Genomic DNA, 72,089 nt, shown 5'->3' with positions numbered 1-72,089 from the left:
TATCTGTAACAGTGCTGTTTAATACGCCCTACATCAGATAGATTATATACAAATTAGAACCTTCTCCCTATATCCATATGAGAAACACTTTGTCATGCAGATGTAAAGTAGACCGATATCTGACATAAAACAGTGCACATAAACAAGATGGAAGTTGGTTTGGTTCATCTTGGACTATTTGTGTAACTGAGTTCACTATGCAGAATTTTTTTGTCTACGTAATTCGTTCCAATTTGGAACGAATCACGTAGACACAGAATATTTGCATGTGAAGATTTTGGAGCCCTGACCAAATGTCAGATGAGGCAAAAATATAACCCATAACACATTGATACATCATAGTGTTAGTTAAAGAGGACACTTTGCTTTTTGGGGGTTTCCATTATTTATAGTTATGTTGTTGGACATAAAGGTGGAAAACAAGGGGAGGGGGAACACAAAAACTCGCTTTTCAACATGAGCTGACATGAGCTTGTTCCGGATTTCCATAAAGGTGCTTCCACTTCAGGTTCAGCACGCCCAGGCAAACCTGAGCACGCCCAGTGCAGGCTGTGAGGGAAGACACCTGCAGCCGCAGTGGCAGGAAGAGACTGGTGTTTCTGTTGCTGAGGGGTGGAAGCAGAGGCGTGTTTAGTGGTTGGCTAAAGAAAGAAGAACCATGGCTACAGTCCAATAACCAAAGGGTTCTTTTTTACGACCAAAATATTTTATTTGAACACAGTATTAACACCTTTCTCATGTGACTGGTGTGCATTCAGATCAGGGGGAAATATACACAAATCTACCACTGTAATTTATTTCCATGCATGTTATAATCTCCATCAGCGTCTCTCCTTTCAAACCATGCACATGCAAGCAGGAGTAGGAGGGAGATACTATGGTTAGCTGGACACTGTGTGTCTGCTACTCTGAAACTTTCTCATGATTACCAATAACAGATTGTTTGACGTATACTGCAAAATCATAAATGTAATTGTATCTCAATGCTGAAATCTAGTAATAAAATCATTTAATCATTTGGTTTCATCTTAACTTCTTCTGCCATGCCGTTTTAATTTACATCTAGTTTCTGTCCGACTTTCCCTCAGCAAGGTGCTGTGCCTACATTACCCACAATGCAATTAAGTCACATGAGATCACTGGAGGTAATTTAGCAAAATTACATGCAGCTTCCTCTGGAGCCACAAAAGGCTCCTTTTACTATGCTCCTTTTTATACTACTTTGTCACATATGCAGCAGTACTCTGCCAGACCTATAAACACACTTTAGTGTGAACCGTTAAATTGTAAAAATAAACAGCAAAGCATTTGTTGCACTTGGTGGATCCCAGAATGGGACGCTGTACATCGACATCTGAGCATAGTAGTTCTGCAGCATGCTTTTTAAAATTTGAAACATTTTTCCTCTTGGCACACAGTCCTGTTATAAAAGCCTGTGTATGCACTCTACCACAGCTGACTCTCATCCTTTAACTTGTTAAACTTATCCCTGCCCGGTGTCACAGATGGCACCGAGAAAAGCTGCTCGCGCCTCAGGAGCTACGAGACAAAGACGCTGGTGGCATTTGAGACAGCGATGGAGAATGTTAGGGGTGTTTGAGATCAACCCAGAGCATGAGTTCTACCATCTGACAGCCATGATTAAAGAAGGCATGAACACCTCCATTCAGACCAGTATGGACACACCAGTCCAGGTGAAGAATCTTTTGATTACAGGCCACCAGTTGGATTGTAAACATGAAACACTGAAGACATACATTCACTCATAAACATATTTTTACACAGGAAACACTCACAGCTGAACACTTCAAGGCAGAGAAGACTCAAAGCCATGAGGCAAGTGATAACTTCCACCTGAATCCCTTTTCTGTTATTTATATTCATAACAGTGGTTTAAAAGCTTTTTCTTGTTATCTTCTTCTCCTTCTTTAAGAAGTCCTGTCCTATTTGTGTTACTATTTTTTGTTCTATGAGTTCCTGTTAAGCAATTTAAAGCAAACACTGTGAAATTGAATCCATGCAATCTCGCCTCCCAGGGATTTGAGATGCAGACGTTTGCAGCTCAAGTTTTTGCAAAACTGAGGCATTCACTGGACATCACAGAGGAGGAATATATGAACTCCCTCTGCTCAGGCGGCTACTACCTCCAGTTTGTTAGCAACTCCAAGAGCAAGGCCAATTTCTTTGTCACGTGAGCATAATCCCTTTTTACACACAGGGGCCTTCCTTTGCCAACCCTTTCCCTCATCTCATCCTGACTCTTATTTCAAACTAGACTAACATCCAATATGCCCTCACCCTGAAGGCCAAAAAATCAACTCACACAAACGTACTCACACACAGTATTAAAATTTTGTCAAGAATACAAATTATGCCTTGTAACTACATCTGAATTTGATGATCCTGCCCCTAATGATTTACATCCAATTCCAACATTCAGTGCCAATGTCGGAAGTAGTGTGGCCTGCATGAATGAGGTGGAAAGAGTGTGGTAGTTGGTTAGTTATTTACCACAATCATGACTGATTGTATTATTGATTGAATCATGATTCCTCTAATCTTAATAATCTTAACCATACTGCAATTGTCATTCAAGTGTAGAGAGTGTTTTGAAAATATTTGGCATTAAACTTAAAAAAACTAAACACTTTATCATTGAACATTTTGTGGGGTTTTGCAGAATTTTCCAATCATGACGTTCTTGTTTTTTGATCAGGTTGTTCTTGTATTTAGGAATGACAAGAGGTTCTTCTTAAAGACCCAGAGCAGGCGTGAAGTCAGGTTTCTCCTGTCCAATCTGCAGGCATACATGGACCACTTGGAGAAATACCCTCATTCACTGATGGTGAAGTTTCTAGGTAAGAGTAACAGCAACAGCAAGCACAATTTTGAAAGTACCCAACCAAAAAACTGTCCGGGGTGTACCCCGGCACTCAGCCGATGTCAGCTGGGATCAGCTCTAGCTCTAGGCCAAAGGGTAAGCAGTTATGGATAATGAATGAATGAATTAATGAGTCTGAACATTAAATATTTTGTCAATATACAAATTGGTCCGCCCCCTCAGCACCATGGATTTATCAATACACAGCACAGTTAAACTATTGATATTTCAGAGCGATGGTCAAGGCAATGGATTCTAACATACACAAACCTCAGTCAGATAAAAGATCAATGAGTCAGACAGACTACCCCAACATATTCAACTAAAAAACAAACCTCTGTCCCTGCATACTCACTGCTACCAGGGACTGGGGGATGCATTTTGGTCATTTTGCTATAAAGGGGGGTGGCATATGGCATGAGCCTGAAACCATTTGATATCAAGAAACATCTACTGTTACAGGAAAATTCCTGTATTTCTCAACCTAATCTGTGTTTAACCTAATGCTTCAATGCATTAATCTGGTTGCTCACCCTTTGGGTACAATCATAAACTATGCTTGTGTTTAGACAATACACTGCCAATATTAACAGGTTAACTGTTACATGTTGCCTGAGACCCAGTTTGAGTTGGTTCCTCAGCCTCTTAGACTCTAGCTACGCCTCAAGCAAGTGCTTTGTCCATCATGAGAATAATGTAATGCATCCCGTTTCTGTTGACATGTTGCTGTGTCTGTTTCTATAAAAAATGACTTCACTGTGTTAAAGCAGAGGTTAAATAGCATCTATTAGTAATGGCAATAAAAGACATTTAAAGACAGTTATATCACGTATGATTTAATAATATACATCCTTCTATCCACTTTCCAGGTGTCCACAGGATTGTTATTCCAAATGAAGAGAAGGTATTTTACTAACATGATAAGCAGTAAGTCATAATATCATTAGATCCTAACATTATCAATTCTACAGTGATGGTTTGTCTGTCTGCTCTCCAGAAGTACTTCATTGTGATGCAAAGTGTGTTCTACCCTGATGAGAGGATCAATATAAGGTACAGTGTTTTCCAAAGTCTTGTTGTGTGGATGTTAGAAATATTTTCTGGGTGTATGATAGTTGATGTTTTTGTTGCATAGGTTCGACATTAAAGGCTGCGAGGTGGGTAGATGGACCAACCCTGACACAGGTGGGAAACAAATAATTAAAGTGCTGAAGGACAACAACTTTGAAGGGCAGCACATTGGATTAGGTAAGTCTTCTCTCCACTGCACTTAGTCACTCGACTTATTTCTGTGGTCATATTGAGCAATAGTTAACTGTTTCAGCTGCAGAACAAAATTGAGCCACATGCAGCTGGCAAGTGTAAAGACATACTAAATGGAGACACGTGTGGTTGCTGCAGGTCAGCAGAAATCCTGGTTTGCCAATCAAGTGAAAGCGGACGCTGGCTTTCTACGACAGCTGAATGTGCTGGACTACAGTCTCCTGCTGGCCCATCAACCTCTGCACCAAGATGAGCTTGATGGGAAACATTCTATGGCAAACCTTGTTGTGCGCACCACGAAGTAGGTTTCATGTAGCCTCATGCAGTCTCATTTGTCATCTTTTTGTATATTCAATGAACTAGAAAAATGCATTTCACATAATCATATACTGTCTTTGTCACAGTTTGGCATCACCGGTCACCTGCTCATTTCTGCCTGCCCTGTCACCAGCCATTCTCACCTAATCAGCTAATTCCAGTTCAATGCAGTCGTTTTATTATCCCAGAAGATAAAAAACAGGCAAATACAGAAAAGTACAGAAATAGACGGTACAAAAATATTTCCTGTACATTGACTATAAACACACAATAAGACAACAAAACAATCTCTAAAATACTATATTACATGTGCAGATTGAGTGGGGTTATTGCACAGGGGTCATGCTGGCTTGCATCATGCATTGTTGTTTTTCTTAACTGCAGTGGTTTTGCTTTTTAATTTTTTTCCTAATATTTCACTGTCCGTGTTATATGTTCTATATGTGCTGCTCTGCAACTGCAAACATTGTAGTTTTTTCTTTTACATTTTGATGGGATCTGTGTTTGATGTCTGAGGTCTGTGTTCAAAGCTGCCCACCATTATGAACACCACACTGACTGACTACTTTTTTTGTTTTTCCCATAGGTCTTTGGACTTTGATGACAGTCCCACAGAGCCAGACCCCCCCACCGTTCCATTACTGGAAGCGACCACGGCTGAAGTGGTACCAGATACTACAGATTGTGGGTCAGTAGAGCCACATGCAGCAGCTGAGGGCTTCGGTGAAGGGATCCCCCTCGAGGAGATCAACTGTCTTGCAGTAGAAACTGAGACTGACTCAGAGCTGCAGAAGTTCCATGAACACCATTGTAGGCTACTGCCCAACTGCAAAAATGCCATTCATGTCATAGACGGGCCCGAGCGTCGCTACTTTGTAGGCATTATAGACATTTTTACTGTCTACGGTTGGAAGAAAAGACTGGAGAACCTGTGGAAAAGTCTCCGCTACCCAGGCAGGGCCTTTTCCACGGTCAACCCCGCCAAGTATTCAAACAGGTTCTGTCAGTGGATACAGGACCGCACTCAATGACACAATGCAGGACACAGTCATCACTGATATACTACATAGCACTTGCTGTTTAACACTGTGTCCACCAGATGGGGCACTGTCACAGCTCCCTGAGAATTTTTGAGTGTATAATAACCTACAGTACATCTATCAACACTCAACATGAATTTTAAATGTAACAATGCATCTGACTTATTACATACATATAGTTTTTCTTTCTTGTGTCTGCTATCCCTCAGCTAATCTATTGCACACTATTCAGAAAATACATAGAAAAAAAGTCAGCAGTATATTGATATTTATTATCCAACTCCAAGTGATGTTGTAAATGTGTCTGTTTAAGAACAGACTGCTGAAGATGCTTTTGAAACGAGTCCAGCCAACATGTGAACCACTGTGGAGATGTGACGGAGCAGAACATAACACGGCTACAACCGGTTGGACATGTGGGATACAAGTGTAGTCAGTCAGGAAGTGTTGATGCTGATAGAGGGTATATTCATGTTTGTGTAAAAGCTGTGGCATTTAAACTAGACAAATGCCAGGCGTGCCAGGGTATTGTGGGGGCTGGGTTAAATGAATAAATAGACAAATAGTTGACACAAATACATGATAGCCTTGCAGTGTTTTGTGCAGATTGTGGAGGTATTAGATCTCCCTATGTTATTCACTCAGACTTCCACCTGCTCCGACCATCAAGTCTTACATTTCTGTTGAGTTGCCTTTTTCTCATTTATGTATAATTTCCTGTTGTGTGATGTGGAAAGCACAATAAATGCAGCTTTTAATTCCTTTACAGCTTTAAGCAATAACTATAAACATAATATTAAACATCAATAGAACAGTCTTTGAAATACATTATATTACATTATAAAAACACACTGTTGAATCTGCTTTTGTAAGTACACCTGAGTTTAGCAATTCTGTTGCCTTACTGGGCCGGTCCATGGGTGTATTCCAGAAAGTGAGTTTAGTGAAAACTCTCTAGTTTGTTAAGCCTGAGATGAGGGAAACTGTATTCAGTTCCAGAAAGAGAGGGAACTTAAACTCTGGGTCTGTTACCGTGGTCACCGACTCTGTGAACCTAACCTGCTCGCTGGCAGGGTTTCTCTATGCCTCCTGCCTCTTACAGCATTGCATTACATACACATATGCCCCATATACCTGGGTATACACATATACCTGGGTATACACATATACCCGGGTATACACACATACCCAGGTATACACACATATGTGGCCAGCCATGGAAAAACCAGGAACAAGTCTCCAGAGGGGCATTTTGAGTTATTGACGGATTCTGAAAGTGTAGGTTCTAAGCTTTCTAATGATGTCTAACACATGGACATCTGAAAACATTTGAGGAAGATGTGGCCATTTGAATGTAGGCATTCCTGAAACTAGTGTAGTGATGACATCAAGCCTGAAAGATTCTGAATTCTCACCTACCTGGGGAGCCAGGTAACACAATACTCAGGGCCGGCCCTGGGCATAGGCAGTATAGGGGAATGCTAAGGGCGCCGTCATCCACAGGGGGCGGAGCAAACGGGGGGAGAAAAAAATGAAATACTATTTTTTACCAGCGCTATTATTAATATTATTTCGAAATATTATATAAGCCCACAGCAACATTACTTCATAGCAAAGCCTATTAAATAATGAAGAGGCCTTTTTTCTGTGTTCCTGGCTGGCTCGTTGCACTGTACCTGCCCTTTGTGAGGGTGGGGGGCGGGGTCGAGAGGCGAGCTGCCTGAATCTGACTGGACCGTGACCCAAAGACCAAGAGAGACAGTTACTGATACTGTAGCGGAACCACAATGTCCAAAAGACTGAAACCATCTGGCGCCGAGGAAAATAAAAGGAAAGAAGAGGAAGCAAAACGTGAAAAAGAAAGAGGCACAGTCACGTCAATGTGATGAAGTGAATGAAATTAATAGTTTAATGCATTGTAGTTACCGTTGTTGGAGCATTGTTTAGTAGCATTGTTTAATAATCAGTTAATAGCTGAGTCGACGTAAGTTAATGTTACTCCACCTTAAATTCATCAGGGACATTTGGAAAGTTAACGTCAGGCCTGTTCAGGTGTTATTTTAACCTGTTGGCTGTGTTTTCTTGCTTGTATGTCAGTTAAAATGCTATTAGTTTTCCATCCCCTTTATAAGTATTAGGGCAGTTGTAAGCCTTTGGTTTATCATTCATATATTTCACTGCACTTTACTGCTTTTTGCACTCTGGTTAGACTGAATTGCATTGCAATGATGATAAAGTTGAATGAAACTCATCATATTTTCATTATTAGTCTAATTAGTCTTATGTATAGCACACCCCAAGCATCGTTTTTTTATTAAAATGTAACATCCAGTGGTCACATACTTCTCTTCTCTCTTCAGATGCCATTTTAAAATATTTCACCACCACCGCCAGTGACACAGCATCAGGTGCTCCTGTCCTCTACCTCAGCACACCAGATTGACACAGCATCAGGACTAAAGGCTGCACCAATAGACCCTGCTTACTGGCCATCTCTTCTAACTGACAAAGTAAGAAAGGAGTTAGTTCACAGAGGACCATTGCAAATAAAAAACAGTTACACATTTCCCAAAAACAAAGATGGGAGAAAGTGTCCACATGACTTTTTTTGCCAGAGTCTTAGTCAGTGGGGAAGAAATCAAAAGAAGCTGGCTGATGTACTCAAAAAAGAATGATAGCTTGCACTGCTTCTGCTGCAAAAGGTTTCCTCCCAAAGAATACAGACAGTTTTTATTTTGTATGTAAATAGAATATTCTTTAATATGTTTGTGCAATACCTTGTTTATATTGTATTTTTAATTTATCACTTGTTTCTTTCTTCAGTTTTTATTTGGTGTGATATTTTTGACTTAAAAGAAATAAAATCGTGAATACATACTGTACATGTAGTTTCTGTGTGAGTGTATGAAAATTGATTGTGAAATTGACTGCGATGCAAGGGGGCGCCAGCAAAAATCTTGCCTAGGGCACCAAATTGGTCAGGGCCGGCACTGCCTGCCTGCCTGCATGGCTGTCTGTATGCATGTCTGTCTGTCTATCTGCTGTCTGTCTGCCTGCAAGTCAGTCTGTCTGTGTCAGTGTGTGAATTTGTTTCTTTTTGGAGGAATAGCTAATCACAGTTTATTTGCTGATGGTTCTTCATCCCCTCTGCCATACTAAGTTTTCAATAAATTGCACCTGCACATTGTGATACCATTTAACAAAGAAAAAACATGCTACAGGATGTTACCAACATAATTTAAAAAAAGTTAACCTTTGCCCTTCAATGCTCGCACAACAGAAACACAGATAATGTAAAAAATATTACATTATTCCATCTCCTCCTTCAGAAATGATAATGTGAATTATGGGCCTGCCCACTGAATAGAAGCATGAAACCATGAATGCGCTGGTGGGACACAGGGAGGCATTTTTATTTTAAGTGTAGCCGTATGTTGTGGACTCTTTGGTTTAGCCTCAGTTATTCTAGAGATTCTTGAGATTCTCCAAGACACCACAGGATCACATAAGCTTTAAGCCACGTCAAGGCAGAGCCCATGTGAGGGTTTTTTTTTTTTTTTAAGTTTTTATTTGTTTTTTTTTCAATGAACTACTGTGAACTAGTAGTATAAATAAAAATGTCAAACATTGCAACAGCAAAACATAGATATATATTTACATTTTTGTTTTGTTTTTTTTCAATGCGCTACTGTGAACTAATATCAAAATTTGCAACAGCAAAACAGATATATATTTTCAAACAGGTCTTTTTTTTCTTTTCTTTTTTTCAATGAACTACTGTGTACTAATGAACAAAAATGTCAAACATTGCAACGGCAAAAGATTTCTTCCTTTTTCTCTCATTTCTTTCGGTTCTTTTTTTTCCCCCTCTCTTTTGTTTGCTTCATGTCATCAAGCGCTGTCTCTTGCGCTTGAATGCGTCAAATGACCTTGATGGCAATTTCCTCTTCCTGCATGTTTGTATGTAGTCCTGGTATGCAACTTTGTGGCTAACCTGGGAATCTTTGGAAATGATGGATTCTTCGTCCATGCTCCACTTCTGCCGAGAGTTGGCAGGCAAGCACATGGCAGCTGACATCACGTGGGGCATGACCTCGTCCTGGTCATCGACGGCTTGGACATCTTCCAGGGACTGGACACACTCCTTCTCCTCACTGGGCGGTGGTCTCAGGGATGGGATGGTGGTGACTTGTTTCTGCAACATATACCAAGAGAATAATAACAGTATTAACAGTAATAACAATAATTGCTGTTATAATGACAATAATAAGAATAGCTTCATTTGCACAGCACCTTTAAAAAACACAAAGACACAGAGTGCTTCACTGCATGAAAAGTGGGATTTTCGTCAGTATGCGGCACTGTAAATTGACGTGGAACTTCAGGTTTACGGCTGCACACGGCAATTTACAGGCAACACTGAAAACTGCCGTGAATTGTCAGAAATTGACGTGGGCCTTGCTTGGCAGTTGTCCCCCCATGACCCCCCTCCCCCTAATTCTAGGGGAGGCATTAACATGTTAATGATAATGCTGTGAGCTATACACATGCAAATCAGCAGGTAGCAGGGGGAGTTTTACTCCAGGTGACATTTTTTTTAAAAGGTATTAACTTCATTAGAAAATCTCTGGTATAAATAGATCAGGCTCAGTATAGCCTAATTATAGACTCTTAAATTTTAGCTTGAATTGATTTATTTAATGAAAGTATTGTAGATTAATTACTGTGTATGTCATTAGCAATGGCCAAGGTTATGTAAAAAAGATACACAAACAATTTGTTTCAACAATTAGTTTTAATCAGGCTTTGCCACAAAGATTTACTGAATGCAGCATTTAAAATGTTAATTATTGGTTGTGTAATAATATTTGTTAAATGCCTGTGAGAATAGGAAAGAGAGTTGCACAAATGTTTTGTGGTTTTGTTATCCTTGGACCTTTTGTGACTTTGTTACTTTCGGGACCTTTCTGATTCCTGGACCAATCACCTTTGAGGTCAAAGGACAGGGGGTGGAGATGCGTGAGAGTGACGAGCGGAGGAAGACGACAGATGCAGGTTGTCTACTGTAAAGTGGAAACACAAACTTTTTAGTTAATATCTACGCCAGTTTGAGTAAAAGTGTTCAACCAGGACTCTTATAAAAACGTTATTGGTGATGGGTTCTGTCCGTTTGAGTGGACTACTCGGCACAAGACGACAGAGAGGAGTTTAAGTTAGCTTCTGACCTAGCGGCTAGCAGTGCTTTTGCATGGACTTTGCTAACAAGCTAGTGACAAGCTAACCTGGCGAGTAAAGCCTGTGTGGAGCTGTGAGACCGAAGGCAAACACAAAGACCCCGACGGGGCCGGATAGCGCTGCGTGAGTTTCTCTTCAGCCTGGACAGCGCTACGAACCGGAGCAAGGGTAAGATTTAAAGAATATGCTTTCATTCTGCTGTATAAGGAAACAGATATGTTAATAGACACTGATCTTAATCGTTCATTTTGTTTTCACAGACTAACTTCGTCTCATAACGAGGCCGTGACCTCCTATTTGCTCGGAGCTATGTCCGCAAGTCCAGATTTACATGACGCTGATAGTGACGCCATTGTGTGTAAGTAACTTTTGCTGTTTTGTTCCTGTTCCTTCCTTGTTTAATTTTACTGTGTCTTAAGTTTTTTTATTAGTACCACTCTTATTTAATTGTTTTCCAGCTGCCTGTAAGAGAAGACGGCATCGTTGGCGGGGTGTCTGGATGGATTGTGCGACCTCCGTTTTTTCGTAGTCAGGAGCTCACCGAGCTCTGTGCCTGCTGCAGTCCAGATTAGAGGCAATTCCCAAGTACAGGGCAACGTGAACGCACCACAGACGTCTGCAAAATGGACCAAATTAGACAGAATGCCGCCAGTTACCTCCAGCTCCGAGGTGGCAGACTGCACTGTTTCACTTTCACTCCACTCCGTTTGCACTGTTTACTGTTTGCTGTAGCTACTATTTAATTTGTAATGTATGTCTTGTATTTTGTATGCTACTGGCCACTTGTAAAGTACCTATCTATCTAGACACTTCACGATGCTGGGAGCGCCACTGAATCTCAGAAAAGACTTGTAAAGTCTTGGAGGCCACGTCAGAGATCTATAGGGGGGGTTGGTCTCCGTGGCTGACCTGTATCCAGTCCTTGAAATTCCAACAGATCCTTCTGGTACTCCGGAGGTCTGTAAACTTAAGGGGTGGGAAGAAAATGATGCCCTCTACTGCGAAGCCTTGGACGAGGCATTCCTCCACATCCTGTCCTGCATCTCTCAGCAGGGTGTGCGCCCTGCCGAACGTGTGAGGGACGGGGAAGCTGTCTTTGGTGGTGAGGTCGGCGGCGAGTTGCTTCACATGCACCCCACCCGTGAGCCTGCCAGGGGGTGTGTCTGACTTAAGGGAAGTGCAGGGAAGCTGATCATTCCGCTTGTATAGGTCCCCCAGTAAGACCCTTATCAGGGCAGTCCCGACCACGGCCGGTCCAGCTTCCACACACTGACAGAGTGCCCACAGCCTTTCAATGAGTATTTTTTGCAGTGGGTCCCTGGTCCAGTGATGGAGGGGTTGTGGCGATTCTTCCAGGCTGGCGCTGTTGTGGGGTGCAGGCCCGATGAACCCCCTCTCGTGGGTGGCCCGGGCTGGCACTCAGGGTGTTGTCCAGAGGTGAGAGTGGATGCCCAAAGAAGACCCCGGCCATCCTCTCTGTCCTGGAAGGGTACCAGGACCGCATGGTCCTGGAAGAGGTTTTGCAGAGCAGACAGGTCAAAAAACTCTCTCGGGTCGATATCTAAGGGAACATCTTCGCCCTCGAACCGCACCACCTGCTCGATGCGGCATCCCACCTGACGGCGGCTCAAGTCCTGAATGTATTTTAGATAGGTGAGCGCCCTGCTGATAAGGGTGGTCTTGTAACCTTTATTTATTCTCAAGAGACACTGAGGTTGCCCTCATTTTCAATGTCGTCGAGTTTACAAACCAATTTAAAAATTTGACAGTGGTTACATTTGAAGTGATTACATGACAATATACAGCACAGTTAACAAGAAACAAGAAAGACAGTCATCTGAAACAGTTACAAATGGAAACACAGTTATCCATGACCAAGTTCCTAAACTCAGTGAGTGAAGGGAGCGCATCCAATCTCAGGATGTGCTGTAACGAGTTCCAAGAGCTAGGGGCATCATAACAAAAAGCAGTCTTGCCAATACTCGTATAGACTCGAGGAACTTTGAGTAGCAGTAGTTCAGCCGAACGGGTCATGTAAGTACCTGAGTTCCATTCCAACATATTTGCTACATACAATGGTAATTTGCCTGAAAGAGCTTTACAAATATAAAAAAAACCAGTGCCTTTTGCGCCTTTCTTCAAGAGAGGGCCAACCAACTTTTTCATACAAAACACAGTGGTGAGTATCATATTTATCACCCGTGATAAATCTTAGAGCTGAATGATAGACTGAATCTAAACGTTTCAGAGTTGTGGCAGCAGCATGTCTATAGATGATATCACCATAATCCATGACAGACAGAAACACTGATTCAATTATTACTCTTCTTGAGAGCATTGGAAAGCAAGATTTGTTTCTGTACAGAAAACCAATTTTTTGCCTCAACTTTAAGACAAGTTCATAAATATGATATTTGAATGAGAAATCCTCATCAAGCCAGATGCCAAGATATTTGTACTCCTTGACTCTCCCAATTTCTGAGCCGGTTTTTGTGTAAAGATGCATACTATTGTGATCAACATTTTTGGCTCGAGTAAACAACATGTATTTTGTCTTGTTTGCATTAAGCAGCAGTTTATGTTTGATTAATAATTCCTGAAAAGCAGTTTGCAAGTTGTTGATGGCTGTCTGAACAGAATCCGATATACAATATAAAATTGTGTCGTCCGCATAAAAATGGACATTACAGCCATTTAAAGAGGGAATAATATCATTGATATAAACAGTAAAAAGCAATGGACCTAAGACCGACCCTTGTGGTACACCTCCACTAACAGACAAAAAATCAGATTTTGTATGGCCAAGCTTAACACATTGACGCCTGTCAGTCAAGTAGCTCTGAAACCAAGCACACGCTTTATCATCCAACCCCATTGTCTCTAATTTTGTCAGGAGCAAATGATGATCAACTGTATCAAATGCTTTAGATAGATCTATAAAAAGAGCAGCGCAGTGATACCTCCTGTCTAATGCCGAGATGATGTCGTTTGTCACCAGTGTGATTGCTGAGATTGTGCTATGGTTGGCCCTGACACCAGACTGATATGGATTAAAGAGTGAGTAATCTGAAATAAAAAGCTTGAGTTGAGAGCTGACCAAGGATTCCATAATTTTTGCCAGACAGGGTAATTTGGAAATAGGGCGATAGTTATTCAAATTATCTCTATCTCCACCTTTATGTAAGGGGACCACATGTGCTGATTTCCATTGTATCGGAAATCTTCCACTTGAGATGGATAGATTAAAAATGTCTGTTAATTGCTGGGTGACGATTGGTGCTGCAAGTTTTAAGAAAAAGGAATCCAGATTGTCTTCACCGGTTGAGCATTTAGGATTTATGGCCCATAGTTCATCAAGCACCTCACTGCATGTGAATGGGTGGAAGGAGAAACTAGAAGTGTGACCCTTGGGAGAGTTATTATTATTAGAGAGATTATTATTAGCAGTACAGCTGCCTGAATCAAAGTCATCAAGGGTGGTGCTCCGGATAATCCTTATCAAATAAAGTTGCAGCTTCTGCAAAGTGTTTGTTTAAGACGAGGCCTATTTCAGACTCATTTAGTGCGACCGGGTTACCCATTGCATTGTTTAGTAGGGGTATTTTCGATATTTTCTATCTATCTTTATCCATATTTACTGCTTTCCAGAACAATGTTGGGTTTGAGGAGGAGCTAGTGATGAGATTCAGGTAATAATTGGATTTTGATTTTCTCAGGGCTGAAGTACATTTATTCCTAATTTGTCTAAAGAGTAACCAGTGTGAAGAATCACCTGAACGTCTTGCTTGGGACCAGGCTTTATCCCTCTTGTAGAGTAAGGCTGATAGCTCCTTATTAAACCAGGGTGCAATCCTATCTTTAATTCTAAACTTCTTGAGAGGGGCATGTTTATCAACAATAGAAATAAAGGTATTGGCAAAAGAGTCTTGAAGTTTGGGTGGCTCAAACCGCAACCTGGATCAAGTTGCCGTCGACATCAAATGTATACCTGAGGCAATGGGGATTGGTGGGGCTGGTGCAGTGTATGGGGAGGCGGAAATCAGCATGAAGGAATGCACTAAAGTCTCTGTTTGCTCACTTCAGTTAGGAGAGCTTCGGTGTTGTCTGAGGCCACGGTGTTGAAGTCTGCGTCCGTGGTATCTGGGTTCTGGTGTGGGGGACAGAATTGTGGACTTGTGGGAGCCGACATCATCTCAACCTGCAACCTTTCTCCCAGAAAAAAAAAGACACATTGGCAAATTATCTGAGCAAAGTAAAAGAACCTAAATTAAGAAAAGCCTTGAATATGTACAGACCCAGTGACCACAGCCTCGCTATAAAGAAGGGTCGTTGTAGACAGAGGTGGCTGCCAGAGGAGAGACTCTGCTCCCACTGTGATAGACAAGAGGTAGAGTCAGAGCTACACTTCCTCACCTCATGCCCCAAATATCAGGCTCTGAAAAATCAACATTTTCCCCAAATAATAAAAGTACACTATGAATTTAAAAACAGACACAGAGAAACTGCCATACTTATTTGGAGAGGACAGCCAGTGGAACCTGAGAAACTTAATTGATTCTTTCTTAATTATTTATTTATTGTATATATCACCAACATCAACACACACACACTTTCCTTTCTTCCTTTCATTTATATATTTTTTATTATCTATTATTATTATTATTATTAATGTATTTTTTTCTGTAATCCTTTGCTTTGGCAATATTGTATAACACATTTATGTCAATAAAACCTGTTGAATTAAATTGAATTGAATTGAAAGAGAGACTGAGTGTGAGTAAGCGACAGAGTGAGTGAATGCAATGTTGGACTTATCGCTTGATGACGGAGAATCTGACGTGGTTAATTTGCAAAATAAAATACTAGCGCTCTTCTTCTAATCCTTCAGTCGGGAACACTTCACTTCGTGTTGTTGTGTTTATAACACATACATATAACTGCGGTCGTGCGTAATTACGTAATTATCGAGGGAATTCTTCGGTTTCGTAACTCCACTTCGTAATGGCCGTCGTGAAATTCCCACCCTGGTAGCTGCCCAGCTTGTCTGTGCACAAAATGGCAAAACGAACTTCTTGTATCTATAAAATCTAGGCTTATGACCTTTGGGATAACTAACATAACTTTTTGGTTTAATAACACTGTAATAACAGAGCAACAGTACAAACTTACCTTGATAACCGAAGGTCAAACGTCCCTGTCTCTTGCCCTACAGGTGCCCCAACCCTCGTGACTGCGGTCAGTGTTGCCAGGTCTGTGACGCAAAGGCAACCAAAACATCAACTCCAAACCAGGCCAACCGGGTGTAAAAAACAACTTAAATTTTGTCTTGCATAATACAGATTCAACATCTGGAATGCCTGGCTTTCCACATACGGGCTTCCTTCAGCTTTAAAACAGGGTAGAGCTTGGTGTGAAACCGAGTGAAAACCGCGGACCTGGCAACCTCCGAGTGTAGATCGCTGGAGAGGTTTTCTTGTTGAAAGCTAGTGGAGAACGGAGCCGATGGTCAATCAGTCGAGAGCAGTTAAGAGGATTATTAACTGTTCTAACGTTTAATTTGCAGATGTAAGATGTTACCTTAATTTGCGTCAGCATCAACTTATTTGTTACTCTATGGTGTTACTGTGAGGGTTGTTTGTGTAGTGTCTGCTGTTTTTTCTCTGCCTCCTTCTTTCCTCCCCTACAGGGCTTGGCAGGCGGGGCTGACGAGGCACACCTGCATGCAATCTCCTCATCACCACCTCCCATAAAGCCTCTGGTTCACACACTACTGCAGTGCCAGATAATTCCGTCTCGTCGGTAGAGCTGACCATTCTAGTATTTCTCAGTATCATTCTGTACATTTTTCATTGTGAGTTTGACATGCTCCTTTTTCATGTTTTTTCAGTTTCGTTTTCCCTCGTCGCCTGAGTTCCTGAGTTTGTTTCGCCTCCGTGCCTGAGTACCTGTCAGGGAGTGTTAGGGACCTGTAGTCAGTTTCTTCACCAGTGCTCATTAGTTTTTGATCAGCAGCCGCTAACCTACGCTTCCGATTGAGCTAAGACTGCTTTTATTATGAGTTTGCTATCTGATAAGGCTTCGGCCTGGGCTTTAGCTGTTTCAGACAGCTATTCCCACTTGTGTGATTCGTTTTCTCTATTCACTGCTGAGATGAGGAACGTTTTCGATCACCCTTTAAAGGGCAGGGAGGCTAGTAGCCGGCTCCTTGCTTTGCAGCAGGGTGCCAGTACAGTCTCCCACTATTCAATTGATTTCCGTATTCTTGCGGCTGAATGTGGGTGAGATGAGACAGCACTGCAGGGGGCCTTTCGCAGGGGGTTAAGTGAGGAGATAAAGGATGAGCTAGCAGCTAGGGATGAAACATCTTCCCTAGACAAGTTAATTTCACTAGCCACCCGCTTAGACAACCGCCTCCGTGAGAGGCACAGGGAGAGAACAGCCAGGCATAGTTCCCCTTTTCCTCCCTCCCGTTCCTGGGCTGCCCGGCCACCTGCGCCTTCTTCTTCCTCTTCCCCTGCTCCATTGGTTCCCGGTGACTCTCCGTCCACAGCGCCACCGCTCTCTAGCCCTGAGGAACCCATGCAGCTGGGTAGGACCAGGCTTTCCCAGGTTGAGCGTCTTCGACATCGGCGTCTGGGACTGTGTGGCTATTGTGGTCAGGCCGGTCACCTCCTCGTCCAGTGCCCGATCCTGCCAAAAGAGCAGGCTCACCAGCCACAGGAGGGGCACTGGTGAGCCATACATCCGTCCTTCCTCCTCTCTTCGCCGTCTCCAACTTAAAGGTACTGTGTCTTGGCGTCAAGTTTCTTTCCCTCTTCAAGTACTCGTGGATTCTGGTGCTGATGACAATTTTATTGACTCTGACATTGTCTCCCAGTTTAACCTTGCCTCAGAGCCATTACCTTCCGCTAAAGACGTGGTTGCCCTCGACGGGAGACTGCTGGGCCGTGTCACTCACCGCACTGCTCCCCTGTCACTGCTTCTCTCCGGTAACCACCACGAATCCATTTCCTTTTTTATTATTTCTTCACCCTGCACTCCTCTAGTATTAGATCTCCCCTGGTTGAGTTTGCACAATCCTCATATAGACTGGTCATCCTCTGCCATCACTAATTGGAGCCTTTTCTGACACTCACACTGCCTTCACTCTGCTATTCCGGCCACAGTCAGACCTACGCTATCTCCACCCAGACCAGTTGACCTCACCTGTGTCCCGGCTCAGTATCATGACCTCCAGGAGGTTTTTAGTAAGGACCGCGCCCAATCTTTGCCGCCCCACAGACCCTATGACCGTGGCATAGACTTACTCCCTGGTGCCCCTTTACCCTCCAGTAAACTGTATAACCTCTCCAAACCTGAAAAGACGGCAATGGAAACGTACATCACTGACTCCCTAGCAGCTGGCCTTATTCGCCCCTCTTCCTCGCCTGTGGGGGCTGGGTTTTTTTTCGTGGACAAAAAAGGACAAGTCTCTCCGCCCCTGTAAATGACATTACTGTATGTAATAAGTATCCACTTCCCCTCATTGACTCTGCTTTCAGCTCCCTTCACGAAACTGGACCTCAGGAATGCGTACCATCTAGTACGTATTAGGGAGGGGAATGAGTGGAAAACTGCTTTTAACACGCCTCTGGGACATTTTGAGTACTGTGTCATGCCTTTCGGACTTATTAATGCTCCTGCTGTTTTCCAGGCCCTGGTTAACGATGTCCTGCGCGACATGTTAAATAAGTTTGTGTTTGTTTATCTGGATGACTCTCATTTTTTCCCAGTCTTTGGAAGACCATGTTCAGCATGTCAGGTTGGTTTTGCAGAGGCTCCTGGAGAACAGACTGTACATTAAAGCGGAGAAATGTGAGTTTCATGTGTCGTCTGTACAGTTTCTAGGTTTTGTGGTGGAGAAAGGTAGGCTTAAAGGCAAACTTTAACCGTAGGTTTATCAGGAACTACAGTTGTGTCGCCTCCCCGCTTACCAAACTGACCTCTGTTAAAACTCCCTTTTTATGGTCTCCTGCAGCAGAAGCTGCTTTTTGTAAGTTGAAGTGCCTGTTTTCCTCTGCATCTGTGCTTACTCACCCAGATAACTCTGCACAGTTTGTGGTGGAGGTTGACGCCTCGGACACAGGAGTGGGAGCTGTCCTCTCGCAGCGATCTTCCTCCGACCAAAAGCTACATCCCTGTGCCTTCTCCCGCCGACTCACTCCAGCGGAGAGAAACTATGACGTGGGGAACCGTGAGCTTCTGGCAGTCGTTCTGGCTCTCCAGGAATGGAGGCATCTGCTGGAGGGAGCTACCTTTCCTTTTATTGTTTGGACTGACCACAAGAACCTCTCCTATCTCCGCTCTGCTCGCAGGCTGAACTCTCGCCAGGCCCGGTGGGCTTTGTTCCTGGGCCATTTCAACTTCACCCTTACCTACCGGCCGGGTTCCAGGAACACCAAGCCGGATGCCCTGTCCCGCCAGTTTGACGTTCTGGAGAAGGAGCCAAGTGGGGAGACCATCTTACCCTCGTCATGTGTGGTTGGAACAGCCAGGTGGGAGGTCGAGAGGTTAGTCCAGGAGGCCCGAGGGGACCGTCCGGATCCTGAGGGTTGCCCACCCGGACAGCTGTTTGTGCCATTGCCTGCCCGGGGTCCGGTGCTCCAGTGGGAACACGCCTCCAAGCGTTTTTTGGTGGCCCTCCATGTCTGCTGACAACAGGGAGTTCGTCGCCGCCCGGCCCGTACTGCGCCCGCAGTAAGGCTTCTCACTGCCCTCCTGCTGGATTCCTCCGCTCTCTTCCCGTTCCTCACAGACCTTGGTCTCACATCGCGGTGGATTTCGTCACAGGCCTGCCTCCTTCTGAAGGTAACACCACCATTCTGACTGTTGTAGATCAGTTTTCTAAGGCTGTACACTTCATTCCCCTGCCCAAGCTTCCCTCTGCCCTGGAGACCGCCAACCTGCTCGTCCTACATGTGCTCCGGCTGCATGGCATCCCTCAGGACATTGTCTCAGACCGGGGACCTCAGTTCTCGTCACAGGTTTGGCAACCCTTTTGCCGGGCTCTGGGGGGTGTCGGCCAGCCTCTCCTCGGGATACCACCCACAGACTAATGGCCAGACGGCGCGGGCCAACCAGGATTTGGAAACAGCTCTTCGTTGTGTCACCGCTCGCCACCCGGCCTCCTGGTCCACCCACCTCCCCTGGGTAGAATATGCCCACAACTCCCTGGTCTGCTCCGCCACAGGTATGTCCCCCTTCATGGCCTCTAATGGTTTCCAGCCCCCATTATTTCCCTCGCAGGAGACGGACTCGGCTGTCCCCTCGGTGCAGGGTCTGGCGTGAGACTCGAGCAGCCCTTTCCCGCACGGCGGCTCAGAACAAGAGATTGGCGGACCTTCACCGGACTCCTGCACCTGACTACCAGCCTGGGCAGAGGGTCTGCTTGTCTTCTCGGGACCTTCCCCTGCAGACTGAATCCCGGAAACTGGCTCCCAGATACATCGGTCCTTTTGAGATCGACCGGGTGATAAATCCCACAGTGGTGAGACTGAGGCTTCCACCTGCCCTGAAGGTGCACCCCTCTTTTCATGTTTCTCGTATGAAGCCAGTATCCACCAGCCCTCTGTCCCCCCAGGCTGAGACCCCTCCACCCCGCCGTATCATCGATGACCATCTTGCCTTCACCGTCCGGCGGCTGCTGGATGTACGGAGGCGGGGTCGAGGTTATCAGTACCTGGTGGATTGGGATGGGTATGGCCCAGAAGAGCGCTCCTGGGTCAAGCGGTCTCTCATCCTGGACCCTAGCTTAATTAGAGACTTTTACTCCCAGTTCCCTGGGAAGCCTGGTAGACCGCCAAGTGGCGTTCCTTGAGGGGGGGGGGGGTACTGTGAGGGTTGTTTGTGTAGTGTCTGCTGTTTTTTCTCCGCCTCCTTCTTTCCTCCCCTACAGGGCTTGGCAGGCGGGGCTGACGAGGCACACCTGCATGCAATCTCCTCATCACCACCTCCCATAAAGCCTCTGGTTCACTCACTACTCCGGTGCCAGATAATTCCGTCTTGTCGGTAGAGCTGACCATTCTAGTATCTCTCTGTATCACTCTGTACATTTTTCATCGTAAGTTTGACATGCTCCTTTTTCATGTTTTTTCAGTTTTGTTTTCCCTTGCCTGCCTCGTCGCCTGCATTCCTGAGTTTGTTCTGCCTGCTGGCAGCTTATCATTTTTGTTTTTTGAGACATTCTTTGTTAATAAACTTTGTTCTGCTCCCCGCTTCAGCCCATAACAGTTGCTTTTGGATTTTATTCGATGTAACGGAGGGGTGGGGGGTGGGCGATTAGAAAACTGTTTAATTGGCTTCTGCGTCAAGTTTTATCTTTCTTTAACTTTGTGTGCATGAGAGCGTTGTCTTTTCACAGATAAAAGCAGTTCACCGAAAGACATTGGTTGTTACAGATGTAAGTAAGAACATGCATGCGCTTGTGACTATAGACTTCACCTGATTACAATTGGGAGAAGGTAGTGCATATGCTGATATCTGATGAACGTATTCTCTCTCACACCTCTGTTTTGAAAGGGAGGGCCCTGACAGGCGAGTGGTGTATTGCCTCAGGTGCAAGAGGGCGTACAGTGTACTGTCCGTCCACCTCAGGAGGGCCTGCATGAAGGATAACACGGCGGAAGAACGATATGCGGAATTGTACCGGGCAAAGCAGTCACAGAGAGAGTGGACGAGGATCGGTACGTGCTGGGACTACCAGGAACTGTCCTCCGTGGTTCCGGATGAGGTGTCTTGCCGGTCCCTGGTTGACCACCTAAAGGAAAAAGGTTTCTTCATCATCGGTGAACTGGTGGAGGGTGTGCAGGGTGCAGAGCCAAGGTTGGTTATGATCTGATTAACATTTAAGGTGACTTTTATTATTTATTTTTTTTGTCTCAAATGTACATTGTCTTTATGAATCTGTGATGCATGTCAGCTCCTGGATTACTGACTACTTGACAGGCAGGCCACAGTTTGTCCATCTGGCCAGTGTCCTGTCTGATGTGGTGGTCAGTGACTTTCAGTACAACTCTGAGTCATGTTACCTGCAGAAGTTTTCTGATGACTCAGCTGTAGGCTGGCTATGTGCTTGGTCTCAGGCAGGACTCTTGAGACCATGGTGGAGAGGAGAATGCTGAAGAAACTCTAATCCATCATGGACAATGATCAGCACCCTCTCCATAACACAGTAGACAGACAGTGGAGTACCTTCTCTCACAGCCTGCTTCAGCTCCGCTGTCGAAGAGACAGATACAGGAAATATTTCCTGCTACATGCCATCACACTGTACTGTAGGTAAAACTCTGGTCATAACATACGATCTCTACACACTTTATATGTTTGTACACTGTTCTGCACCTTGTATTTTATTTTGCACCACAATCAATACTGCTTATTTATACTTTTTTTTATATATATATATATATATATATATATATACACATTTTTATATTGTTATGTTTAATATGCCTAGGTTGTTCTTTTTAATTCCCAGCTTGGGTGTCCGTCCGTCCGTCCGGTTCTGAGCACACACGACCATATACCGATATTTCTGCATGGCCACACCGATAAGGCACCGCAAACCGGAAAAGACGGTGGTGGATTTCAAGGTAAGCGTGCACTTATTCCAATGTTCCCTCGAGCCGGTTTCTGTTTCCCTGCAACTTTGGCTGTCGAACACTTCAAGTTATTTGTATCCTTGCCTACAAAAATAATCCCACATCACAGGGGACCGAGTGGAACGACAGGCAGTTGAGCCCCGGTGTCGGGGCGACGATCGCTTTCGGAGACAGCGCTCTTATCAGCGTAGACGAGGATAGGTTGAGTTGAGCGTTTTTTTTTTTGTTTTTTTTTACATTCAAGTGAAGAAACCATTTTCCATGGACGGCTGACTAAAACAGCTTGGCATTTCATTTCCCACCAATCGTGGTTCGGTGCGTACTTCACGGCCATCAGGCCGCTCTATCTGAAGAGGCAGGAGGAAGCAGAAGACGACCTTGGCCGTTTCTTCCTAGGGACGACGGGACTTCCCGTGGCCAATCCCAGGTCCGACTTGTACCGTCTATGGAGGCAGTGAGTGTACTTTTCATTTCTTATACAGGGGTGAGGCAATTTCACTCGTTAAGCAACCAGAACTAGCAGGTTGCTTATGTAACTCGTAATTACTAGTGCTAGTATTGTTAGTTGGTTTGTTCTTCATGTCAGACAAGGCATATTGCAACCACTGAACATAAGCTCTGACTTTAAAATTCCTTTTTCTCTGTCTCTGTCTTTCCTTTCCCCCTCTCCTCCACAACACAGCTGTAAGAAAATCTGTGAGGGAGTGGGCCTGAATCCGCTGTCCGGTACGGCCGAGGCCCCGGGGACGTCTTCCTAGGACCAAAGGTAAACATTGTCAGTTCGGTGCTGACGTCAACACGTCCGACTTCACAACTGCCTGATTGCGATGTGTGCTTTTTCTCTTCCTGCAGTTTGGCATCTGCAAATCTTCCATTTGATAACGTATGGGACGCCTTCACAAAAGAATTTCCCATCACCGTCTGTGCCCTCCCGCCTTCTAAAGATGACATAGTCAGTGCCGGATTTGGAGATGAGTGAAGGTATTATCACAAGTGGAGGCACATGCAGCTGGAAAAACGTGTGCTGAATGTTGCAGGTAGGTACCGGCTTTGTCTCTGTCAAACAGATACTGTATGCTGTCTGTGAAAGCTGCTTAGTGTCTCACTATGACTGCATCTCCTTTTCCCATCGCCTGTGTGTCTCACTGACTCTCTCACACACACACACACTGATTGCCTGACTGACTGACTCACTCATTCACTGCCTCACTGCCTCACTTACTCACTCACTCACTCCCTGTTCCTTTTCTTCCCAGCTTCCAGTGGCAGGCATTGTCCGACAGAGGGGCGAGTGAAAGCTATCCTGGCAAAGGAAAAGTGGGAAACCAATGTCCCCTCCTTACATCGATGTGCTTCAGGCATGCGTTTCCCCTGTGAAGAGCGCCATTGAAGATGACCAAGCAATCATCAAGTCTGTGGTGGAACAAAAGTGGAAGGGGGTCGAGTTAAAGGACTTTGGAGAACCCAAGGGCAAAGGTGAGGAAGAAGAGAAAAGCACAGTCCAAACTGTAATGACTTTGCCATGGCAGCAAAATAACAGCTGTTTGTGTTTTTTTTTCTTTTGCTCTTCTGCGCAGGCGTCATCGCCACAATGCCATTCTCTAAAGGCGACGTCATCTGCGATTATCATGGGAAGATCATCTCTGAAGCAGAGGGTAAGAAAAGAATGGATGAAATGCAGGAGGGAGCGATGTGCTACCTCTTCTCTATCAAAGGCAGGCTCGGCACCAAGCTCTGTGGACTCCCAGACCTTCCCCTGCAAGTGTCACCCTGGGAAGGACACCTTTGGAAGACGAATGAATCATTTGGGCAAGGCCTTCAACGTGAAGCCCGTGGCGATGCAGTTGAACTTGCCGGATGGACCCAAAGACACTGTCCTCTTCTTGGCCACAAGAGACATAGTCATCAACGAGGAGCTACGTTGGGACTGCCTGTTATTTGCTTGTGTTGCATTGGGTCATTGCTGTTAGTGTAACTGATTTGTTGTTGTTATTGTAGTTTAGCGTTGTGTGATAAATAAATGTTTTTGCTAAAAAGGACAACGCCTTGAAGTCTTGTTAACATAAGATTGACCTAGAAAGGATTACAAAAAATGGCAAACACAAAATAACTGTCTTCTCTTAAACTTTATTGGAGAAACAAAGGGTTTAAACATTGAAAAGTCATATGAAATATATTTCAATGCAAACTATGAAAGACAACTTGTCCCGACCACAGAGGATAAAGGACAGAACACTGCAGTTGTGATAGACCAGTTTTAATTAGTTTTGCAGTTGTCAAACTGTCAAGTCAAATCACATTTTTCAGCAAATATTCTCATAATATTAATAGAAGATGCCTCTTTTCTTGCAGCCCTTTTTACATTTGATATTTTGTCAGTCATTAAATAATAAATTTGTGAAAGTCCACTATCCTGGTCTGTCCCACATCAGTTTTTTTTCTTTTTTTCCCTCACATATAGGACTTTATTGGGTGGGCCGCCCAGGTATATTAACGGCTGACCAAGTATATTTCACTACCCATTTTAGCATTTTTTTTTTTTTATAATCTGTCTTGGAAAACAATGCCATCCCTGATCAGTTAACTAGTGTACAGTCTCCCCTTGCTATAAATGCCGTCTACTGACATTCAACACATGCTCTGCAGAGAGAGAGAGAGAGCGAGAGAGAGAGAGAGCGAGAGAGAGAGGTTCTCTTATTACATCCCTCCTGTAAACACAGCGATTGTCATGACACCTCTCCTATTCAATGTAGACTTACTTACGCTGTTGTCTTGTACCTTGCATCTTGTGGTAGTGATGTCATTTGGTACAGAGTTGTTTCCATAGTTTTGGTAGGCTACATAACAACAAGCTTCCTCCAAATGCGGCTCACCTGCTGTTCTCAAAATGCAATCAGGAAGTGCGTCCTTGGGCCAGCTTTATAAAACATTCTGCTGATGAAGACTGTCAGCAGAGCAGACACATACTAAAAGTGAGAAACACAACAGCGAGAAAGCCAATCTATGTTTATCTCCTATTTTCTGATTACCTGTTCATCAGAGCGGTCCAGAAGGATCTCGAGTTCCTTTCCATGCGTCCAGATATGAGATCTGTATGCTGATACAACCAACTCGACTATCTCTTTCAGGTCCTTAGGATCTCCCAAGAGGCTTCATTCTCTGGCAATCATCAATGGCAGCAATCGCAGTAAAGTCCAATTCTCATGTCCGTTCCCTCCTATTGTTGCTTTTGAAAAGCTGGACTTGGAAATATTTTTAGGCCTGTTCACTCTGTCAGAGTCCTTGTATGGGCACTGTTCGGAGTATCAAGACTTAAATATTTCTTTGAGATCGGTTCTTTTAAGCAAACAGATAACTCAAATGGAACAATCCTTTCAAACACGTCATGGAGAAGATCTGGTGGGAACCCAGTTATAGGATAAAAGTAAGACAAGTTCTCACTGAGGCCACATTCAGTTTTTACACCAAGTACACTTTGACAGTCAGTCAGCTGCAATAGTGAGTCTGTATGTCCTTCTGGTTGGCTAATTTAGATTTTGCACTTGAAAGCTTTCTTGGAAGCCATCTAGAGCATGCACTGCAAGATTAACAGCACACACACAGAAGACCGTTCCCCTCAAATATGAGTTAAATTATTTGACAACACACCTTACACCTTCGAAGTCATTAATGTAGACAACTACTGAAATGCAGTTTCGTTGGCCTCCAAAACCTGTATTCACTTTGTAGTACTGCCCATTCCAGAAAGACCTGCAAACTTCCAAAAAATACTTTTTGATCTGATCTTTGATCTGTTGAACAAAACTTCAAGGAGTTTAAACAATGAAACATAGACAAATGTGTTCGAATGTGCTCTATCATGAAGATACTCAACAGGATCAATAACTAGTGTTCGTTAAAGTATTTGGTCCTTCGATTATCAGTCAAGAGACAGCCCCTTACTAGTGTAGCCAGAAGAATATGATGCGTGTTCTATATGGAGTCTAACTTCGTCAATAAGACTTTCAAATGTTTTCAAAATTTTACTGATTGGCTGCTTAGCTTTAAATTTGGAGAATGACACAATATCACTAATGTTACAGTTCCCATTACTTTTTCATGGGAACTGTAACTCATCAAATAAATATGTCATTTCAATATAAAGTATCAAATCAGGAATACTTCTTTCTGTGGACATTTCAGTTGGGAGGAGTTTTTATTTTAGTGCACTGCAGTTCAATTCACTGCCACTTTCATTTAAGAGGTATTTGGGTTTCGATTAGACAGCTGCCTCTACCTGTCAATCATTCACTATGCCCATCAGATCTGGGCACATGCAGGTGCTGTTAGCATTCATCATGTCCAAAAAACATGGAAACTGTCACCATGACAACACATTCCTATTGGAATTGTTTGTAATTGACCGGATGGCTCCTATTGGATCAATTTTCCGACCCAATCCCCTCGCTCACTCTCCTGCTCCTGTCTGGTCCCGACCCACTTCCGCATTTGAAACTACAAGCGGACAAGAGGTTTGTTTTGCCCTGAGCAGTTCAGCTGCCTCTGCTCGCCCCACTGACAAAGAGTCAAAGAAAAAAAGTCTGTCACTGAAAAGACACAAAGCGGAGATGTGAAACAAAGAGGGCTCAAACCGAATAAACATCGGGTCATCATTTGAACGGTGGCGAAAGGGCCGTGAAGATATGGACCAGATGCTGATACAGCGGCATTTCTGTTGAGCAGGTAACCTTCGTCTTTATTGTGGATGTTGTGACACATAACTTTCATGCCGATGCTGGCTTATGACTGTGAAAGCTGCCGTTAGTTTGTTTCTGTGTTATTAGACAGTGTCTGTCTCTGCAGTATTGTCAACACTTGTTTACTTGTTCGACGGAGACGTTAGCCTCTATGCTAGCATTGTAAGCTAACATTGCTATCATGTTTACACCAAATCAGCCTATTTATTTGCTCGTGGCAGCTAAACGAAGCAGCAAGTAATGCAAGTAAGATGAATGAATGGATGAATAAAACCCCAACGCGAAGCGAAGGGGTTTCGGATTTATTTCCAGATTTTTATTTTATTTGTCCGGATTTATTTCTCCATAACAACCTCTCACCCAGTCACTACTCAGCTGTTTTGCTAACCCTCCTCCCTCCTCTTGTCCGTTTGTTTTCAACGAAGCCTTTGCTAAATCAATATGATGGATTATCATAAACGCGTTACAATGTGTGTATTTGTGTGTCTTATCTGTCACAACCAAGAGATTACGGTTTACGGGCACGTTTGTCCTGCGGTCTGGTGCTACTCAGACAGCAGCTGGGACACACACAGCTGGTCCGAGACTCACACAGGTTTATTTTTCAGCCACAATGTGGAAGCGATTGTTGTGATGAAAGCTGACGGCAGCATCTGTTAGTCTCTTGGCCCTCAATAACTTTTAGAAGTGGCTAACTTAGCTGTTGATAAATAGTAACTTATTACGTAGCTGTAACGTAACATAGCTGTAACATGCTAATGATGTTACGCTAGCTTGGCTGTGGAGCTTAGCTGTGGACATTGTAATGACTTTCAACGAGCATTGTAATAACTTTACCTGTGAATCCGACATCGTTACTCCGCATTCAAAGCTGGGCTGTATTTGGTCTCTGCCAGCCGGCTTGTTGCTCTTGTTGCGGGAGGGGGTGTGTCACGGGAGGCTCCCAGGGGAGAGCGATACGAGCTTGGAGGGGAGGGATTAAGGAGCACAGAGGGGAGGGGTGTGTGTGTGTGTGTGTGTGTGTGTGTGTGGTGGGGGGGATGCTTTTTTCAAACCTTTCTCAGATCGTAGACCAGAGCTTTAAGTGAGTATGTTTCATAATAAAAGCTACATTAATTCCCATTAATTGAAACTTTATTTTAAAATGTAATATATGACAGTTTAATATTAAAAAGTCAAATTGTTTAATTCCCATGAAATTATAATTTAATTAAAATAAATGTAATTGATCACTATAAACTTAAAAGTATTTTTTACAACAGCAGCATTAAACAACTTAATCAAATTGTCCAAATGCTTTTATAGGCAACAGAGAGCGATAGGGAAGGTCCCGTTTTGTAAGTCACATTACAGTTTGCTCACGTGGCCAATAAAAAAGTGTTTATTACATGTAAATTAATAGTAATTATTAAATAAAGCCCCCTTTAATAAATAGACAATAAACATTGTTGAGTTGTTATTGTAGTAGTTTTACTACAATCAGAAAAGGCCAAATAGTTTGCGATCATTTATTTCCATAAACATCATACAGACAACTGAGAGTTTAATAGAGGATTTCAGTAAACATCAGTAATATCTAACCATTTTATCTCAACTCTTTGAAGAAGCAATTGGCAAATCATTTTCAAAAATGCCCCAATGAAGCCATCTCCACAAGCTGGACACCACACCATGCACACCAAACAGTTGTGTTCAGCCCCATTTACCGCATATTTTAAAAATTAACTAATTTATTTTTGTCTTTTTCATCATGGAAGAACAGGATTAGCTGTCTTATCTGGCCCTCAGTATTTGATTATCCGAGACTGAAACTCAAAAATCAATTATATTTCTTTCATTTCATTTCGTTTCATGAGTTAGCCTGCACTATATATATTGTGGCTTTAATTGTCCACTTTAATGCACGCACAGTAGCCTGCCTGGCCTTTTCCACTGTCATACCAACAGGTGAGCTGTGTGTGGAGGAAGCTTGTCGTCAATTATGTCGTTTATCAAAACCAACTCACACCGAACAACAACTAGGTGCACTTACAAGTTTGTACAAAATGACATCATAAGTAAACCTATGTTAAACAGGAGGTTGGGTGACAATGGCTGTGTCTCAATTCAGGGGCTGCAGCCTTCAAGGACGCGGCTTTTGCAGCCCACGGAGGCCGGGTCCTTCGGAGAGACCTTGAAGGCCGCGTCAACCGTTGTTAAATAGGACGGTCTAGCCATCGGAGCATTTCCTGGTTGGCCACCAGATGTTCCCGCCCCACCCGTACATCACTACATCTGCCGCCCAGGTGCGAAATTTACAACACGAGTAGAGAGTCCAACGAAAAGGTTTGGTGTAATGGACGAGCTGATGTACTTCTTAATTTTCCTTATTTTAGAGGAAGAGGAGATGCTGCTCCGTCGGCGCCGGCTGGTGTATCTCCGGTTGACAGAGGAACGTGGAGAGGTAAAACATTTTTATTTGAACCCACAGTAATGTTATCATCATCATTATTAGTCAGGGGTCAGTAACATGCCAATACAATACTCAAATGCCAGACATATTAACTGTAGAACGGCACATATGGTCAATGCCATATAACCATGACAATTGATTGACAGACCCGACCTCAATTCAATATTATGATATAACGTGTTTTAATTGTTTGGTTTCATCTCGAACAACAACAACAACAACAACAACTGGCCATCAAAATGAAATGTCAGAACAACAAAATAATGTGTTCGAGAGGGAACAGGAGGAAGCAAGAAGCTTATTTAGTCCTGTCCCGTCTTCACAACTTCCTCACATCATGAAATAAAATACAACAAAAAAAGAAATAAAAATAATGACAAAATAATAAATAAATACAACAAAACAATTAATAAACAAAAATCAAGGCATACCTAAACTAGCCTCCTACAATATCCTAAACTCAAAAAAATGTATTCCCCAGTCACTCCCCATATACCACCAAAGTAACGTATTCAATTATCCATAACCCAGCCGTGATTGCAGTTAGTCATATTTGTATTATACATATTGTTTCATAGAAGGAACAGAAATATAATAGAATAAATACATACAGAAAATAAATAGTTGTTTAGAGGTCCTTATTTTTATATTTGTCAAGAATTGTTTTCTTGTATCTGTTTCTAAACTGTATGTTGTTTGATTTCTTCTTCAAGACCATTCCACAATGTTACCCCATAGACTGATATGCACATGCTTTTAAGAGCAGTAGCCTACGTACACAAGGTTGTTTAAAATGTTGTTTTCCTCTTAGATGATATTTATCTTCTCTATCTTGGAACATTTTTTGAATGTTTTCAGGCATTGCATTATTTCTTGCTTTAAACATTATTATTGCTGTTCTAACTTTCACTAAGTCCATAAATTTCAAAGTCTGTAATTTAAAAAATAGAGGATTCGTATGTTCAAGATACCCAGCATGATTTATTATCCTTACTGCTCTTTTTGCAATGTGCATATCCTTTGTAAGGTTCTCTTGTAAGTATTACCCCAGATTTCAACACAATAGATCAGATATGGTAATATGAGTGCACAGTACAGAGAGTGTAGTGTTGCTTGATTCAAGATGTGTCTACATTTACTCAGCACTCCAATGCTCTTTGCCATCTTAGTACACAGATACTTAATGTGGGCCTTCCAGCAGAACTTGTGGTCTATTAAAACACCCAAAAATGTGTTTTCATAAACTATTTCTATTAAAACATTATTCATTTTTGTTCAGGTTCAATGACAGGTTTTTCGAGGACGGGGACACCAGACAGGATTTTCGGCTGAGCAGAGAGTCCCTGGCAGTGCTGCTGAACCTTCTCCAACAAGATCGGAGACACAGATGGGGTGCCACAATAGAGACCTTGGTGTTCCTCTTCTGGCTGGCGAGTGGGGCATCATACAGGGTGGTCTCAAGGGTGTCCACCGTATCGTCCATTGAGTTACTGGGGAGGTGGTGGCCATTCGCCACAAGGTCATCTACCTCCCAAAGACCGCTGAAGACCTGGCAGCAGTAACTTGGGGGTTTGCAGGGCTGGCAGGACACAGAGCTTTTTTAAAAGCTGCTGGAGCGATCGACGGCTGCCATGTGAGGATCAAGCCACCAAGCGGCCCTGATGGTCACTGCTACAGGAACAGGAGACTGTTTGCCTCCATCATTATGCAGGCAGTTTGTGACCATCAGGGCCGCTTCATAGACACGTACGTGGGTTGGCCGGGGTCGGTGCATGATTCCAGAGTGCTCTGGCACAGCCCACTGTACAGGCGGGCCATCTACCCTCCTCCAGGGCACTTCATCCTCGCAGACGGAGGGTACCCGTGCCTCCAACATCCCCTCCCCCTCATCACTCCCTACAAGTGGCCTGTACAAGGTGTGGGAGCCCAGCGCTTCAATGTCCATCATTCCAGGGCACGCTCTATCATTGAGCGTGCCTTTTGGAATGATGAAGACCGGGTTCAGGTCCATCTTCCTGCAAGCGCTGGAGGTGCACCACACCTTTGTGCCTCAGGTACGTCATAACACAACAGGAGTCTTTGTGCCTCAGGTACGTCATAACACAACAGGAGTCTTTGTGCCTCAGGTACGTCATAACACAACTGGAGTCTTTTTTTGTTTCTTTGAGTACTGAAGCAGAGTAGGCTAAATCAAAATTGATGAATATTCCCTTTCATTTCAGGTCGTAACAGCATGTGCCGTCCTGCACAACATCTGCCCGGGGGCAGGTGACATCATGCCCCCAGAGGATGAGCTGCAGGATGTCATGCTGGAAGATGAGGGGGAGAACGTGTTGGAGGCAGCCAGTGGTGCCCCATGGTGGGACCAGCTGTCTGCAGAGGTGTCTGCCCTGGAGGAGGTGATCCCTGACCACGACTATCTTTAGTTGGCAAGTAAAATAATCTTAAAGGCATTATTCCTATTTAAAGTGTTTGGTAGAATAGTTGTGTTTGTTGTAATCAGTCATCATTATTATATTATGATCACATTATGAAGTCATAATTGTTGCCTCTTTCCTGAACAATTCATAGTGGCATGGCAGCCGTCGATCGAGTCAGCCCTGCAAACCCTGTTGATGGCGGATGTGGTGGACAGTGGAGACTACACCCCCCAACAGCCTGAATACCACCCCAGATGATGTCACACTGACACCAGGGTCTTTATTGTGGCATGCCATCCAGCCCAGCAGCACTGCCAGGGACTCCTGCTCAGCCTATTGCTGCAACTTATTTGGTTCATAATTGTTTAACCCTTGTGCCCTCCTCGGCCATTTTTGTACATTCTTCTCATTTCTTTTTTTTATTTGGTGATCATTTTGGCTGTGTTACAGCTTATGGCATGCATTTTTGCAAGAACTGATCTTTTCAGTAAAATTTGTGAAATCCAATGTCTTTAATTCTCACATGCCTTTTATGCTCTATTTATGCATTAACTAACCTCTGGACACCTTCATGGCAAAAATGTACACGCACAGAAAAGCTGCTATAACATCATCATACATGAATATTTTTTTCTACTTTTTTTTCATGAATCACTCAAACAACTCCCCCCTTATTCAAAACTAACAAACATTCAACCATTTTCAGGATTTTGACCCTTTAAATGCCAGTTCAATTATTTGAATTATTTCATTTTTTGTTACAAAAAAACACAAAAAATGAATTATTGTCCATGAAATAAATAGTAGGGTGATGGGGCTTTGGTGGTGATTAGAGTCTTGGATATGTCAAAGATCAGCAGCAAAATTGATTTGATTGCATTAGTATTTTTTATGTAGTGACAGATAGGCCTAATCCCTCTGGACTCCTTTGTGGCCAAAAGTGCCTCATTGACTGCCTTTCAAACCACATTTTGTAATCTCACTGCCATTACAGCATAAAACCATTCATTATCTAATGTCAGCATTTCATTTTGAAGAAAAGTAGTGATATTTGACATTTTTACTGCATTCCACCATATTCAACCATTTTCCCATTGTAGGCCGAGGCATGAAATCCTGATTGAATGTTTGGTGGTTTTGAATAAGTGGGAAGTTGTTTAAGTGATTTATGTATGGCCCTGGTGTGTCCTCAGGTAACGAGGCAATTAGGACAGGGGGGGCGACGGACGGCCTCTGTCCCAATACCTCGTCCATGTGGACAAACCAGGGCCAAGTCGCAGCAGTGGAAGTCCCAGCAACCCCCTCTCCAGTCGCTGGATGTTTGCAATCCTAAGGCAGTGGAAATCAATCATGTCAGCAATTTCCAGCAAAGTATTTATTAACTTGCATGGATAAAATGAATAAAATGTAGTTTCCACATCATCATTCACACCTGCACCTACTTTGTATTTTTTGTTTAAATTGTCCCATTTTTTTTTGGCCTGTAGGGGCTTGACCTTCCCCTGCAGGCCCATTTCTTCCAGGATTGTTCTGAACACAGACAGACGCAAGAGAAAATGTGAACACAAAACCACATTCACACAGGGATGAAAAAGATTTACAAGTGACACCAGGACACTGACAACTGGGCTATTCGTTATTGCCTTACCTCCATTCAACAGCGGCAGAATGTTTCGCCCCTGTGAACAGGTGGCCATGCTGACCACGGAGGGCGATGAATGTTTCTGTCTGCTCCTTGCTCCCTAAGACAAAATGAATGTCTTATGTCAACAGACAAACGGTTCTTTTGTCGCAAAAATATGATGACAATGATGGTAATGATGATAATCCTGAACTTAGCTCTTCATTCAATCCAAACGTTGAACTGGACTTTCTTTCCGTTTTCCTTCAAACATTTTGAAAGTGACGGCCTTTGAGGCTTTACATCCAACGGCATAATGCTGAGCATGACCAGCGTCACATATTATGACTGAAAGTTAGCATTTGGGCGTTTTCTAGTCCCTTGATGTTTAACATGTTTGAAGTTGGGTGTTCAAATGAGTCACAAGTGTGAACACAATACTTACATTTGAATGTCGCGTCTGCACCACTTGATGTCGCCATCGTCACTGAGCAGCGGCGCGCAAAGGATCTTGGGATATAGCAGGCCGCATAGGATAGTTGCGGTGCGTCCTCCGAAAAGAGGGAAGGGCAGGCTGCATTTGAAGGAGCCTTCCAATTGGGACAGCCTTCGCGTGGCATAATTGGCCTTCAAATGCGCCCTTCGTGGGCTGCAGCCCCTGAATTGAGACACAGCCAATCAGTGTGTTAACAGGAGGGACATAACACCAGTTGGCATCTCTGCAGAGCATGCGTGATTGACAGTAGACGGGAGGGGGAGGGGGAGAGCAGGGGCTCCAACGGTTCAAAAAAGTAAAGTAAAATATGTTAAAATTGGTGGCCAAAAATAAATATATAAACTGAGGCAGAGCAGGCGGAGCTCATCACACCTTAGCTAGCAAACAAAAAACAACTAAAATGGGAAACTTCAAATAGAGTGCAACATGCATAAAGAGCAGACGTTAATTATGTGTTAATTCCTTGGACTATGTGCAGCAAATCCACGGTTCGTTGGTTATATTCCATACATGAAAAGGGAACATGGCAGGGTGAGGTCTGTCTCTTTGTAAACATTTTTGTAAACTTCTCAAACAACTTTCAAGTTGGGCGTTTTAGGATGAAGCTCGCACACCTGTTCTTTTTATATGCAATGTTTTTAAGTTATGTCAGTCTATAAGAGGACTACAGTTATAGTGATATCAGTGTAAATGGTATCAGCCTTGTGTAAATGACAGATGGACAAAGATCAGTCCAAAGGTGATTTATTTAAACAAACATATCAGATGCTGGGAGCGAGGAGGGCAGGCAGCTCAGGATGAAGTTGTCTGGTGGCAACTAGGAGGGAGTCCAAGCAGACAGGTGAAGCTGTGAGCTGAGCAGAGACATGCTGAGGATCGGCACACGTGGGGAGGGAAAAATAAAGGCATGAGATGGTGTCCAGCCATAGAAAAAACACTAGAAGACACTGAGATAAATGCACTGAGGTTTAACGTGCGCACGGGTGTAATCACAGAATGTGACTGAACAATCTGGCACTGGAGTGGTGAAGAGGTTTTATAGCCGGAGGCGATGAGCTGATGATGAACAGGTGCGTCTCTCTGCTGCAGCAGGTGCCAGTAGCCACGCCCACGAACACACACAAACACGCAGTGGAAGGAGCAGATGAGGGAAAAGGAGGGGGAAACTGGGAAGGGACTGAAAATAGTTGGCAGTTCAACTTTGAAAAATGAAAACAGATTGATATTTGAAGTGTAAGCAGTAAAAGGAGTTGATGTGTAAGATGAAGTGTAAGGGCTGAAAGCAGTTGAAATGCCGCATGTAAACACTAAGAGTGCATAAAGCAGGATATTTAGAAATATAATACAGAGTATAAATTGTTAATAAGCATAATGTTTGGAAAGGGGGCATTATCACTACTTTCACTAGTCATAATATACAGTACAAACTATATTTCAGTATGTGTGTTTCTTGTAAAGCTCAATGTGTTGACGTGTTTTTCAGTTAAGTGAACATAATTTCCCAGCTCCTCTGGCCCTCAGAGGTTTGTTTTGTGGGAGAACCTGCTTTTGTTTCCTATCAGGGACATAGTACAAACAAGGTTATTAGATCCCTTGCGGGCAGAGCTTGTGTGTGTGTGTGTGTGTGTGTGTGTGTGTGTGTGTGTGTTGTGGCAATCCGCTAACCTCCCTTTACTTCCTGGAGGGGAGGAAAAAAAACCCTTCCCAGGTAATTGTGGCTGTGCTGGGTGTGACGCTTAAGAATGTCAAACAAAGAAAGAGTGGCCGGCTGCCTGTCGTAGCGAGGGAATAGAGGATTTGTGCCATCCGTGTTCATTTCCCACAGTAAACACAGCAGTCAGCCAGTGTGGAAAGAACAGCCCGTACCTGCTCTATCTGGCGGCCCTGACAGTGAAAAGGTAAGCCTGAGTTTTCCCATGACCTTGGAATGTGGTTGAGGAGCCTCAGAGTGGCAGATCTCAGTCACTTTCTTCCTATTCCGCTTTAAATGTATCTGCTGTGCTGATGTCAGAGGTTCAAGTCTGCCTGCAGCTTTCGGGGGGAGTTGTTTGACCAGAAGAGATCCCTACAGCTAGTGAAGTTTGCTCTTAGGCTCTGCCAGCTCTCCCATGGCTGAGTTGAGCTGAATGACATCCTTGTCCTCACAAAGATGAGCACAAAGAGCCTGTGAGATGCAGGTCTTGTGGTTTACCCACTTGAAATGAAAAGGTTTAGGTTAAGATTAGCTGTTGAGCTTTGAGATGTTTAGAGCTGTTTTCTATCAGTTTGACAGTTTCAAGGACCTGCATTGCTGGATAACCTTTCTAGGGCCAGCAGCTATGTAAAGGTGGAATGGCGAGTACTTTGACCGGAGGCAAATCTCCTTTACTGTCACTAAACAAACAACAGCAAACGGACAAGTCAAGAACGAAAAAATTTATTTATTTTTTTTTTACAAAGGATGATTCAAAGGTTTTATTATTCTTGAGTGGTACTTTAATATTTCCACTGAGTGAGACTTTCAGGTTTTTTTCTTCTCTAGTTCAGAAGTCAATATTCCACTTTAACTCAGTCTGTTAAACTTTTGTGTAGTTGCTGTTTACTTAAAGATACACTTCCTGATTTTGTTAAAGTGCCCACCACAGGTCATTGCTGATGCAGTCAACCAGATAAGAAGCCAGCCAGAGAGTTGTATGTACAACATGCAGACTAAGCATGTTTTATCAGGCACATCAGTGAGTGAATCCCTAGTGGGTTTCAGTGAAAAAGATTATACTGTAATATGATAACAAAAATCCCTCCATCAGGATGAACCACAGTTGAAGAGGCCTGCCCTGCCTCCTGTACACTCTGTTAGTATTATGGCATAACACGTTTCAATCATCTATTGTAGTTATACACGTAATGTAACTTAATCAAGGAGGATAAAGAGGGTTGTGTGTAGTTCACAGTCTGTAGTGCAGGGGTGCCCAAAGTTTTGCCCTTGGAGGGCCAAAACTGCAACCTCATAGTGGACCATGGGCCAAAAGCAAGTACCTATTGTGTTGTGATGTTAAGATGCTAAATGATACTATTGTATACGGGAGCCCTGAGAGGAAAGTGAGGAAAAACATCTAGTGATCCTTTCATTCATTCATAGTGAACCAAGTCTGATGTAAATAGTTTCCTCTCCTGTGCGTATGACTTAAGAACAGGTAAAAAAAAACATGTTTTGCAGGATAATCTTTTGAAGGTCCTCAACTGTTTTTTCACGTACCCTTCAGGTCTTCTGTGGAACTAGAATCCCAAGTTACCCTTATTGAACCTAAGTGTCACTCTGCCTCAGACTATGAAAAATAACTTTTTAATAATAGATCCAACATATTTAATGAGCATTTTTACCTAACAAAAATGTATTTTCTGCTACAAACATTGTGGGCAGCTCTGACCCAGTGAGATTGCCAGAACCTGTCTCTGCATATAAAAAAAAAAAGAGGAAAAAAAAAAACAGGCTCCGAGGCAATTACTCCCAATGTGCGACAACCTAAAGTTGATTTACATGTGGTGAGGAGAAAACAAATCAGCACTGACATTGCTAGGGCAGACTAATGCCGGGCTAAATAAACTCATGCAGTGATAAAGCAGATTATTTGAATGTAATTAATCAAAGAATGAGAGATTCTAGTGAGCTACACAAGCTGTTGGGACAAAGGCCAGACTACTTCTTTTCAGTGGTGGCAGTCCAGAACACATCTACATCCACGTGCTTTAACAGCACAGCGCCTGTTTTTAAAGGAGTGCTGCAGGGGAATACTGACAATGCTGTTTGTCCTCATGTTGGGTCCCCAGGAATGACTGAGAGACTCAACAACTTGGCTTCCATTGCAGACTTCTCCTCAGCCTAAGCTAGCCCAGTGCCTCTACATGTCATTTTACCTCCCAACAGAACACATACATACACAAAAGTACACACACGCACCACTTAATGTCTCCATTATTAACTGCTTTGAACTGCACTGATGTGTTGTTAGGCAGCAACGTATGTGTGTTTGAGAGAGAGAGAGAGTCGGGGTGGTTGAATTAGGCGTGGAAGTGATCTCAAGAGAAAGGGAGGGCTCACTGTGTCAATATTTGTTTAGGAAATAAACCTTTATGTACATTACAGTAACTGTAGCATCTGTGACTGCAGTTAGCTTGCTGTTGCCTCTTTCAGAAATGTTACCTTGCCTCCATATCTGTCATCATAGTAAAATAAGTCATAGTTCAATCTTTTCCACTTTTGTCATTTCTCATTGTGATGTAATTACTTAATGTGCAATTCACATTGCTTAACCTGGATACCCAGAGTCAAGGAGAGAGCCATGGGTGTATGAAATGGTCCAAACATGGCAGCATTTTCTCCTGCCCTCCACTCAGGTGTGAAACCAGGATGTTCTTTTAACAAACAAAGAGAGTCACTAGGACTGCCAGATATCATCTCATCGTTTACATCAGTGTTGCTACAGCACTCAATTTTCTTTTTTTTCTTTTTTACTTTTTTGAAAGTCCATATTTCTCAGTGAGATCGGGATTTATGGCAATATTTAAGACATTTCCAAAAGTGGTTGATAAATTCAGTGTTAAAAAAATGATTCTTAAGATATCAGTTCGTCACACGAAAAGTTCTTGGACAATGGTCCATTGTGAATTGTGAGTCATATCATTATTCTGTCATTGTAGACATCAGCTACAGACAATGCTGCGTGTCTATTGATAGTTACCATCCACAAACTTACCCCTTCCTCTGTTTGTCTGATCTTGTGGTTCTGTAAGGGTGGAGGGATGTTTGACACGCTGTATGAGTGGTTCTGGTGGGAAAGAATCTGGCTGCCTGTGAACCTGAAGTGGGCCGATCTGGAGGACAGGGACGGCCGGGTGTACGCCAAATCCTCACATCTCTACGTCACTGTCCCCTACGCCTTTGCCTTCTTACTCATCAGATACCTGTTTGAAAGGTAAGATCCATCAATGCACCTGCTCTCCCAAACTGAACCAACAGCACATCTCTCTCTGTTCAAAGATTCAACAGAACATTACAGTTTTTAAGGAAAACTTTGGTCATATCCGAACGAACAACTAATAAATTCTACACATGTGTATTGTCTGTGTATACCAGGCCTGGTATATCTTATTCATCAAGTTTATATCACATTGGTGAGTAACAACTACATATTTGTGAGCCATTTTTAAAGATTTACATCAGAAGGGACCATGGACTTGGGAATGAGAGCCATGCACAGACAGGGTAGGTTGTCAGAAGTTATGGAGACAACCTAAAACATTGTAAGTTAGAGTATTTTCATACTTAATCACGAAAAGAAAAGTAGCAAAGTTTGGAGGAGCTACTAGTCACTGTGGTAAATGACTTGACTTTCAAAAGTTACATAATGACACATTAATTCTGAATTTTAGTATCCCGATCCCTTACAAAGTATGGGCCGCAACACATAAACCCCAGTCTCTGATGTCAAAGTCTTGGGCTTTGAATGCTCAAGCCTGTCTGTATTTAATGTGTTGCAGGTGGATAGCAACACCACTTGCAATCTCTGTTGGGATCAAGCAGAAAGTCCATCTGAAAGCAGAGGATAACCCCATCCTGGAAGCCTACTACACTACAAAGTACAGAAATCCTGCTCAGGTAAACATAGTCCATCTCAAATATCGGTCCTGTTACTAATGTGCTAGTTTAAATATCAATAATGTTCACAAAACATTTCCGTTAACGTCATGATAACATGAAACTGCACCGTGCAAATCTCAGTTCTGAATATGGAGTCAGAATAATTGTCCAACACAGTGGAAAATTGGGTGCTTACTATTAGTGTAAGTGTTTAAGAACTGGATTGTTTTGACCTGTCTGGTTGCCTGACAGTCATGCTGCTTTTGGTACTCTATTAAAATGTTATCATAACTGAGTGTCAACCATGATACTGCAAGATACTGTAGATTAAAGAGTCAGTCCACCCAAATTCCACACATTATGTTATGAAATTATCTTGTTTTTGAAGATGTGACCATTTTTTACTTTAACTCTTAGAGGTGTTCAGGACCTCATTAGTCTGAGGAGGCAGGTGCTTGCCAGGTTTCACTCGTATCTGAATGACTGAACACAAATAACAATTATGTCCTTTAAGGTTAAATGTGGAATCCCACAATAACTCATTATGGCTTTTCGAAGAGAAGAGAATTGCACCTCACAAATCCATGTTGGATGTGATAGAACTGCCTAGAATTAAATATCAAGAAGGCCAAACTGTTGATCCAAACCGAAAAGTCTACCTTGATGGCAACACAATACCTCAGAGCCACACAGTCCAGATTTGGGGAATTATTTTTCATCCCTCTCCAACCTATGAGCAGTATAACAAGAATGTTACTAAATCTGCCTTTTTTACAAATCTTGTCTCAGTTACTTTATTACAGACACTGAAGTCTCTACATGCTTTATAACATATGGACTCAATTACTGCAATATTCTTTTCTCTGGCCTGTCAATAAAATTAACAAGGGCTCTTCATTTGTTCAAAACACAGCAGCCAAAGTCCTTACTAGAACTATAAAGGCTAACATATTTCATTTGCCTTTATGTCTTTTAATTGCTTGCCAATACATGCCAGAGCTAATTTTAATATCCTTTTCACAAGGCGTTAAATGTACTGGACTGCCTGGTAATCTTGTCTTATCACAGAGTGTGCTCTATTTGTCCACATCACACCACTTTTTTTTTAGAATCAATGTCCTTGTATATTAATTAATTTACAAGCCTCACTGTTGACTGCATTTATTGATTCATTGATTGACAATACAAAGTACAACCACCACCAGTCTATACTGTAGGTATGTGTGTGTGTGTTCACGTGCTTCCAGGTAGACATTGACGGGCTGTCGAAGAAATGCACTTTGTCAGTGAGACAAGTTGAGCGCTGGTTCAGAAGACGACGCAGTCAGGACCGTCCTGGAGTGCTGAAGAAGTTCAGGGAGGCCAGGTCACTACTGTGTGTGTGTATGTGTCTGTGTGTGTGTGTGAGTGTGTGTGTGTGTGTGAGAGAGAGAGAGATAGAAAGATACTGTCTGTGTGAGTGATGTTATTAATAATGCTAACTGCCACAGTCTATACATTGTTGTCTCCCTTCTGCTTCCTACAGCTGGAGGTTTGTCTTCTACCTGTTCGCGTTCATCGGAGGAATAGTAGCATTATACGATGTGAGTAGCTTATATGATTGAAAATGAGGCCATCTAGACCAGAAACACAACAACTTGAGACAGCTGTCATATTTCAAAGTCACTATAGCAGCCTTGTGTGTGGCTCTATATATTTGTATTAAAGCTTTACTTTCTGTATTTCAAGTCTCAATATTTTAAGTCTTACATAATAAGAATTTATCTCCATGTTTTGCAGAAAGAATGGTTTTATGACACCCGGGAAGTGTGGACTGGTTTTCCAAAGCAGGTTGGTTTGCTTTTCTAATACACTATATACCATCATATTAACGTCAGAGAATATCATACAGGTTTTGATACTGATTCTATAAAACCTGTTGAATTATTTAATTTCACTTAATCGTTAGTATTATATAATATACATCTTGGTATGGAACTTTAGCTATGTGGTCGTATAAGGGGAGAGATAGTAACCCCTGGGTACATCTCAATTGTCTTTTATACATCTACTTGCCCTTCACTTGTGCCCTTACCATGCATCTTTGTCCCTCACACTGATGACACAAGGAACGATGGAGGTACTGAGGAAACAGGTTTTTAGACAAATGAGATGTACTTTCTTCCGAACCATCATCTGAAGCAAGAACAGTTTTTTAGGAAAAATGTCATATAATCATCAACACATCCTCGTACCAAAACGACTGAATAAGTTAGTTGCCAGGGACTCCTGAAACAACAAATAACCGTTGCCAAAGCAACATGACTGTTGCAGCACATCAGCCACAGGTGTACCTTATATTAGTCGTATGGCTGCAGTCTTATTAGGTTTAGGAAAACATTGAGGGTTAGATTAAAATGTCACTTCTATAACTACTCACAAATGTACCTATGTCACCTAGCATTATGTACGTGATGTAACTTAACTCTCTTAGTAACTTAAAAGAATTCACTTCTGACTTCATGACAGTACCACCTTATTCTGTATAAACTTATTCAATTTCACCAGAAAAGAGGACAAAACTTGGACAAAGAGAAATGATCGATTAAAAAAATATAGCATCCAGTCACCACAGAGGAAGCAGCAGGAATTATTAAGCCACATAAATTAAATAGCCTCATGCTTAAACATCGCACATAGATTCAAACATCAAGTAGTAAAACAACAGAGGGGTGTAGAAACAACATAAACTCCCCAGACTGCAGCCCAAAAAACACACATAATAAAGGAGAAACTGTGCAGTTTTTACACACCCTAGTGCACGTATACATACAATGCTATGTAGTTAGGCAGCCATGGTTGTTAATGTGGTCATCTGGAGAGTGATTTATAAAAATAAGCACTTTTCTGTAGCAGTCACCTGTCTACTGTTAACTGTTTGCAGCAGATTCACCTTCCCTGCTCATCCCTGCCCCCACTCAGCCTCTCTGCCCCTCTCATGTGTACATCAAATTGGTGATTAAAGGAACAGTGGTCCCAAAAATGAAAATTAGTCATTATCTATTCACCCGCATGCTGATGGAAAGTCAGGTGAAGTTTTGTAGTCCACAAAACATTTCTGGAGCCTCACAGCAAAACAGCATTGCAGCATTCTCCTAAACGACCAAAATAGCTGGGGACTTGTTTTAAAATGACATGAAAAACATGAAATTGCTCCATATAGCTCATCAAGCATAATTCAAGTCACTGGAAGCCGAGGATCCCAAATTGATTTGAAAAGATGTTATTCACACCCATTTTAAAGTCAAAATCTTCACTGTATCATGACTATTCCTTTAAGATAGATAGAATCTTAACTATGATGACACAATATGCTTCTCAGGATGACTTTTCAAGTCATTTGGTGTTACCAAATACTGAAAGTGGTCTTCTTAGTAAATTTTATTTAACAACCCCTCTTCTCCATAAAACTTGATAAGAGTTTTCTTTAGATATTTTATTTCTTTATTTAGAATGCTGTCACGAGTGTGAACAAAATGAAATAAATCTGGCTGAAAAGGGACCTTCATTCCAAATACTATGATGTTTTTCAGCTAAACACACTGTGAAGAGTGTATCCCATGGCTATATCAGCCTGCAGCCTATTTGCCTTTGAAAAATGGAGTTGAGTGTGAGGTGACGTCTTAGCGTGAACAATAGATTCAGCTACAGTTCCTTCCTTCCAGCTAAAGGGGCTAGGACAGCCTTCAGGGACCAGTCTTTTGTTTGTGTGTCTGAGATTCACTGTGGCTTCATGTTACCGGTTGTCTCTATCTCTTTCTGACTCTGTGTCTGTGTCTCTCTGTCGGCAGTCCATGCTGGAGTCGCAGTACTGGTATTATATCTTGGAGATGAGCTTCTATGGCTCCCTTCTCTTCAGTGTTGCCTTTGATGTCAAGAGAAAGGTGAGAGGATGTTTGAGAGTGGTTCAATGTCCAGCACTGATAATGCATACATTTCCTGCTTGCATTTCTGGTTCAAGAAAGAGAGTGAGAGAGAGGGACAGGAGTGATTAGTGTGCACTGGGCATATATGCATACAAACTAAACAAACCAAGACTGAGACCTTATTTGGTTTTACATTTCATAGTGCTTACTACCACTAAACCAGGTCAGTGGAGAGCAGTCATCTGCTCTTATCTTGCTGGGCCTGACGTCAGTCTTTGACACAGTGAATCACTAAATTCTTCAGTCCACCCTGTACAAACTAGGCACCTTTATACAGCACTAATCTGCTTTACGTCCGCCCTCACAGTGCAGTCATTCGAAGTGGCAAGGCAAGGAAAAGAGTCCAAGCGTCACTTCTGCTGGGGTACCGCAAGGTGCCTTGCTTGGTCCCCTTTGTGGCTCATTATACACCAACTCTCTTAGTGTCAACTCACATGGTTTTGGGCATCCTTATTGACCAACGAATTGACTGCCTGTCACTTGGTCTTTTCACCTCACTATATGGCATCAGAAAGATCAGGAGCCCATTTATATGAAAAAAATGTTTTTAATTATAATGCATGTACAACTTCATGTAATAAACACTGACAAAACTTCCTGTTCTGCATCCATCTGTTGATGCACATACAGGCTTATTTACCTGCAGAAATAACCCAAAATGCTAAATCTGGTCAGCCAGAATTCTCTGAAAGTACCCTAAATATAGAGTTACTTGTTGTGAAAGACAAAGGTCTTATGGCTGAGTTTTACGTGTTTTCATGTTCACCATGAACTGCAAACGAACAATGACTACTCACTGTGAAAACTTATCTCATTAGCTAAGACTGTGTTACTCTCTCCACCTGCAGAGTGTTGTGGTACTTATTCTGAAATATTTCCCTTTGATCTACCTCAACTTAGATGCTTATATTGTACTTACTTTATATATCACTTTAAACAAAAGTGTCATAGTGTCAAATGAATACATGTAAATTTACACTAAAATGAAAAGAAGAAAATGCCCCCAAATTGATTAACCTCCGAGCAGCACTCAGGTAATGGCCTCATACATATTCTTATTTAACTTCTCTTTTGGCTTATTTGTATGTTGTGGGGATAAATAGACTCTAAACATAATCTACAACTTACATGATTTGTGAAGAGGCATGTTAGAGCAAAGAAGAGGAGGAGCGTCGATCCTATCATAAAGTGGACAAAATTGGCCAGACCATGTCACTAGTGGAGCTTTAGCATGACAATGTCAGTTGGTCCATTGAACAGGTAAGGAGGATGTCTCCACAACTACTAAATATTTACAGTCTCTAGAGGGTGAAATCTGATAAATGTGTGGCTAGCCCACTTACTTTTTTACTTTAGGAGTTTCCAGGCTCACTCAAGAAATGGCAGTTTGATATGACTAAAACTTTTAGGCAAGCTTGAAACCCAGATGCAAATAACACTACAGCCTGTGGTAGTGCAGGTGGGTCTCTAGCTTAGTTGTCTGTTAAAGACTAGAAGTGTTCTCCATGGTAATTTTTTTTCCCCCTTCTTCAGGACTTTAAGGAACAAATCATCCACCACTTGGCCACGCTGGTCCTCTTATCATTTTCCTGGTGTGTCAACTACATTCGTATAGGAACACTGGTCATGCTTGTCCACGATGCCTCTGATGTTTTGCTGGAGGTCAGTCACAAACACACAAGGGTTACAACTGCCCTTTCACCTGATTACATGTTGATACTGGATTACTTTGCAAAAAACCCTGATTGTACATCTTGCCAACCTTTCAAATACTTTTTCTTTCTACAGCAGTGTTCTTCAGACCTGTTTGTGCTCTGTAGGTCTATCTGATATCACTGTGTTGCTGTTGATCCTAGAACAAAATAATTAATATTGTTCCAGGAACATCATTTCAGCTTAAGCAAAATAGCAATAGAAACCATGTCTGGAGCAAGCTGTTGTGGTTGAATGGGCTCTGTCTCATTGGGGAGACCACAGATGGAATCCTGCTTGGAATATATTGTACAGTTCACTTACTGTTTTTACACCAACTTCACCTATTGTTATCCATGTCTTTATAGCTTTTGTCTCTGTTTGCAGACCTGCCAACCTTGCCCACCTACCAGTGAGAAACCTAACACCAATATACGAACCTCTTTTTGAGGCAGTTCGGTATATTGTTTTTCCGGTTTTGTCTGTAGCAGTAATGGATTCAGTGAAACGTTGCAGTTAGCCTACTTGTAAAGGACATCAACATAGTGCATGTAGTTTTTATTTACTATGTATTATTTTAGATATTTTATTTTGACACTTCCTGTTAAACGGATGTATTTTATTTTGAAAGGGTTTGGTAAACGGAAAAGGAGCGAATGGACGGTAAATTAATTGAGGAAAGTAAACAAGCATCACATGGATATGAGGAAATTCATGGATAAAGGAAAATAACTACGGTGTTAAACTAAACTACAAGAGTGATTTGTTAGCCCGGTTTAAAGTGGCAACAAGGCAAAGGCTTATGGTACATTTATGTTTGTGTTGAAATTTAAGTTCGTTTTATGTAAAGCTAAATGCCACAAGCCAATTATAGATGTATGGACTAATGGCTTTTTATTTGTTTTTATTTTAACTCTTACGTTGGTGTTGTTGGTCATAAAGAATTGCTTCGAGGAATAAAATACTTCAGACCACCACCAGACAAAGCTTCATTCATTTTAACTGGCGCTACACTACTATTTGCAACACACACACACAGTAACTTTGACGAGTGGTTAACAACACCGTCGGGTAACTCAACGTCTTAAGAGATCTATAGGGATGCAGGCGATTAGCAGTGACAGCAAGCGGGCAAAGAGGGATCGGTTATCCGGCCACCCTGGCTTGCTTGAGGCACTGAATTGAATTGAACGTGCGAAGCATTCTGCTAGGAGGGGCAGGTGGGCGAGGGTGTTAAAATGTAGCGCTCTGATTGGCCAAAAGCTTTTCACTCCACTTACACGCAGATTGTTGTGGCTCAGCGGCAGAATCAACTTCATAGATTGAACTTGCTTAGAAACTGAAACCAGCAAACTGCGAGATGCAACAAAATGCGTACCTGGAGAGCAGCAATTCGTACAAGCGTACATAAGGGTCAAAATGCGCGCCTAGTACGAAAAATGCGTACATGTTGGCAGGTCTGTGTTTGGTTAGATTTAGGAACTAAAATACTTTAGGAATGCATGGTTTGGCTTCAAATAGAAGCTGTATTTTTTCAGTCTTTTCCTAGTCTCTAAGCTTTGACTTGTGCGATTTGTCAGTGTCAATGATGGCTCTGGAGAAATTATGTTAGATGTTTCCCTGCCCCAACACACCGGACTCAAATATAGTGGTTCTTATGAGGGTTCAGGAGAGGCCGATGATAATCTGATTATTTTAATCAGGTGTGTTGGAGAAGCAAAACATGTAAAACATGCATTTAACAACAATGCAAACAACAATAATTGTGATATCTGGGGTCTTCATAGTACTAAAGACGTTCAAAAATGTGAAATAACTCCCTGTTCATGCATTTGATTCAATCAAGAGGCTAATTTGTAACATCTGAAAGTGTATGCGGTTGTGAGCAACCACTTGCTCTGTGATTGTGAGGGAGACACTTTTTTTGCTTTCTTTTTAGAGCTTTAAATGAATAGTTCACTCTAGAACGAAATTCAGTTATCGACTCACCCTCATGCTGATGAGAAGTCCAGTGTAGTTTCTTATTCCTCACAGTCCAGCTGGAGACCCGCGGGGTACCCTCCTGCAGCAAAAATCCATATAACGGGCGTAAATGGTGTCCCAGACGAAAAGGTCCATAAATCTACACAAAAACTTTGTAATATTCCTCCATACTGCTCATCTGCTGCAATCCAAGTGTCCAGAAGTGGCGACATCCAGAGTTTACTCGAAACAACGTCATTTAGTACATTTTTCTAGCCTAAACAGTCACTATACTATATTTGCCTGGAGGCACGCTCCCACGTGCATGCGAGTCTCCCTCACAGCCACCTGCACTACGGAAGTGCGCCAGACAAGATCAACGAGAACTCGTGATAGATACACAACGGTATTTACATCCTGCTGTGAGCGACCGAGCGACACACAAACACAAGAGGGATCTGCCTGCACTAGTGATTTGAAACTTTGAAACTTACAGCTGGAGAAAAATGTACTAAATTACATCCTTTCGAGTAAACTCTGGATGTCGCCACTTCAGGACACTTGGATTGCAGTGGACGAGCAGTATGGAGGAATATTACAAAGTTTTTGTGTAGTTTTATAGACCTTTTCGTCTGGGACACCATTGACGCCCGTTATATGGATTTTTGCTGCAGGAGGGTACCCCCGCGGGTCTCCAGCTGCACTTTGAGGAATAAGAAACTACACCAGACTTCTCATCTGCATGAGGGTGAGTCGATAATGACTGAATTTCGTTCTAGAGTGAACTATTCCTTTAAGACCGCAGGTGAAAGCCACTGTGGCCGTCTCCAGGCAATGTTGATATTCTGTATCTTGAACTGTTGGCCGCTGCTGGCAGCTCAAAAACAATAGAACCATAGTCTGAAGGCAGTGTCAAATTGCTGTGTGAGAGCTGAGGAAGCAAGAAGAGGAAGGTTGGCTTTGTTTACACTGCAAACAATGGATGTGGCGAGAGCAACCATTGACTGTCTGAAAGAACTTTTATTGCTCTACACTCCATTTTTTCCACTATTCAAACCCCATTTTTATACTCTCATTCTTATTCTTATAATTATTACTAGTAGAAGTAGCAGGAGTAGTAGTAGAAGTAAAACAATGTGTGTACAGTAGAATGTCTGCTGAAACAATGCTAAATGCAGGGCTCGAGTAAAAAGTCATATGATAGATGTGTACCTCTACATTACCACTGAGCATGTCTACCCAACTGGGTAAGACCCCATGTGACTAAAATGCAATGTTTGCAATTGTCGAATCCTATGTTAAGGATATAATGTGTAGCAAATCTGCATTAAATTTATAAAAACTATGAGGTTATATATTTATACATACATTATCCCAAATGTTTCCAACAATGTTCACACCCACAGAAATCCACAAGCTTACCCAAAGTGATGATGGTGCCATTCATCAGGTCACTGTCTGTTACTTACGTACTGTTGTTAGGGTTACTAACTTAATCATCGTTGGGACCTCACCACATAGACAATAGAGGGGCCTGCATGTAAAACCAAAGCATAACATTGGGCCTCCGGGCACTAGCAAAGCCTGTAAACAAAGGGATTACTGCACCAACAACAGTGTTGGGTAAATCACACCTGGTTGCTACAGTTACCCCAGGTTTGAAACTCCCTTCTCCCATTGAGATAGATTTTTGTTGATTATTAGCTAACATTAATAAATTCTATTATATTGTACAGAGCAGTTTTCTGTGATTATTCATGCATATGCTTTGTGATAATAGCTGGTTGTGATGGTCAGTGGTCGGATTCATTTCCCTCACTGTTCCTTTCATTTTAAATATTTAATAAATACTTACATTTAAATTGAACCCTTCTTTTGAGACTATTTTCCGGTCTGGTTATTGGTCCCAACATCATGCAGTGCCCCAAACAGCCAGATTACTACATTAGCCATGAGCTACCGTTAGCCAGCAACAACACACAAGAGAGTGCGTGTCTGTGTTTTTAAATTCAGGTAAACTTTCACTATTCAGCATTCATCAGGGACTCCCATTCTCTCTCTTCTTTTCACCACTCCTCTCTGTAATGTAATGTCAACATTACAGTAACGTGACATAAATACCGACAACGGAGGTCACTTCAGCAGATCGCTGCTGTAGTCAGGTTGATAAACAGGAGTGAAGATAAATCCCAAAAGTTAAAAAGTAATCTCTGAGCTCTCCTCCCGTCAGTTAATGGCTCTGGTTCAGAACAGAATCTGAAGTGACTGTTTATTTCTCAGGTCCGACCTTTAGCAGCTGATAATCGGCTCCTCGCTACATAACAGTCTGCAGAAATCGTATGTTTTGTTTTGATAGGGAGACCCCTAGTGGCAGACATTACATATTGTGCATTTACAGTTGACAAAGTGATATATGGGTTTTGACCCTTGTATTACTAGTAGATAATACTGAAGCTTAATGGTACATGTTTACATATCTACATGTTTGAGCACATGCCTTCTGACCCTGGTGGTCATACTTCAATCTCCACACCCTTATGCGGGGTTCAGACAGGACGCGGAAGTGCCGCGATTAGCTGCGAAGCGCTAAGGAGCGAAGCCATTTTTGTTTCGGCGCCCATGTTAACCAATGGTGTCGTTCACATAGGAAGCGCTCCGGCGCTCTGCTCTGCTGCTGTGCATGCAGCGATCGTTTTGGCATCTGGTCTAATTTCTCTGCGTGCCGCGGCCGACTGTGTCAAGCCGGGCAGGAAGTCAAACAAAGCAACAATGAGAGAATCCAGTCGATTTTCAAAATAAAACAAATTTCAAAATAAAACTATGTTCAATAAAAAAACACCCCGATTGACAGAAAAATACTCATAACTATGAAGTGGACATACATTTACAGTTGTCAGGAAAACATGGTGTTGTAATTGTATGCGGTTATTTACTTACCCATGGTGAAAAAACAGCTCCAAGTGTGACTACAGAAGAGCCGAGGAGTAGAGCCGCTTGCCAACTGCGAGGGGGAAATTCGCGTCTGGTGTGAACGGAAGGGCTGTGGCTCGCGCGAGAATGTCCGAGCGCAGCGCTTCGTGGCGCTTCCGCGTCCTGTCTGAACCTTGCGTTACTCTGTTCCTCTCTACATATTTTTTCCAGGCTGTTTTACATTATGCTGTGATTCTATTAAGGCTTATGTCAGTAAGAATGATATACTGTAGAAAATGGGCAGACTTACTCTGTGGTTTTGAATGTGGGTGATTAACAATACAACTCTTTTTTCTTTTAGTCTGCCAAATTATTCAACTATGCCAAATGGGAGAAAACCTGCCAAACTCTCTTTGTTCTCTTTGCCATAGTGTTTATGGTAACACGACTGATCATTTTCCCATTCTGGTAAGCTCATTAATGTGTGTGTGTGTGTGTGTGTGTGTAAGAGTGTGTGTGTGTGTGTGTGTGTGTGTTTGCGTGCCTGCATGTGTGTGTGTGTAAGAGGGAGAGAGAAAGAGAGAGACTCCCTCCATCCCTCACCCCCCTTCTCTCTCCCTCTTCCTCTCTCTCTCTCACCTCTCTCCCCCCCCTTCTCTCTCTTCTTCTTCCTCTCTCTCCCTCTCTCAATTCAAATTCAATTCAAAGGGGCTTTATTGGCATGAAAGTTTAACAACAATGTTGCCAAAGCATCTGTCCGAACACTCGGACATAACATAACATAACTCCTTCTCTCTCTCTCAACCAAACCGGTCGAGGCAGATGGCCGCCCACCATTGAGTCCGGCTTGACTTATTTTTTTAAAAGTTTAGTTAAACTGGAATTACTATAAACTCAATCTAAAAACAGATTAGGTTGTTTGTACACATCACTGTCCCTAAAGTCACTATTACTAAAAATGTTCATGTTACTTAGGTTTATGTGAAATGCTGGAAACAATACTTATCTGTCATCCATACATAAATGTTGTTTATCGCACTAAGTTTATAGCAGTGTTGCTACCTTATTGGTACCATTTCCAAATACAATGTAATATTTAACATGCACTTTTTGTTTACTAATATTAGGTTTACCTAGCCAAAACAAATGCAGTCCTGCAGTAATCCTACAGGCCTGTACAAGATCCTGCCATTTTTGATGCTGTAGTTTGGGTTGATCTTACTAGTCTAGCCTTAATAGAGCAGGTTGTGCCTTAATGTAGAGAAAACTGTTAAAATATGGCATGATTACAAGTTTAGCTAATATGATAAACATTGTTTGTTAACCTGAGCTGGATAATCACATTTTCAAACTCTGAAGCTGATGTTGATCCACAACCATCTTTGAAGGGATGCATAATTCAGTGAACTTAGATGCCAGTAATATACAAGCTACGAAATACCAGTCTCCACTGTTTTACTTGCCAGGGTTTCTATTGTAGCTATTGTCACAGCTGTGATGACAGGTTGAAAAAATGTAACTATCATCACAACTTAGTATTGAAGTTGCTGACCATGTCACTGCAACATCCCCTGCATTTTAAGTCCAACAAGGGACCTCATGTCGTGTCAACTTACTACTGTTTGCTATCTTCTAATGGCTTAAAACACAATAAGCGAACGCTAGTACCTTCACACAAGACAGGGTTCATTGTAGGCCTGTTGGATTAGACTGCATTCAATGTATAAACTGTGAGAATAAAATGATAGTATTCACTGTAGAAGTTCTTTGCCAAAAGATATGATAAAACTACGCCTATAGGTCTGAGAAAATTTGGTTTGTACTTCTTTTGTACCAATAAAACAAAGAACATAATCAACACAGGACACTGATCTGAACCCCTGGACATTAGAGACTTTGACTTGTTTCCATTGCTGTGTTTCAGGCTGATCCACTGTACCTGGGTCTATCCCGTTCACCACTACCCTGCCTTCTTTGGATACTACTTCTTCAATGTGATGTTGGTGGTCCTTCTCTGTCTGCACATATTCTGGGCCTACCTCATTCTGTGCATGATCAGAAAATTCATGATTGGCTCTGTGAGTATGCTCCGTATGAATTGTATGTCATGTATCAGTGTTTCCACATCATTGATGGATATAAAATATTTGCTTGGTAATGCCATAACACAGTTATAGTAAAAAGCTAGTAAAGCCTTTGAGACTTCATAAGACATCATTTTAATTGGGCTGAACATAAACCCTCCCTCACCTGACTGGATGAATGCACAATTTTATTGGTTGTAATTGGTCTCTGCTGCTGACTTTTAAACTAGACACAATGGTGGCCGTTCATAAAACCCTGTCGAAAGGTTCACACACATTTTCTCCCCAAAATAGTGTTGGAATAAATTTGACATGATTATTGCACCCTAAGGGCCGGATCTACTAAAGGTTTGCGTGTATTAAAACGTGTGCAAACTCCTTGCACACACAAAAAAATGTACAAACTGATTTACTAACAGTGCGCTAAAAGGGTTGCGTCTGTCAAAGGTGCAAAATAGCGCATCTGCATTCAGTTAATATGTTTGCAGCAATGAATATGCAACATGGGGCGTTTACACGCAATTGTGCGTGTTGTGGGTGTAGAAAATGTAAATATATTAATTTAGCACACGCAAAGTGATTTATCAAACCGGAAAGCAATTTTGCTCATAGAAACTGCATCTATATTTAACACGTCTCAAAGGGAGGTGCAAACGGTTTGTATGCGTAATTGCGCACACATAGCTGCGGTTATTGTTGTAAGAACGAGACGCCGAAACAATGGAAGGAGACGCCGAGAACGCATTTTTCACCCTCTTGTGAACATTTTTGGGATGAATGAGGAAACTATCATTAGAACATATCGCCTATCCAGCCTTGCCATTGTGGAGCTGTTGGAGGAACTCAGAGCGGATTTGGAGCCAGCTACGAGAAGGAGTCACGCAGTACCTGCAATAACAAAACTCCTTGCAAGTTTACTATTATTATTATATTTATATTATTATACGCCAATTTTTCTTTTGTTCTTCTTTTGATGTCTTGGTATCTCCTTTTCACTTCATCCACTGTTCGCCTGTTTTTTCCAACAGCATTAACTTTTTCACAGATTGTCTCCCACACAGCGTTCCTTTGCGTGACCGTCAGATTCCTTTGCTGCAGCTCATTGAAATGTTTATTCACTTCCTCTACCAACACTTCTAATTCCAAAGGGTCCAATTTCACTTTGCACTTCCGCTCTCTCAAACTCGCCATGCTGAAAACCATGAAACACGCTAAACCCTCATTTAAATAGGCGTGTCTCCAACACGTTTGCACCTGTTGTCATTAACGCAATCACTCTTAGTAAATCGCCCGCAAACTGCGGTTCAACCCAACACGCAAATTTCTAGATTGCGCATGCAGATTTGTACAAGCAATTTGGGATCTTAGTAGATCCGGCCCTAAAGCTGGATTTATGCACAGGCATATCAAATGTTTTTTTGTTTTTCTGGTTTTTTTGGTGCTTTGAGCGACACAAGTGTCGTCTAGTTTCATTACATTGGAGAGAAGTGAGACATCTTTAGCCGATATCTCCAAAACTCGGTAATTCACACCAAAACAAACCAGATGGATAAAAAGCACTACAGGTAAGATAAAAAAAATTTTTATATACACTGCTCAAATATGATCGTGAATCAGTTTCACCTGTTTTGGTACAAATGAAAGTGACAACAGGTGCAATGGAGAGACAAAAGCAAGACAACCCCCAAAAAGGTGAATGGTTTTGGATGGTGGCCACAGACAATTGCTCTCTCCTTATCCTTCCTGACTGATTCTTCTCTAGTTTTGTGTTCTGCTAGTGTCCTTGTCACTACTGCAGCCCAATCAGGTTGCTCAGGTAGTCCAGCTCCTCCAGGATGGCACATCCATAGGTGCGGTTGCAAGAAGGTTTGCTGTGTCTCCCAGCACAGTCTCAAGAGCATGGAGGAGATACAATGAGACCGGCTGTTACATGAGGAGAGCCGGACAGGGCTGTAGAAGGGCATCAGTCCAGCAGCAGGACTGGTATCTGCTCCTTTGTGTGAGGAGGAACCTGAGGAGCACTGCCAGAGCCCTACAAAATGACCTCCAGTAGGCTACTGGTGTGCATGAGGGTGGCATGAGGGCCTGACTTCCTCTAGTGGGACCTGTGCTCACAGCCCAGTACCGTGCAGCCCACTTGGCATTCGCGAGAGAACGCCAGAATTGGCAGGTCCACCATTGGCGCCCTGTTCTCTTCACAGATGAGAGCAGGTTCACATTGAGCACATGTGGCAGGCATGAAAGAGTATGGAGATGCCATGGTGAACGTTATGCTGCCTGTAACATCATCCAGCATGACCGGTTTGGCGGTGGGTCAGTGATGGTCTGGGGAGTCGTATCCTTGGAGGGTCACACAAACCCCCATGTCATAGCCAATGGTACCCTGACTGCTGTAAGGTACTGGAATGAAATCCTCAGAGCTATTGTCACACATTACGCTGGTGCAGTGGGCCCTGGGTTCCTCCTGGTGCAGGACAATGCCTGCCCTCATATGGCCAGAGTGTATGGCAGTTCCTGGATGACAAAGGCATTGATGCCATTGACTGGCCCTCTTGTTCTCCTGACCTAAATCCAATTGAGCATCTATGGGACATTATGTATCAGTGCATCTGAGGCCACCAAGTACTGCCATGGACTGTCGAGGGGCTCACTGATGCCCTGAATCAGGTCTTGGAGGAGATCCCCCAGGACACCATCTGCTTTGATTTTCAATGTGATTTTGAATCCATCCCTCAATCGGTTGATGATTTTGGTTTCCACTGACTGTTGTTACATCATATTGTTCTGAACAAATTGTACAATGTACATCAGTAAAGATTTTCAACTTCAATATTTTTTTCATCAAGATCTGATGTGTGATTTAAGTGTTCCCTTAATTTTTTTTGAGCAGTGTATATATATTGGGGTGAACTGTCCCTTTAACATAAATAGACTACAATATTGATCAATCAATAAATCAATCAACTTTTATTTATATAGCGTCAATTCTCAACAAAAGTCATCTCATGACACTTTCCAAATTGAGCAGGTGTGCACCATACTCTTTAATTAATTTAATTAATATAGCTGTACTCAGTCTGATTCAAACTGTCATTTGGATCTGAATCCAAAGTTCTGCTTCATTGTCTGTTGTTCCATCATGCTCCAGCCTCCTCATAGAAAATAAATAGGATGCATTGGCCCAATCATAACTGCTTCATTCAGATTAACATTACACTGAGCTTTAAATGTTAGCAGTGAGTGTGGAGGGACTTTGGAGTTTTGGGCCATCACTCCTATCAGTAACTATACTGTACACACACTGAGATCTGGGCACATGGGCACAATGAACTGATTTTGACAACAAGTCCTCTAAATATAATGGCAAAATACTTTTTTATCCATCTCCTCTAGAAGGACATCTAAGTTAAGTTTTGGGAAAGTTTAGGCTCAGGTTTAAAGAAACCAACATCGAAGGTTTTGTTGACCCATCCATCCACCCTGACCTCCACCCTCTGCGGACTTTCCTCAATACTAATATCACGATGCTTCCACCTGAACTTCTGATGCACAACAGTCATAATTCCAACGGCTGCTATCAGGCTATGTCACTTGAGCATGAAAAAATATTGTCCTGGGGTATCTGCTAAAAAGACAAATGGTGTAGTCTTTCTGGGGACGACAGTCTCTATTTGGAGAGAAAAGTTTGGCAAACACTAATTATAACCCAAACTTTTTTATTCAACTTTGACCCATCTTACTTCCTGTAGATAACATTCCAGGTACACTCACACCAGAAAAACAACAGCATTGGTAGCTTGTTTAAATGCCTAAAGCAACGTTTAACTTTACCTGACAAGTACCTCTCACAGCAGAATGAATCCTGTCTGATCATCTGGCTGCTTTTGCGTTTTGCCCATTGACTGTAACAAATAGTGGAAAGCGCCACAGTGACATCACTGAAAGGTTTCTGAAGAGCCTGTGGGAAGCTCTGTATAAAGTGGGTGGTACCGGTTTATTCACTCCAAAACGGTCTTATTCTACATTAGTCGTAAACTAGTGGGCAAGAGCAGGGAACCTTGGGGTACATGTGTTTATGTTTATTTTGAGGATTTTGGTACCTCCGCAGCTCATTGCTACGTACAGGTTGAGAGGCAATACCAAAAGTTTAACAAAAAAAAGTCTGTGCTCTCTTCAACTCCAGGTGTTTATTCCTCCAGAAGCTCTGGACTCTGCCGAAAGCTGTCTCCCTCAGAGCTTGCCATCTCCAGCAGTTGTCTGATGGATAACGCTAACAGGGTCGCTCCATAATCTACGGCTACAGTGTTTTAGTATGATTAACCGCATAGCCAGCCGCACAGTCTGCATTAAAAATGATCAAACACCACAAATGCAGCCAATGATTGGATTAGCTGAGGTGAAGCCGAGCAGACAGCTCACATCTAGCTGTCACTCAAAGCAGCCACGCCCTTAATTATGCATAACTGTAATCCTTAATATCATTTAAATTAGTGAGTTGCAGAACAATTCACCCTCTGTATAGTTGGCAGGAGAGGGGAAATTAGCTGCTGCTGCTATTAAGTGGGACATTTTAACATGGCTCTTTAGGGATTGACTCACTTAAGTTGTCATTTAAGGAACTGCAGTTTTTGGTACTTTGTGTTGGCTTCAATTTTTAGCCCCGTAGGTTGTTGCTTTTTTTTTTTTTTTTTGCTCTGCTGTGACTCATAATGTCGCCATGATCCCAGATACATGTTGGTATGACCACTTATTAAAAACAGAACCTACTGACTGTAGACAGTAGACACGCCCTTACAGCATTAATGATTTAGCAGACTTTGGCAATTCAGTGTTCTCACCTCATTGAGTCCATCTGTACACAATCTGTCTCTGCTCTGTGAGCTGCTCTGTTAGCAAAAACTTGCTGAGCTGCCAGGAGCAAATAACTAACATTCAACAATACCATTACTGTAGCACACATACACACTCACTGGAAACAGACTATGAGCATTGCAGAATGACAGTTGAGATTAACACCTAATTATTTTTGAATTAGTGCAAAAAACTTTGTGACAGAACAACAAATCAGAGGCACTATGACGCTGAAGGAAGTTAACAGAAAGCAGTAAATGAAGAGTCTGACTGTTTCCACTGACAAAAGCATTCAACTCTGGCTCATTGTTCTCTACTGCAGCTCAGGTTCCAAATCGGCTTTCAGGTGGTTGTTTTGTTCTCTTTGCCTTTGGCTCCTGACTCCCCCAGCAGCTCATTGTATTTGCTGCCCACTTCCTCTGCCTCCATTTTCCTCTCTTTTCCACCCTTCCCCTCACATCTGCTTTCATCTAATTTCTCTCTTTTTTATACAGATGACCAGAGATGAGAGGAGTGACAATGAAGAGGAAGAGGAGGAAGACAGCAGCCCAACAGAGGAAGAAGCTGAGGAGCAGCACAAACTTGGCAATGGATTGGCAGTTGATGAGAAGGAGGATACAAACGGCTGCTTTGGATGCTTGTCTCCACCAGAGAACATCTGCCGGTCGAAGACTGTGTACTAACTCATATCCAGTATGAGTATGAGTATGAGTCCAAGATATGTGAAAAATGTAAATAGTCAATACATTTCATTCAATACGGACCAAAAAATAAGCAAAACATGTAATTAATTCCTTCAGATACTGCAACACGACCGAGCCCAAATAAGCCTTCTCACAGTGCTCTGAACTGTACAGGGAGAGACTTTGAGATGTTTTTGGCTCTGTTCCTCCCCACAGTGTTGGTTCACTGCCCTACAGGTCAAAGAGACCAGTGAACCAAACAATCAACCAAAACTTAAACCCCACTGTGTTTATCATCACATTAAGTATTATTTTTGATGCACTGTGACACGTTCCCCCAGCCACTTCACCTAACTGCTTCATCCATCAAGAGCTGCAGGTCTTTATAACAATCTTCTGCTGCTCAACACCACTTATTTATGGTCACAGAGAGACAAATGGGCTTCAGTAACATCACAGACTGTTTGGGGGCTCTCAACTTGTGGGTATAACCCTTTCTGTCCCCCTGACCACCACCATTTGTGTTTGTACTCTGTCACCTCCAAGTTTCCAGTGAGTTTCATGGGAAAGCATGTGGGCAGGGTGTGTGTATGATGGTTTGCCTTGCCTTGGTGCAAAAAATACATGCATGTATGTAGGCGTACTACCAGCAGGAGGCAATAATCACAGGAGCACAGGACAAATGTAGTATGAAGAGTTACAAGTCCAAATCAGGATGAGTTTGGGGATGGCTGGATGGTTTGTTCTTGAAACCCTTAACCCATGTGACCAGTGTTTGAATCCCATGATAAGCAAGCAGTCAGTTGTTACTGAAAACAGTCTATAAATAATACCAAAATGTTTTCCTAAATCTAACCAAGTAGTTTGGGTGCCTTTATTTTGAAAGTGCAAGCAAAGATTGCATGTTCGTTATTGCTAACTTCTAACAGAAGGAGACCATGCTGTTTTCACTGATAGCATAGGCCTAGTCTGACTCAGCTGATGTAGACTGTTGGTATAAGCTTGCCATTGGGTGCCTATTTCAGGCCATGTTCTCCTCCCTAGGATTGGGCGATGTCGGGCAACTTGACATATGACGATGTCTACAGTGAAACATTGTGATGGACAATGACATTGTTGTTTATGAATTTGAGGCAGCATTTCACCTCAGTGTTGTTGTAAGGCAGCAGTTGCGTATTAGCTCACCACTGTAGCTGCTGCTGTTTCCCACCGTTGTGTTACCACCGACATACATCCCATGTAACTCAGCTTTGTTCAGCCTCATATGCATAAAACAACGTTGGCCGACTAGCCAAGGAAGCTAAGCTAAGACAACTGTGTAAAAACAGCATGACTGAGAGAAACAGCGGCCCAAGGGAAAATAAACACTGCTGCCACAAATTTAAACGAGTGTCTTGGGTTCACCTAACTGAGCTGGTTTAATAAGAAAATAATAAACAGGACAAGGAGACGTAATGTTAGTGCACTGAGCAGCAACATACTTCTTTTCATTTCCTCTCCTCACATATCACAAACAACAACAACTCTTGCCCTACGGCAACTCTGAGGGGACATGCCACTTAAATGTGGTCTCTGGTGGGGAGCCTTTTAAGTCAAGATGTTACGATGCTCAGCGATTAGTAGTTGATGACTGTCAGCCATCAGCGATGGACGGTGGCATCGTTGAATGGCATGACCCTACTCCTCCCTTTTGCTATTTGTGTCTTACCACTTTTAAATTCCCTGTTGCTACAGGAAACAACAACCTTGAGGCTAGCAATCTACACGCTGCCATTGACAGGTTACTCTAACACTAACCTTATTGCTAACGGTATGAATGTAAACAAGCTAGCAGCTGTTGCCTTTTCTTTTGTGGAGATTTAACCATTGTAATCCCAGGGCTCGCCTTCCCATGTGCAAAAAAAGTCGTGTCCAAGTAACAACAACTCGGCCAAGTTAGATAGGCGGGTCTATTACACTGTTTGGTGTGTTACAGTGTAGGTACAGTACACACACAAAATGTACGTGATTGCAGGTTTTTTGTATATCAAGTATAGTATTAACAATTTAATTTATTATGATTTTTAATTAAGCACCCTGTGAACACAACATGTACTAAAATGAAGTCAAAAACTAGATCCTGTCAAAGTCATCTCTGCAAGACAGGGACTTGGTTTTGTCGATCTTGTAATCAAGTTTGTTATTTCCCAACACATTTGCAGTTAAAAGTTCAATTGACATGCAACAAACCTGGGAATTTTTTGAGTCTGGGATTTGGGGCCATCTGCCTGTGTTGCCTGTTTGGCAGTCCAGTTTGGGGATCACTGGTCCAGGATGTGCTTATACTGAGTTAGGTCAAACACTGGAAGCAGGGAGACAATTTAGGTGGTTATGTTTTATCATACTTTCTGATTTCTGGAGTTGCCACTGATTTTTATACTAAAATTCCAAAAGCACATGACAAGTGGGGGATAGAAACATACTTCTTTATATTTTATGGAAAACAAAACCCTCTTTCGGGGTCTAAGTGCCGATGTTCAGTCTAACAAGTTTAACTATCTTGACTGAAGAAAACAATTTTAGTTTAGTGTTATAGTTTAATAAATATCACTATCACTTTGTCCATTTTCACAGAGAGCTGAAGTGAGTAATCCACAGTAGTCAAGTAAAAACACCTCTTTAAAAATCCCACTGACACAAACACTAATAAAAGTCCAGCCCTAGAATGCAACCTTTTTCAACAGCAAGTCATGTGGCTGCATATGTTGATATAAGGACAGGATAGTTTTTTGAAAAACAATTTAACATCATTGTCTGTTTAAAATGTCTGTTTCCTGGCAGCTGATGTCAACACAGAGGTGTTCAGTACATGTAGGAATGACTATTAACAAATCTTTAAACTGAACTGACAACACTGAATCACCATTGTTGATCGAATCAGTCACTTTCAGGAGGTCGAGCCCCTCAGTGGTAACTGGGAGCGACATCATCAGCACAGCCATGATTCAAAGTATATTACTTCCTTTTTAAAAGCTTCATAGATCACAACAAACGTAGAAACAATCTGATAACTCTGTCATGAATAATGGGCTGCTAAGCTATTAATCTTATGTATGGGCTAGTTTTGTACTTAACTTAGCATTACAAATTGGAAAACAAAGCAACTGAAGATACTACCGAACTGCTGACAGTCTCAATTGGGACAGAATGACGCAGCTGTATGAACAGTTCTCTTACTGCTTTACCTACTGAAGTGCATTTTAACGATGATGCAAAAACTTGTCTTTGGGAAAAATGTGAATAAACTGCAAAGTCACTGACAACAAATCTTTGAACTGAGGTTGACCAGTTGGAGAAATGAGAGCTCAAAACATCCATGGATGAAGCTGTCCTCCCATAAATACACAAAGTTCATGTAGTGAGGATGTCAGGGTGGATGACTTCACAAAGTAGTCACATAACCCAAATCACAACATCTACAAAGTATTTCTTTTAACTCAAACTATGACCTTTCCATTAATCTTGTGTGAACCCAACATGAACCACACTGGATTTACTGTTCAGCAGTAATTTGTAACAGTTTTAATGATGTCATCATGCCAATAGGAATGTCATCACAGATCTACTGTATAATAAGTGTTGGAGATTTAACAGCTATCAGCGTTACTGTACAGTCACTAAAGAATATGAGTTTTTTTAAAGCCAAGACAAAAATATTTGTCAAACATTGCTAATACTGTGCCAAATAATTCTTAAAGTATGTGTTACTGATCTCCACTCAACTGGAGAAAATAAGCATAGAAAACTGGTTGAATGGAAGGTTTATTTATTATTTGGAAATACTGAGTGGGGTGTGTTGATGATATGACTGATAGTCAGTACTGTTGGAACAGTGCCAGGGCATCATTGGCAAACATTTCAGCAACATTTGCAAAAACAAGTTGTGTTTTGGGTAATGCATTCATCCTTTAAATTTCTTTAGGACCACAGCAAATACAATCCTGTCGGGTCCAGGATGTTGTATGAAATGTCAAAATTTTGACAAAGTCTTGATTAATAAAATTGTATTTTTATGTCAGTCTATATTGTGACGAATAAAGAAACACTCTGGTCAGCCTTTGATGTCTTAATGATTGTATTTATTAAAATGCTGGTGCTTCCCCAAAACACTTCCCATAGTTTAGAAATTCTCAAGAAAACAAGGTCACAGAGAGGGTCATGTGTGGCTCTTCATTGGTCTAAACAACAGAATCCAGTCTCCATCCAACATGTCAAAAATTCAGATACCCTTAATTCTTCTAATCTTTACATCTAGACAGTCTAAACCACCTCACATAAGTGTGGAGAGGGTATAGAGGTTATAGTGACCACTTTAGGTTTTACATCAAATGACTTAACCATGATTCAGCAATTTGCACACGCAATAAACTGTCTGTGCCATTTTTTGGCTAAATTAATAAAAACAAATATAATGGAGTGATTTGTCTTTGCATGGTAACTCATTGTTGTTTTGTTCCTTTTGAGGATGAGTCTCATTGGGTCATAGTTCCACTGTTGGCCACAAGGTGGTGCTGATCACCCTGCTCTTCTCTGTCAAATCATGAAGTAGGATCAGACTGCTGACCACATGCTCTGGCTGGATTACATGTTGACACCTTTTTTTCACTAAGTGAATATTATCATTAGGAATATCTATAATGACAATCTATGGATAGTTCTTTCATGTTTATGAAAATGTAACAATTGCCAAAGACAGGTCAAATGTGTTATACATCTGTAGACAGATGTAAACCACTGGAGAGAATATTCCCTTAATGTTATATTTTATTATAACCCCACACCTTTCATTATAATTATTATCATAATCATGGTAAACTCTACATTTACTAAGGGAATTTAATGAGCTATAAAACAACCGAGCTGACACACAACCAAATATTGCTTACATTCTATGTGCTCTTACTACAACTAAATAAGGGTTAAAAGTGATATTCAAAAATGTATTGCACTTGCAGCGAGGGTTAAGCTCCTAAAACACTGGATTTTCCATAATGCAATCAATAGTGTCTTTAGGTAGACCCTTCTTGACTGGTAAATACTCTCATCTCTACGGTTTGAAATGAAGATTTCTGTTATAAATGTATTCTCTAAGTCTAAGCTCCAAATTTCAGATACTGTATGTCATGAAAGTGCAACACACAAAAGAACTCTGTTTTAAAAGCACAATAATCACTCACTCCAATCCCCAAACTAAAAAGACAGATTAATGCAGTGATAGTTCATTCAAAGCTTGGTACCTGAGAGTCTGCACCTTAACAACTTTTAAACTAAAGTGGAACAAAGGACTTTTGTCAATAAATCAGCATTACTGGATGAACACGAGATATCATGGATTGTTGGCAACACTAAATGTGTGGCTTCACAGAGTAGGCTATCAATGATACTAATAAACTGTATATGTAACATTTTAGTCTATATGGGGAATGTTGATAACTTTAGCTTTCTCAACAAAATTACCAGTAACAAGTAACCAAATCTATTGGCTGTAAGATTATGTAAATTGTTTGTATGAGTGTTACAGAAAGAAAGTTTACCTACAATTCAAATGGAATGCTCGTGCTAGGCAAATTAAGATCTTTATTTCACGAGGCAGTGGTGGTCATACTGTTTCTGTCCACAGGGACCGCCAGAGTCAGGACAACATTGTTGCTGCTTTAAGCAACCTAAGACCTCTAATATTGTGTTAACTTTTAATTCCATAGAACATTGAAGAGGCCTTTATCTCACCTGCTCTGTGCCTTACACTTGTGTTAGTAAAAGTGTAAACTTACATTGTTAAAAAGAAAAAAGTTTCAGTTCATGTTATATCAGAGGAGGCAAGTTATTTTGTGCTGGAGGAATTTGTATCTTTGCCTGATACCACAAAGAGAGTTCCTCTCTGCTGGAAAAGATCAGTTGAGGGATGAGACGAGGGTTCAGCTGGTATGGGTCTTTAGATCTCTGAAGATCACGCAAAATTTGAATGACTCTGAATATAAGCAAGAACAGAAATAATAATAAGCTTTATTTCTTCAGCAGTGTTTATATGAATAATCGTCTTCTCTCAAGTAATCTCTAAAATCTCAAACAACAAAACCATAAAAAGGTCTAAAATTGGGTTCTCTGGGTTCCCACACAGTGTGAGGCCTGTATCAAAAGTATGAGCCAACCAGCCTGGCAAACAGTTATAAAGCTAAAAGCAGAATACATGGCTGTGCTCTACCAGCTCGGAAAATCACTTGCCTCCATATAAAGAGCCATCTGCGGTCAGATCAGCAGCGATTCTCTCTGAGCACTGTGCTTCGCTCTGACAGGGACGCTCAGGTCAAAACACTGATTTTCCAGAGAAAAATGCACATCATCATTTTTTTTTACTCAAGTCAGTAATGGTAGTAAAATCTCTCATTTGACAGCTGTCCTGCTAGGTGTCACGTAAATACTCCTGTCCTCCTCCTGACATGAAAGTCAGCTAATATTATATATTTAATATAACCTTGTACATGTATATCTGAATGTGTTATGACAAGTATTGTAGAATGCTGATATGATACATACAGTCATGGTCGAAAGTTTCCATCCACTTGTAAAGAACATGTATATCATAGCAGTATTGAGTTTTCTGTGATGGAATGAGTGGAACACAAACTACTTTGTCACAAAAACATTCATGTGGTTTGGTTCAATAATGAATTATAGGTCTTCTGAAAATGTGACCAAATCTTCTGGATCAAAAATATACATACAGTAATCCTAATATTAGGTTATTTTGGCCATTTTCTCCTCCAAACATATTGCTGACCATTGGGGCCAAACAACTCAATGTTTGTTTCATCTGACCAGAGTTTTCCTCCAGAAGGTTTTTTCTTTGTCCATCTGATCAGCAGCAAACTTCAGTCGAGCTTTAAGGTGCTGCGTCTGGAGCAAGGGCTTCTTTATTGTACAGCAGCCTCTCAGCTCATGTTGATGTGAAACACACCTCACTGTGGACACTGACACCTGTCTTCAAGCAGCTTCTAAATCATTGCAGACTTGCTTTTTGGTGGTTTTTGGTTGACTCTTGACCATCCTGACCAGTTTTCTCTCAGCAGCAGGTGATAGTTTTTGTTTTCTTCCTGAGCGTGGCAGTGACACAACTGTGCCATGCACTTTATACTTACAAACAGTTGTTTGCACAGTTGCTCTTGGGACGTGTAACTGCTTTGAAATGGCTCCAAGTGATAGTTTTAAATAGTTTTTTAGAGTCAGTCTTGAGTGGGATATTCTTGGAAGACAACCAAACTTTCTGACCTGGTTTGAATTCTGGTATTGGGAGGCGGCAACGGTTGGCAATGCGCCAATTTTGGTCAACAGAGTGAAGTACGGCAGAGCGGCTGTCTCCTAAGGCCTTACAGCAACAGCAGAGGTGAACTGATGGAACTGCCAATTCGCTCTCCTGAGAGGGAAAGAGAGGTGGATGATATCCCAGAGAAGCCTTAAAGGGGGACATACCTGTGTCCATGCTGGTTAGGGAGTTTTGGGCGTACTCAATCCAGGCCAGGTGGGTACTCCAAGAGGTGGGATTAGTGACAGTAACACACCTCAGGGCAGGCGATAAGCTGATTATAGCACCAAGAGCTAGACAAAGTGCTTTCCATACCTGGGACATGAACTGGGGTCCTCTATCTGACACTATGTCCAGTGAGATGCCATGTAGATGGAAAATATGATGGGTAAGGAGGTCTGCTGTCTCTTGGGCCAGGGGTAGACTGGGGAGAGCCACAAAGTGTACTGCTTTAGAAAAACGATCCATGACCATGTTACCTTGTGAGGGGGGCAGTGATGAAGTAGAGGGCGCTGTGGGACCAAGGATGACCAGGAATGGGGAGTGGTCAAAGCGGACCAGTGGGGGGTTGATGAGAGGACTTCCCGCGTGCCCAGATTTTACAGATGGCAACATAGGCACAGACATCAATTGTTCAGATTGCTTCAGTTGCCACCAGAAATGCTGCCTCAGGAGGGAGAGGATGCGTTGGGAAGTATGAATTCAATGCACGACCTGGGAATGGACAGATTCAGGTGCAAATATGCGGTTAGGTGGGTTGTTACCTGGGTTAGGCTGCTGCTGCTGCTATGCCCTTCTCACCCCACTTTCAATCTCCCAAGTGAGGACTGTGAGGACACTAAACGGGTTGAAGGAAGGACGGTGTCTAGTGACGCTGGTGACTAGAGTGATTAAGATAGGACAGCACCAACACCAACATTAAAGGCATCAACTTCAACAATAAACTGACAGGATAGGTCTGGTTGATTCAGAATGGGAGCAGAAGTGAACAGTTTCTTCCCCTGAGAAATGGCTGATTCCTCTTCAGGAAGACAGGAGAATGGAATGGAGGAGGGTGTGAGTTTAGTGAAGGGTGCTGCTACCTTACTGTAGTCCCTTATGAAGCAGCAGTAGAAATTGGTGAAACCCAGGGACTGGTGGAGTTGCTTGCGGTTGGTGGAAGCTGGCCACTCAGCCACAGCTCTATCTTTCTTACAGACAAAAAGAAACCTGCCCCAATGGGGGAAGATGAAGGACGGATCAAAGAAGCAGACAGAGAGTCATTAATATATTTCTCCATAGCTTCTCTCTCGGGAGGGACAAATTATAACACCTGCTGGAAGGTAAATTGGCACCAGGGAGGAGGTCAAAAGCACAATTGTAGGGGCAGAGTTTGGACCAAATCTTTACTGAAAACCTGGCTGAGATCATAGTATCCAGTTGAAATGGCTGATAAATCTGGGGGTTTGGGTGGTGACAAAGTGCTGGCCTCTGGTGGTGGCATGGCAGATTGCAGACGAGAGGAGTGACAAGAGCTCCAGCTGAGGATTTCACCAGCTGACCAATCAATGTGTTTTTCATGTAGGGGCGCCATTGGGCGAAAAGCCTCCTTTTTCTCACAATCAGGTTTAACACCCTCACTTGTCAACAGGTGTCCCACATATGAGACCTCCAACACGCTGAAACAGCACTTGTCAGGGTTCAGCTTCAGACCGATAGTCAGTATTCTGTCCAGGACTTCTTGGAGGCGGATATCATGCTCCTGCACAGTTTTGCCCCAGACCAGAATGTCATCCACTATGATCTTGCATGGTAATCCTGCAAAAAGCTGCTCCATGCATTGTTGGAACTGTAGAAATGCCATAGGGCATGCTGAAGAAGTGGTACCGGCCAGCTGGAGTTAAGAAGGTGGTGAGTCTTGATGATTCCTCATTGAGTGGAACTTGCCAAAACCCACACTTTGCATCCAGAACACTGAACACCTTGGCTCCTGGTATATCTGCAATGACCTGCTCCACAGTTTTCATAGGATGGTGGGTTCTGAGGAGTGCTTTGTTGAGGTGTACTGGATCCAAGCAGAGCCTGACTTTTCCATCTTTCCTGCTGGCAGCCACCATGTTTGAGACCCATTCAGTGGCTTCCACAACTGGTGTGATGACCCCTAGTTTGGTCATCCTTTCAAGTTCCGCTATTAATTTGTCCTTAAATGGCAAGCAGCACACATCTAGGTGCACATATGAGCAGGGGTCTAAACTCTCAATGTGGAAGTTGCTTGTGAGCCTGTTGGTGCCTGTGAGTCCAGCTCATTTACTCTGTGCATATATATCTTCTTCTCTGTGTGTTTGAAGATTTGCTGGAAATTGTTTGGCTCTACAACACCTGGAGAAGTGGTTCCATTTCCCACACGCATTGCAGTGCTTATTGAAAGCAGGGCATTTATTTCTGTCAGGTATGTGCTTTCCACCACAGTTTGAATAGAGACCATGTGGTGTGTATAATTCCTCCTCTTTCTTTAGCTCTTTTTTGCCTGGTTCTGACTGCTCATGTAACATGAAAAGCTCTATGGCGGAGTCCAGCATGAGGTCTTTCTGCTTAAGCAACTGTGAACACAGGGCGTCGCTCTGGATACCACACACAACCAATTCCTGAATAGTTCATCAGTGAGCCAAAGTTGCAGCTTTAGGCCAGCAGTTGAAGTGTAGACACATATGACTGTACACTTTCCCCGAGTTTTTGAATCGCAGTGTTAAATATGTGTCGATCCATTATCACGTTTTTCAGTGGCAGACATATAGCATCAAACTCTACCTTGGGATCCTCTCTGTCCTCGTCATCTCCAAATGTGAGGGTTTCATATTTATCCAAGGCTTCGGGACCAGCAGAGTTGAGGAAAGTGTATGCCTGAACTTTTTTTGAGCTAGCAGACTATGCAGTACACTCGCCATTCCTTCCTAAACTTCAGCCAGTTGTCTGCAATATTCTGGTGAAAAACCAGTGGGTTGATACAGCGGAGTACTTGCACCATTATGAAACCATGTAGATGTGCAACATATCCCGGAGGCACTTTTGAAGAACTTATTTGCCACTCTCTTTATTAGCTTCACAGCAACTTCACGTACTAATGTTAACAACCACAACTTCCTGTTGTCTGTTAGAAGAAGTGATCCCCCGTGACCCAGTTGCCAGGCAACCATGACAACACACTCAACAAGGGAGTTGAGCAAGGAATGCCAGCTGACATGTTTTTAAAACATGAAAGTAGAGTTGAAACGTTAAACATGTTTATAGGACACAAATGTATTAATATAAGCCTGAGTCATGTTGCCATCTTGGCTGGCTCCTTGCTGCAGTGAAGCACAGGTGTACTCCATGACTCCTGTGACATCACTGTTGGGTGTGCAACACAACACATTTAAGACCACACCTATTAATGTTCCTGAGTGTGATCGGGTCACACTTGAGAGAGGCTTTAAACAGAGAGCAGCAAAACACTGCTTTTCAGCCTGGTGTTAAGTTACTCTTTAAGAGGAGATCTCTTTGTGGCTGGTATGGACAGGAGAAGAAATTACAGCATGCAAAAACTCTTTCAAGTATACACTACTAGTCAAAAGTCAAACCACACCTTCTCATTCAATAGTTTTTCTTTATTTTTATTATTTTCTACATTGTAGATCAATACTGAAGACATCAAAACTATGAAGGAACACATATGGAATTATGTAGTATACAAAAAAGTGTTAAACAAACCAGAATATGTTTTATATTTTATATTCTTCAAAGTAGGCACCTTTTGCTTTGATGACAGCTTTGCACACTCTTGGCATTCTCTCAATCAGATTCATGAGGTAGTCACCTGGAATGGTTTTCCAGTCTTGAAGGAGTTCCCAGAGGTGCTGAGCACTTGTTGGCTGCTTTGCCTTCACTCTGCGGTCCAACTCATCCCAAACCATCTCAATTGGGTTTAGGTCGGGTGATTGTGGAGGCCAGGTCATCTGACGCAGCACTCCATCACTCTCCTTTTTGGTCAGATTGCCATTACAAAGCCTGGAGATGTGTTTGGGTTCATTGTCCTGTTGAAAAAACAAATGATGGTCCCACTAAGTGCAAACCAGATAGGATGGCATGTCGCTGCAGAATGCTGTGGTAGCCATGCTGGTTAAGTGTGCCTTGAATTTTGAATAAATCACCAACAGCGTCACCAGCAAAGCACCCCCACACCATCACACCTCCCCCTCAATGCTTCACGGTGGGAACCACACATGTAGAAACCATCTGCTCACCTTTTCTGCATCCCACAAAGACACAGCGGGTGGAACCAAAAATCTCAAATTTGGACTCATCAGACCAAAATACACATTTCCACTGGTCTAATGTCCATTCCTTGTGTTTCTTGGCCCAAGCACTCCTCTTCTTCTTGTTGTTCTTCCTTAGTAGTGGCTTCTTTGCAGCAAAAGGGGCTCTAATCTGAGGTGCTGTTAATTTGTGGTTTCTGAGTCTGGTAACCCTAATGAACTTATCCTCTGCAGCAGAGGTAACTCTTCTGTCTTCCTTTTCTCGGGCGGTCAAGAGCCAGTTTCCAAGAAAAAACATTGAATGAGAAGGTGTGTCCAAACTTTTCACTGGTAGTGTGTATGGGTATGTGAGTATTATATTTAATAATCTTAAAAACAATGTCAGATTTAAAAAAGCATCATTAAGCAAATCTGAAGCAAGTAGCAGCATTTTTGGGTGAGAACGTAAAATAATCATTCCTAGCACAGGAGCACACAAAGTGGAGAGTTTGTAAATTCAGAGTGCTTTTGGAATATAACGTTTTATCATCCAGAGCACTGCACCTCGAGTGTCCACGTGCACTCTGGGCACTCTACCTGACGAGACGGAGCAGCAGAGTGGCAAGAGCAGTAGTATATTAACAGTTCAAATAGCACACATAGCTAACTGTAGCAACTGTGGACTGATGGGTGGATTGCCAGAAATAATTTAGCACACATGAGCAGAGAAGAGTGAGCTGTTTGTGTATATAATGTAACTTGACTGCTAGTTAGTATAGCCTCGTTTTTTAAAACTTATTTTCAGAGGCATATTGTTACTCTACATCTTTTACTGTCATCCTCCTCACTGTCACCAGGGTCTTGTACTACTGTGACGGCCCCTACCGAACTGTGTGATATTTAGGTGTTGTGGACAAGTTACTGTGTGGTACTGTTTCTCTTTGAAGGTGCTTGAGGAGGAAGTGGCAGTTGCCAGCCGGATTAGGAGCACCTGGGCTAGGCGCTGCTGCCCAGCCCTGCTCTGCTCTCTCCCTCTCATGCTCTCTCAGCCAGCATCCACACGCCTTTGCTTTGTTTGATTTTGGTTTTGTTTTCACACTACAACACCGCACACCCCATAATGCTCACACATTCACATTCACACTACTGATACTACTGATTTACACACTCCACATTTGTAGTTATTTATTCTAAGTTATTTGCTTATAATGAATAATTGAATTCTCAGTCATCTACTGTGTCCGTCCCGTATTTGTCATGGCCTTAGAGCCAGGTTATAACACTACATTTTGTATTATGGCTGGTTTTGGTTGGATTTTTCTTTTCGTTCATCTATTTTCTGACAGTTGACTCGTTTGTTTATTCACACAGAAAGCACACGCTCTACTACTTTGCACAGCCACACTCTCATTTGATTGTAGAGCATCAGATTAGATTTACAAACACACCCTTTGTCCCATCACACTGTGACCATTTCATGCTTTTATTATTTAGCTAGTATTTTGTTCAGGTATAATGTATATTAAAATATCCATACAATAACTAGGGGCAGGGGTATGTGTTCTGTTAAAGTGGCAACAGACAACTTTTCCCCCCTAGCATGTCCAAACTGATATTATTGTTGGCACCGCCAAGATAACTGGATTGTTTTTGTTTTCATTAGAGTTTCAAATAACAACAACACAGGACGAAACATGAATTTATTCAATCATTTAGTCAGAAATCATCAGACTGAAAGGTGCACGTGAAGAAACATTCTGGCAGCTTGACAGTTTCCACCCATCTGGTTTCAGGCTTTCCACCAGATTCTGGAACCTGACTGCAGGGATTTTTTTTTTTTACCATTCAGCCACAAGAGCATCAGAGAGGTCCAGCACTGATGTTGGTTGATAAGACCTGGCTCAGTGTCTGCATTCCAGCTCATCCCAAAGGTGTTGGGTGTGGTTGAGGTCAGAGCTCTGAGCAGGCAAGTCAAGTTCTTCCATACCAAATTGGGGAAACCATGTCTGTATGGAAATGGCTATGTTTCATGTTGGAACTCTTTCCTCAGAGTTGGAAGAACTCTTTTGTCTTCAGTATCATTATATTCCGGATTAAGATTCCCCTTCATTGGAACTAAGGCACCCAAACCAGGAAAAGCACATCCAGGCCAAGAGTGGACTAAAGAATATGGTCAGTCACAGTATAAATCAAACAAAAAGCAGTGTTCAATCTCAGAATCACCAGGGACACCATTTGTTGCCATCAGACCATCAGAATCAAAGCAGTGGAAGTACTTGGTGATTCAGCAAGTACTTTGACCCCTGATTCACCATTACTGGCTGACCTATCACAAAAAAGATATATATCAAAATGTCGAGTTTTAAAGTTTATTCTTGACTTGAGATTATTCAGTGTTAATGGCTGTTTCCAAGGTCAAGAATCAACTTTCAATCTCAACTTTCAAGCCTACACCTAACTATAATCGAGAGATTTCTGTCCATCCGTCTGTCTGGATGTTATTCGCATATCTCAAGAATTGTTCATCGGGTCTACTTCACACTGTTGTTGAGGAGAGAATGGTGAGATTTTATGTTTCTGTCAACAGTAGTATGCTAGCTCACGTCAACTTCAAGGGTGAGATGTTTATCGTTGC

General features: G+C 42.3%; 2 protein-coding genes across 2 annotated transcripts in view; both read left to right on the top strand.

Moving 5' to 3' along the window:
* The window catches only part of LOC311254473 (phosphatidylinositol 4-phosphate 5-kinase-like protein 1), a 6,353-nt gene extending 322 nt beyond the window's left edge, over nucleotides 1–6,031 (top strand). The window contains exons 2-10 of the mRNA XM_084348251.1: nucleotides 1,506–1,694; nucleotides 1,786–1,836; nucleotides 2,037–2,191; nucleotides 2,734–2,858; nucleotides 3,751–3,785; nucleotides 3,879–3,934; nucleotides 4,017–4,129; nucleotides 4,283–4,445; nucleotides 5,049–6,031. Coding sequence (XP_084204377.1) covers nucleotides 1,506–1,694; nucleotides 1,786–1,836; nucleotides 2,037–2,191; nucleotides 2,734–2,858; nucleotides 3,751–3,785; nucleotides 3,879–3,934; nucleotides 4,017–4,129; nucleotides 4,283–4,445; nucleotides 5,049–5,493 — 1,332 coding nt within the window. The 3' untranslated portion in view covers nucleotides 5,494–6,031. The remainder of the gene's footprint in view (nucleotides 1–1,505; nucleotides 1,695–1,785; nucleotides 1,837–2,036; nucleotides 2,192–2,733; nucleotides 2,859–3,750; nucleotides 3,786–3,878; nucleotides 3,935–4,016; nucleotides 4,130–4,282; nucleotides 4,446–5,048) is intronic.
* Nucleotides 6,032–35,923: 29,892 nt separating this feature from the next.
* Nucleotides 35,924–59,388, top strand: cers3a (ceramide synthase 3a). Its single transcript, XM_084348173.1, has 11 exons — nucleotides 35,924–35,999; nucleotides 38,872–39,053; nucleotides 39,619–39,736; nucleotides 40,966–41,084; nucleotides 41,244–41,301; nucleotides 41,498–41,548; nucleotides 43,549–43,641; nucleotides 45,217–45,345; nucleotides 50,609–50,715; nucleotides 52,172–52,325; nucleotides 57,677–59,388. Exons 2-11 carry the CDS (start codon nucleotides 38,881–38,883, stop codon nucleotides 57,863–57,865), a joined length of 1,191 nt encoding a protein of 396 aa, XP_084204299.1. The 5' UTR covers nucleotides 35,924–35,999; nucleotides 38,872–38,880; the 3' UTR covers nucleotides 57,866–59,388.
* The last annotated feature ends 12,701 nt before the right edge of the window (nucleotides 59,389–72,089 follow it).

This window comes from Pagrus pagrus, assembly GCF_965226575.1.
Source record: "Pagrus pagrus genome assembly, chromosome: 1".
NCBI classification, from domain to species: domain Eukaryota; kingdom Metazoa; phylum Chordata; class Actinopteri; order Spariformes; family Sparidae; genus Pagrus; species Pagrus pagrus.
The sequence above is the reverse complement of the archived record's forward strand: the minus strand, read 5'-3'. Positions and strand labels throughout refer to the sequence as shown.

What these genes read in the sequence shown, in the direction of transcription:
- cers3a (XM_084348173.1), top strand. Translation starts at nt 38,881, where the DNA reads ATGTTTGACACGCTGTATGAGTGGTTCTGGTGGGAAAGAATCTGGCTG. An exon ending in ATCAGATACCTGTTTGAAAG is followed by an intron (nt 39,054 to 39,618) that starts GTAAGATCCATC and finishes AATGTGTTGCAG; the next exon opens with GTGGATAGCAACACCACTTG. An exon ending in GAAAATTCATGATTGGCTCT is followed by an intron (nt 52,326 to 57,676) that starts GTGAGTATGCTC and finishes TTTTTTATACAG; the next exon opens with ATGACCAGAGATGAGAGGAG.